At 46.6% G+C, this 70027-nt stretch overlaps 2 protein-coding genes, 1 long non-coding RNA gene and 4 pseudogenes across 5 annotated transcripts in view; 4 read left to right on the top strand and 3 right to left on the bottom strand.

Moving 5' to 3' along the window:
• Window positions 1-402, top strand: part of LOC115897693 (golgin subfamily A member 6-like protein 22) — a 10940-nt gene extending 10538 nt beyond the window's left edge. Inside the window, 1 exon segment of the mRNA XM_030931489.1 lies at window positions 203-402. Within this exon segment, the coding sequence (XP_030787349.1) occupies window positions 203-259 (57 nt within the window). The 3' untranslated portion in view covers window positions 260-402.
• LOC115897695 overlaps window positions 1-3551 on the bottom strand; it is a 9113-nt gene extending 5562 nt beyond the window's left edge. Inside the window, exons 1-2 of the long non-coding RNA XR_004057468.1 lie at window positions 3407-3551; window positions 1-321 (exon numbers count right to left, since the gene is read on the bottom strand). The exon at window positions 1-321 is cut by the window's left edge and continues 90 nt beyond it. This is a non-coding gene — a long non-coding RNA (uncharacterized LOC115897695). The remainder of the gene's footprint in view (window positions 322-3406) is intronic.
• Window positions 3552-4313: 762 nt separating this feature from the next.
• LOC115897596 lies at window positions 4314-5473 on the bottom strand (annotated as a pseudogene).
• Window positions 5474-16133: 10660 nt separating this feature from the next.
• On the top strand, window positions 16134-17550 carry LOC115897694 (annotated as a pseudogene).
• On the top strand, window positions 17039-32080 carry LOC115897595 (annotated as a pseudogene).
• A 2255-nt stretch (window positions 32081-34335) lies between these two features.
• Window positions 34336-35495, bottom strand: LOC115897594 (annotated as a pseudogene).
• A 20094-nt stretch (window positions 35496-55589) lies between these two features.
• Window positions 55590-67375, top strand: LOC104679815 (golgin subfamily A member 8S-like). 3 transcript variants are annotated; one of them, XM_030931490.1, is made up of 19 exons: window positions 55590-55719; window positions 57443-57562; window positions 58145-58204; window positions 58384-58464; window positions 59320-59358; window positions 59624-59671; window positions 59760-59844; window positions 59940-60049; window positions 61058-61144; window positions 61249-61356; window positions 61550-61637; window positions 62030-62244; window positions 62512-62580; window positions 64208-64283; window positions 65036-65127; window positions 66177-66277; window positions 66360-66460; window positions 66550-66702; window positions 66789-67375. In XM_030931490.1, exons 1-19 carry the CDS (start codon window positions 55636-55638, stop codon window positions 66971-66973), a joined length of 1902 nt encoding a protein of 633 aa, XP_030787350.1. In that variant the 5' UTR covers window positions 55590-55635; the 3' UTR covers window positions 66974-67375. The 3 variants fall into 3 exon arrangements, with proteins under 3 accessions (XP_030787350.1, XP_030787351.1, XP_030787352.1); XM_030931491.1 differs by having other exon boundaries at window positions 65039-65127; window positions 66789-66973; XM_030931492.1 differs by lacking the exons at window positions 58145-58204; window positions 64208-64283; window positions 65036-65127 and adding an exon at window positions 65949-66026 and having other exon boundaries at window positions 57443-57560; window positions 58337-58464; window positions 66789-66973.
• The last annotated feature ends 2652 nt before the right edge of the window (window positions 67376-70027 follow it).

Raw genomic sequence — 70027 nt, 5'->3', positions numbered from 1 at the left:
GTACGTGGCCACCTATCAGCAGCTGGCCTCTGAGAAGGAGGCTCTGCCCAGCTGCAGCAGCAGGAAGCTCAGGGCAAAGTGGTGGTCGAGATGGCCACCAGTAGTGCAGGAGACCCAGTTGAGGGAGTTGATGAGGGTGGGGCCCTCAGGGGGACGACCTGGCAGCCTCTATGGCTTCTCACTCTCTTTCCTGGCCCCTTAGGAGCATCTGAAAGCTGCCATCTACCGAGCAGATGACAAGAAGGCAAAAACAATCTAAAAGCCGGAAGCAAGGCCTGGAGAGGAGTCGGCCGCCATTTAGAATATAGTCTGAGCACAAACCTGAAAAAAAAAAAATTATTTATTTTAAATTGTGGCAAAATACTGGTCAGGCGCGGTGGCTCATGCCAGTAATCCCAGCAATTTGGGAGACTGAGGTGAATGGACCACCTGAGGTCAGGAGTTCCAGACCAGCCTGGCCAATACAAAAATTAGCCGGGCATGGTGGCGCATGCCTGTAATCCCAGCTACTTGGGAGGCTGAGGCAGGAGAATCGCTCGAACCCGGGAGGCAGAGGGTGCAGTGAGCTGGGATCGTGCCACTGCACTCAAGCCTGGATGACAGAGCGAGACTCCTTCTCCAAAAAACAAAACAAAACAAAAAAAAACAAAGTTTCTTCCTTATCTTCCTTACATGTGTGTTTCTATTGGTTTTTTTCTTGTTCTTTCTCATTGAGTCTTGTCTTTTCTTACGGCATTCCTAGTAAACTTTTATCTGCCTCCAGAGAGTACTGACTTTGACTTCATGGCACACAATTGGAGTAAGCGCAGATCACCTTCATCTAGTTTGGGACTAAGCTGGTTCAGAGCAGGTTTTAGTTTTTGTGAGGGCTGGTCTATTTTTTATTCATTTGGACTCCTAGGGGTGACCCTTCTAGGGACCCCACCAAGGTCCCATCTCCTTACTGGGACCCAAATTCTCATTAGGTCATTTCAGCCCTGTGAGTGCCAAACATTCAGCTAGGGTCTCCAGCCTCTTAACTACCACTTCATACTCAGTTTCTTAGCCTCTTAGCCCTCTACTGTTAACCAATCACCAAATGTCGGAAAAGCACTACAGACTGTCAAGGTCACCTTGGCCTGGTCACTCAAGTCCTGGCTGAGGTCTCCAATCACCTTCAAACAGTTGTTGGCCGGGTGCGGTGGCTCAAGCCTGTAATACCAGCACTTTGGGAGGCCGAGACGGGCAGATCACGAGGTCAGGAGATCGAGACCATCCTGGCTAACATGGTGAAACCCCGTCTCTACTAAAAAAAAATACAAAAAACTAGCCAGGCGAGGTGGTGGGCGCCTGTAGTCCCAGCTACTCGGGAGGCTGAGGCAGGAGAATGGCGTAAACCTGGGAGGCGGAGCTTGCCATAAGCTGAGATCCGGCCACTGCACTCCAGCCCGGGCGACAGAGCGAGACTCCGTCTCAAAAAAAAAAAAAAAAAAAAAAAAGGTTGTTTTTGGTGGGGGGCACATTTTTGTCCAGCTTCTGTAACTGCTTTTGTGGGGAGGCTAATCTATAACAAGCTACTCTGCCTTCAGTGAAAGTTGAAAACCTTCATCTGTCTTTTTTTTTTTCTTTTGAGATGGAGTCTCGCTCTGTTGCCCAGGCTCCAGTACAGTGGCGTGATCTCTGCTCACTGTAACCTCTGCCTCCTGGGTTCAAGCAATTCTCCTGCCTCAGCCTCCCGAGTAGCTGGGACTACAGGCCTGTGCCCCCATGCCTGGCTAATTTTTGTATTTTTAATAGAGACAGGATTTAACCATGTTTTCCAGGCTGGTCTGGAGCTCCTGACTCAGGTGATCCACCCGCCTCGGCCTCCCAAAGTGCTGGGATTACAGGCATGAGCCACTGCATCCAGCCCATCTGTCTTTTAAAAAATGTTTTTAATTTGAGGTATAATTTATCTTCAGTGAAATGCACAGATCTGGTATATATTTTGATCAATTTGAACAAATGCATTACCCATGTATCCCGCCTCCTTTGAAGATATAGAACATTCCTATCATCCAGAAAGTTCTCCTGTGCTTTAACCCTGTCCGGCACTCCCCCAGCAGCTGATGAACGTGCTGAGGACATTGGTACAGGATTCTGGCCTCCCCAAAAGAACTGCTTTGACAAACCTGCTTGCCTTACCCAGCACTAAGGATAAACAAACTCTGAAAATAAACACCCCTTCCTGGCCCAGCAGCCCACAGCCTAATATTTATACCCCAGCTTTCAGAAATGTCACTTGCCTGCTGGTTCACCCTCACTAGGGTGGCAGCTGCACAGGAGCAGCTGGGCTCACCTGTTAAACAAGAAGCCAATAGCTGGACAGTGACACTCAGACCCCAGCCTGGGAGAGCCTGGCTGAAAGCCCCCTTCTTTCAGGTCCCACTGTGGAGAGAGGGGGCGGAGCATACACAACTCTACTGCCCTCCTCATCCTTCAGCTGTGCTTCCTCCTGGGAGAGGGAGCTGTTCATTAATTTGGCCAAAGCCTTCTTAAGGGCTGTAGGTTTGACAGGCTGGGTGTGTGGGGGCCACTGTGCTAGAGAGAGAGGCTGGTGTGTCAGAAGGCAGCCACCTGGCCAGAGAAGGGTCAATGCCCTTGGTGACCTCCTTCCCCTGGCTGGACACAGCACCCTGCATTCTCCATATGTGACTGCTCCCCTCAGAGCTGCCTCCAGGGGAGGGGTTCTAACCCTATGGGTGGGGACATTGTGTTAGTTTACAGTGGGCCATGGCTCCCTCTGACATCTCCAACTCAGAGGCAGTAGAGAGATGAGAAATTCCCTGCACCTCCTCCCTCAGCACCCACCTCTGCACACATCCACATACGGAGACCCTGACGGTGGTCCCTGGGAGTGCCGCCATCTGCGCCTCCTTTCCATGCCTGCAGCAGCCATGCCCACTCTCCAGACCCTCACCCTCCTGGCTCAGTAGAGGCTGCACTGCCCTGGGTCCTGCCACTACACCTGGGCCGCCGTACCCGTCCATTCCCCCAGTTGGGTTCTTATTTCCTCCAACAAGTAGGAAGCCTGTAAGGTCACCTGCTGAGCAAGCTGGGGGAGAGAGTAGGGTGGGGCTAGGAGGATGAGGAGGAGAAACTTATGGTCGTGCTGGAGACTCAGCGGAGCAGAGTCTATGCAGGCCCATTGGCTGCCTAGACATTGGCGATCCCGCTCCCACCCTGGTTTCTTCTTTAACAAAATCATGACCTCATTAAATATTGGACACCTGTAAACCTCATGGATCCTCCTCCAGCCTCCCCGCTATGCATTGGTGAGTCTGAGTCAACTCTAGTCATTTCATTCCTCTGGACACTGATTGCCCGGGGCTTGGGCATGAGCTGCCTCTTCACCTGAGCCTGAGCCACAGGTGTCCTCTGTACCTACCAACTGATGCACTGGGCCAGGGGGAGCTCCGTCTCAATGGAGATGAGCTGTGAGGAGCTGGTGGCTGGGCAGATCAGGTTGTTGTAACGGGTTTTGTTCAGAAGGTGGTCCATCAGCTTATGCTGGGCATGGGCCACGTGGCAGTCCCCTGGGTAAACACAGAGACACACTGGACCCTTGAGCAGCTGTCCCCCACTGCAGCTGACAGCTACAAAGTGGGAGCTGAGAGGGCAAGGGAGCACAGGCACCCCGAGGGCCGGTTGAAGCAGTGAAGGCGCTGGCAGGCCTGGCTCTCCCTGGGGACTTCAAATGACATTCATGACAGAGCTCAGCTACCTCCTCCCATGCCACACCTCTTCCTCCTCCTCCTCCCTCCATCAATGAACAGCATTCCATGCTCCACACATCTGATACCAAACTGGGTATCTCTTCCAGACTCCTCCCTTGGTTCATTCAAGTGGCCACCAAGTCCTGTCTGTCCTCCCATCTCCACAGCTACAGCCATGTCCCTGCCTCCCCCGCCCTGTCCACCTTCTGGTCTCTCCACCTGCACTCTATCCCCGCCATCCATGTGCCATACAGTGGCAGACTGGTCTTTCTACAGCACACTGGACTAGCGCTCTTCCCTGCCCACAGCTCTCAGAGCTGGAGGTGGAGTTGAAACTCATGATTTGGCATTCAGAGCTCTTTCCCCCTCGGCACTGGCTCATCTAGAGTGCTCACAATGCGGGGCAGGAGCCCCTGACTCAAATGTGGGTTTGGTGTACAACTGGGTCTGACGTGGTGATTTGCCTATGAAACAGGCCTACAGAGTGCAAGGTTTCTCCGAGACACCAAATGGTGGGTCCTGCTGGCAGCTGGCTCCTGGTCTGGAGCTTCAAGTAGAGATCTCAGCTCAGAGCCACATTCAATAGCCAGCTGAAATGCAGCCTCCTCCAGGGAGCCCCTGGAGCTTCCACAGCCTCCGATCTGCCCCTCTGCATACCCCAGATCTCTTGCCAAGTGGCGTTTGGGTCTCCATGTCATCTCCCTCCCATGTCTGGGAGTAAAAGTGAGGTGCAGGGACTTGAGCTTGTGTACCGTGGTGTCTTAACAGCGAATGTGTCAAGTAGAGCGGAGGCGGCTTGGAAAGAGGGAGACTCAGAGGACAGTGAAGGACATGTGACCAGGCGAGCCTGGGAGCAGGAAAAGAGATGAGAGTGAGCAGAGGAAACTGCTGGGGCAGGGGAGTGGATGGGAGGATCAGGGAATGAGGGGGCTGGAGAGGTGGGGTTGGGGATGCTGGCGAGGGGCTGCCTGACTCGCCAGGCTCAGGAGTTGGTTATATCCTCCCACAAGGGCCAGCTCACCTGGTCGCCCCAAAGCCCTCCCCCTGTGGGTGGGCCCAGAGGGCCCAGAACATGGATGACCCAATTGAGCAGGACAGAGGTGGACTCAGGTGGTGCTGGGCTGGACTCCTGGCTGTGAGGAGCAGCCGCCACCCTGCCCAGGGCGTCCACTTTCCAACTCGCTGCCCATCTGAGCAGATGCAATATTGGGCACCTTGTGAAACATGTTGCTAGCGTACCTCCTGACTGCTGCCCCTCCTGCAGAGTGCCCGGACTCTCCATTCCTATGGAGGCTTGGCCTAGGTTCTGAGTCCTGCCTTTCATACCTGGGGCTGCTACCCCAGAGGCCAGCTGCTTGAGTACCCTGGAAGCCTGTCTGCAGTCCCAGGCTACAGCTGGGTCCATCCCACAGCCCTTCATTAGTGCATCTATTTGGACTGACTGCTCATTTCATAGAGAGGGGTGTGTCTTGCCCCAGCCCATCTGGTGTGTCTAAGGAAGCTGTAGGGACAGAATCTGCAGCTCCCAGCCCCCAGCCCTCCAATGGTAGGAGAGGCTGGACCCCACATCTCTGCAGCTCCACCGGGCTGGTTTGAGTAGGTTCCCAAGTCCAGGGCTGCTCTGCAGGCTGTGGGGCTCATGCGCCAGCTCTGAGCCCACCTGATGTGCTCAGGTTGTTCACCTTCAAGACTGTCCTGCCTCTCAGGCATTCAGCTGACCCCGAGGGCCTCTCCCTCATCTTGACCACCAGCTACGGGCTCTGACTGAGAGGTTCCCAGAACCTTAGACCATTTGGCCCAACCCCCCATTTCTCAGCTGAGGAAACTGAGACCAGAGAGGAAGCAACTTTCTCAGGGACCCCCAGCAAGTCAGAGGCAGAAATAGGTCTAGGAGCCTCTTCTCAACAGAGGTTCTCCCTGTCCCCTGAGCCTTTTTTAGTGCCTCATTAACTTCCCTGTAAGGAGACTGCCCTGCCGAGGCTGGAAATGGTGCTGTCCAGGGCGGTGTGTGCCCGTGACTGTGCCTGTGTTTGTACTTGTGAGTGTGTATGGGGGTGGGGATGAGGGGTGGGAATAAACCGCAGGGATGCTGGGGCTGGAATGCACTCTGTCTCACCCCAAAAAGGGGTGCAGGAGAGCCCGGCCAAGCACAGCACATGCTTCCACTTTCCAATCTGCGGAATGCCTGTGAGGCCGGCTGGGCTCAGAAGACAAGGAACAGGCCTTTCCCCACAGATGACAGGGGGGCCCAGGATGGGCGGAAGCTTCTGCTGCAGCTTTGGGGGGTCACATCCCAGCCCACGGGCTGACAGTTAAGCAGAGAAGCTACCTCTAGGGGTCAGTCATGATCTAGTGATTCTTATGAGAAGGGGGCCTCACCAGCCTCTGTCCAGGGTCTTGTCTGGAAAAACTGCTCCCTGGCAGAAATGGGCTGATAATTTGAGAGGAAGCCATAGCTGAAATTCTAAACTGTGTGAGTGTGTGTCCAGTTTGAAAAAGCATATCTGACTTCAACATTTATATTGAAAAAATGGAAAGCTATTCCCCTTGTTTTGGAATACAAACTACAGAAAGCAACAGTTAACAGAATCTTACTGGAAAGGTCAGATTCTGCATCTGGAAAGGCACAGTGACTTTCAACTGGGGTGTGTGTCCTTCACTGAGGAAGGGAAGGTGAGACTTATGTTTAGTAAAGGGCAGCTATGAATTTACCTTTTATAAAGAACTTGCCATATACTATTAGTGCATTTTCAATCATGTCAGAATCACCCATGCCCATGTAAATGCAAGTTCCCAGACTTCATTCCTGGAGATTCTGGTCCTGTGAGCCTAGGGTGGGGCCCGGAAATCTCTATGGGGTGGTGTAGGCTGCCCCAGGACCACACCTAAGAAACACTGCAACTGCCCCACACACTTCCAAGTCCCCAAATACGTAGGCAGGCATCTCATCTCCATAGAACAGATAGGGAAACTGAGGTCCAGAGTGGGGAAAGAAATGGCACAGGGTCACCCAGCAAGTAGTAGCAGAGCCACGATACTCCCACTGCCTGCGGACACCATCTCTGATGACAGCTCCACCTCCCTACAGGAACCTTGTCTACCCCCACCCCTACCTCCTGCTGCCCCTATGGTGGGTCTCTGTCCAAGGAAGATGTAGCCCTGGTCCTCTAGACTGACTGGGGCTCAGAGGAAAAGCTTGGCCCAGAGTGTAGGAGCTAGAAGGGTCCTTGGAATTCAAGTGGGGAAATTGAGGCCCAAAGAAGGCAGTCCTCACATTTCAACTCTGGAGAAGGTCTGGGTCTCCTTCCTGAGTGGTAGGTTTGACTTCACCAGCCTGGCCCTCAGTCAAGCTGTCTGTCCAGGCCCGCCACACCTCCGGGTTGCTGACCAGAGGCGGCGGTGCCATAAAACACGTTTCCTGGGAGATCCACCCCCAAAGCTCAAAACATTCCAGGCCTGGAGATTTGGGCAAGCCCCCTTCCCTCTCAGCCCGGTTTCCCCATCTCTACAATAGCTGTGTTGGAGACTTCTCTCTGTGACTGAGGTGCAGATGTTCTCCCAGGTGCCTACACCTCCCAGGTTGCTGGCTCCTCTTTGCCCACACTTCAAGACAGCTCTTAGGTAAGGAAGGAGACTTGGCCCTATCGGGAGTAGGAGCTGGTGCCCCCCAGCCTCCCAGACCAGTGGGGATGACCCAGGCTGCCGGCAAAGCTGCTGCCCAGCCCACAGACACCGCCTGGGAGGGTGGCCCCGGCCCTCACAGCAGCTCTGAGAAGAGGCAGCCCTCACTTCAAAACTCGCAGAGCCACCCATGCCTTCCCTCAGCCCAAAGAGGCTTTTAGGAAAATGAATCATCTCAAGTTCAAACCCATGGGGTTGCTGAAAGACGAGACGGTACGGGGTGAGCTGGTGCGAGGGAGCGCGGCTCTGTGCAGACTTTGCAGGGAGGGCACTTAGGAAAAGGGACTGGAGTCTGGGAGGCTGACCAGCTCAGGGTTAAAGGGAGGGGATGGAGCGGGAGTGAGCTGGCCTCATTCTCCCCCTTGGGCCTTTGAGCCTCAGGTGATTCAAGGGAGCAAACACCTCCTTTTCCCGACCAGGGAGTTCTCGCCACGTTTTGGAATCAGTACCATTCCCTTGGGGACTGGGGGGCAGCCCCCACCTCCAGACCTGGCTGGAACTGCTGCCTCAATTCTAGATCCAAAAGAACCTCTGGCAGCTTCTCCATCTCCCTCCCAGTCCAGCCTCACCTCCTGCCCCATGAGGGCCCCAACAGCAAATCTGACAACTGGAGAAACAAGGCAGGAAGAGCAGGGTCTGAGGGAGTGACTACCTTCAAAAGGCAGCTCTGCCACCTTCTCTCCAGGACTCTCAGGCTTGCTTTCATATTGCTCCCTCGACATCCTTTTACTATAATCTGGTGTGTTGACATATGGTCTTTAAAAGAAACAACACTGTTGACATGGAGCCAACTTCCCCTTTGGGATGGTTTGGAGAAGTTAGGGTTGAGCACATCCTCTCTTTGGCAGACTGCAGCAGTAGTAGGTGAGATATATAAAGTAAATAAAGGCCGGGCGTGGTGGTCACGCCTGTATTCCCAGTACTTTGGGAGGCTGAGGTAAGAGGATCACTTGAGGCCAGGAGTTCGAGACCAGCCTGGCCAATACTGCGACACTCCGTCTCTACTAAAAATATAAAAATTAGCTCGGCATAGTGGTGCACACCTGTAATCCCAGCTACTTGGGAGGCTGAGGCAGGGGAATGGCGTGAACTCAGGAGGCAGAGGTTGCAGGGAGCTGAGATCGGGCCACTGCACTCCAGCCTTGGCGAGCGAGACTCCATCTTCAAAAAAAAAAAAAGTAAAAGACATTTGCAACAGACAGATTTAAAATATGAAGCATGAAAATAATTAAAATACCTCAATGCAGACGTGATGCATTCCTCCAGCCTCATTTTTCTGCAGAAAACCTACAACTGGACTGTCCCTTTCCAATGAATGAAGCAGTTCCATCTTGGGATTTGCCAGGCTGACAGAAACAATGATTCATATTTACTGGTAACAGTTCAAGGAAGCAGCATATTCCGAATCACATGCTATTCTCTGCATTTCACAGGGGGTCAGTTTGAATGTGACAAGGAAACAACACATACTTCTTAAAGCAGGCACTTTTCTCTACCTGTACCCAATTTTTGTCTTATATTTTGTAATAAGTTCACTAAACGTATAACCACACAGTACTCTTTTAATGTGTATTTTACTTGAATGATTATCACCTGAGGAAAATATCTACATGTTGGGGAAAAACAAGTAAAGATCAAGAGGGTATTTAAATTATGAGGATTTCCTCTGAGACCAGATTTTTAAGACAGTTGTATAATTTTGAAGGATTAGAGGCAGAACTGCCTCTAAATGTGAAGAAACCTCCTTTCACTCAGTAACTGAAGAAGGCTGCAAGGCCTTTTTCTCATGTATAACACTGCTTTCCGATTTCCCAAAACACAGGAATTTAAGAGCCAGATTCCTCTCGGAAGGAAAGTTATACACATGTATGAGGTTTAAACATAATCCTGTAAAAATATATCATTTAATAAAAGATGTGAAATAGCAAAATGAATACATATTTAAACAAGTTGTTAGATCTTAATGAAAAACACTTTAAACAGTATCTAGTATCACAGAGCATCAGCTAACAAAAAAAATGCTCCTTATCTGAAATTTTTGATAGCAAGAAAATTAAGGTGACACTATTTCATCTTATTTAAGATCATAAATTTGACACATCATAAGTCAGTAGAGGGCAAAATTCAGCCTAAGATGGTCTTCTGCTACACTGCAGTCTATGTCACTGAAGTGTCCAAAGACTCTCATTCTCAATAGATGAATATATATACCCCAGTTCTGTGGACTCATTGTTACCATGTAATCCAAGTGGATTACAACCCGGTACACAAATACGTAAATGTACAATTGAAACTAAATTGTAAAAAAAGAATACCTAATGCTTTCTAGATGTAATGTGCTCTGATATTTTCTATTTTATTTCAGTTTTTAAAAAATACTGGTACTACTCGCTAAGCACCTAACTTGCAGATTTGTTGTGAAGATTAGACAGTTGGTGTAAAAAAATAAATACACTGCCAGACAGTAGGTGCACAATAAATTCAGGCCATTCTTTTTGTTAATGACATACAAAATGCTAACAACCAGCTGAGTATGGTGGCTCACGCCTGTAACCCAACACTCTGGGAGGCTGAGGTGGGCAGATCACTTGAGGTCAGGAGTTCCAGACCAGCCTGGCCAATATGGTGAAACCCCATCTCTACTAAAAATACAAAAATTACCTGGGCATGGTCACACATGCCTGTAGTCCCAGCTACGCAGGAGGCTGAGGCACCAGAATTATCTGAACCCAGAAGGCAGGTTGCAGTGAGCTGAGATCGCACCACTGCACTCCAGCCTGAGTGACAAAGCGAGACTCTGTCTCAAAAAACCAAACCAAAATGAAAGCCACTAACAACCAACAAAACCATTGACCAAGCTACTCTTCCCTTCTTTGTATTTCTACTGTGTGTGCCATTTGCAATGGAAGTTCAATATAGAATCTATTTGTATTTTTAACAATTGTATTTCTTGCAATCTAATAAATGAAAAAAAGAAAAGAACTGTAGATAGGGTCAGTGAACTTCAGCGTAATACGCACACTAAGTAGTTCTGGTAGCTGGGTGCTGCGGTGGCCCACACCTGTAATCCCAGCCCTTTGGAAGGCTGAGGTGGAAGAATTCCTTGAGACCAGGAGTTCAAGATCAGCCTGGGCAACAAAGCGACACTGTCTCTACAAAAAAAAAAAAAAAAAAAAAAAAAAAAAAAATTAGCCGGGCATGGTGGCAGATACCTGTGGTCCCAGCTACTTGGGAGGCTGAGGTGAGAAGATCAGTTAGGCCCGGGAGGTGGAGGTTGTACTGAGCTGTGATCATGGCACTGCACTCTAGTCTGGACGACAGGGAGACCTTGTTTCAAAACAAACAAACAAACAAAAAGAAGCAGTTTCATCTATGAAACTTAAAATTATGCAAATACTGAGTTCAGATGTTCCTGAATTCTTCTTGACGCTGTCACTTCTGTAAAAGACAGGTCAGCTGGAGGTTCCTTGATAGGCATCCTAGCATCAAATACGGAACATACAGAAACGTGAGAGGAACAAGTTACAAGATGTCCAAGTGAAGTGAACTTGTCTATCCCATGCTTTAGTGATATTCATAACCTCTGGCCCTGAAACAGAAGTTCAGGCAATTCACATTATAGGAAACCTCATTGTAGTCGATTTTTCTCCATAACTTCCTTATCATTTGGCTCTAAGTGTGAGGAGAAAACAGTTTACTAGAATGACTGCTTCTTTTTCCTTTCAAGAGAAAACAAAATCTCTTTTCATATGTTAGAAAGATAACAATGTCTTCACATATTGTAAAAATTAGACTTTGAGGCTATATAGATTTATCTTATCTCAAGAGATGTGAACTGTTTTGAGAAAGAAAATATCACTTTTCATTGTCTTTAGTTGGTTCCTAAAGCATAATTCTAGGAACAGGACAGAAAAAAATACAGTGATCTCAGTCAGAATTCAAAAATTCGGCTTCTTTAAAATGAAGGGTTGGGTGTGGTGGCTCATGTCTATAATCTCAACACTTTGGGAGGTTGAGACAGGAGGACTGCTTGAACCCAAGGGTTCAGGACCAGCCTGGGCAACACAGTGAGATCCCATCTCTACAAAAAATAAGGCAAATTATCCTGGCATGGTGGCACGTGCCTGTAGTCCCAGCCGCTCAGAAGGCTGGGGTGGCACGATAGCTTGAGCCTGGGAAGTCCAGGTGCACTGAGTCATGATTGCACCACTGCCTGGACAACAGAGTGAGACCTGTCTCAAAAATACAAAAACAGCTAGGCACGGTGGCTGGCACCTGTAATCCCAGCACTTTGGGAGGCCAAGGCAGGAGGATTGCTTGAGCCCAGGAGTTTGAGGCCAGCCTGCGTGACAGTGAGACAGTGTCTCAAAAAAATCCCACTAAAAAGTCAAAAATATAAAAAAGAGATAAGGGTACAAAAATGGCCAACAAGCATCCAAGATACTCAACAACATTAGTCATTAGGTATATTAGTCCGTTCTCTCATTGCTATAAAGAATTACCTGAGACAGGGTAACTTATAGAGAAAAGAGGTTTAATTGGCTGATGGTTTCACAGGCTGTACAGGAAGCATGGCTTGGGAGGCCTCAGGAAACTCACAACCATGGTGGAAGGCAAAGAAGAGTCAATGTCTTACATGGCTAGAGTAGTAGGAAGAGAGTGAAGTGAGAGGGATCACACTTTTAAACAACCAGACCTTGTGAGAACTCACTATCAGGAGAATAGCAAGGGGGAAATTGCCAAAAAGTTCCTCAAAAAGTTAAACAGTTCTCCCAAGACCCAGCAATTCCATTCCTACATACCCCTGAATAATTAAGAATAAGAACTCAAACAAGAACTCGTACGCTAATGTTCATAGCAGCAGGATTTCTGATAGCCAAACAGTGAAATATTACTCACTTCCATACAACGGAACGTTATCTGGATATGAAGTACTGTCACATGCTACAACATGAACATCAAAAACATTATGCCAAATGATAGAACCACACATAAAAGGTCATATATTATATGATTCCATTTATACAAAATATCTAGAATAGGTAATATAGAGACAGAAAGCAGAATAGTGGTTGCCAAGGGCTAGAGGGAGGAGAGAACGGGAAGCAATTGCTTAATACGTATGGGGTTTCCTTTTGGGGTGATGAAAATGTTTTTTTCTTTTTGAGACAAGGTCTGGCTCTGCGGCCCAGGCTGGAGTGCAGTGGCATGATCATGGCTCACTGCAACCTTCATCCCCCAGGTTCAGGTGATCCTGTCACCTCAGCCTCCTGAGTAGCTGGAACTACATGCATGCGCCACCACGCCTGGCTAATTTTTGTATTTTTTGGGGGACAGGGTTTTGCCATGTTGCCCAGGCTGGTCTTGTCTTGAACTCCTGGCCTCAAGTGATCCTCCCACCTTGGCCTCCCAACGAGCTGGGACTACAAGAGTGAGCCACCACACTCGGCCAGTGAAAATGTTTTGAAATAGATAAAGGTGATGGTCACATGAACTCAGTGAATGTGATCATTGCTGTTAAATTGTACCTTTTTTTTCTTTTTTTGAGACGGAGTCTCCTTCTGTCGCCTATGGTGGACTGCAATGGCGCGATCTGGGCTCACTGCAAGCTCCGCCTCCCGGGTTCACGCCATTCTCCTGCCTCAGCCTCCGGAGTAGCTGGGACTACAGGCGCCCGCCACCACGCCCGGCTAATTTTTTTTTTTTTTTTAATAATTTTTTAGTAGAGACGGGGTTTCACCGTATTAGCCAGGCCTGACCTCATGATTTGCCCGCCTCGGCCTCCCAAAGTGCTGGGATTACACGCCTTGAGCCACCGTGCCCGGCCGAATTTTTTTGTAAAAAAACAGGACTTGTTCTGCTGTCTTGTTTCTCCCCAACCTCTTTATGGGTGCGCGGTAAAATAACACTTACCTACCAGCTTCCATTTACTTCCGTCCCTGCCCTGTCAGACCCGGTGGGCAAGATCCCCCGCCTCTGCGGCCCACAAACTGGAAGGTGCAGCGCCCAGGGCGCACAGCTCCTGGCTGGCAGTGGGGCTCATGCACAAGAAGGCCATCCCCGCGCTAAGCTGAGGCGTTTCTGGAAGGTACCCTCTCCCTAGGTGCCAGCAGTGGCCGCGGAACCCGCCCGGGGGGACAGAGCGCATGCCAAGGTGGTTTGGCCACGTTGAGGCCTCCCCCTGGCCTCCTTCCCATGGGACCCGACCCACGGCGACCTTCGCTGGCGCCCGGTTTTCACCTAAGGCGTTAGCAGCAGCAGCTTTCAGCGCGTGCGCCCGCTCAGCTGTGTCCCCACCAGCGCGGACCAGCCAGGTGCGCCGTGGAGGGCGGGGCGACCCGGCAGGGGGCGTGGCGAAGGCCGCTGATTAACTACTGCCTATAACACCCCCTTTACCTAAATTAGAAATTAAAGCTAGGACGCGCCACCCCTTGTGAGTCCCTGAAAAGGAGAAAACTAAGTTTAGAGACAGTTCAAAGGCGCTTGCCTTGACCCCTGGCAGTTTTTGTCTCCCGCCCCCCTGCACAGACTAAAGCGCCCGCGCTGCCAAGCTGCGGGGCGGAACTTTCGGCTCTGAGCTCCAAGTTGCGGTAGGCGCGTCCTTGCGGTGCGGTTTCCTGGGGCTCTCTTGCTTCGGTTGCAGCCGTTGTGTAGGGAATTGCAGCCAGCCATGGCCCCGGCCTGGCGCTGACAGACCCTGGAGCGGCGTCTGAGCGGTCCGCAAAGCCACCGGCTGGCCCGAGTGCATCCTCACATAAGTGCGCAGATCCGGGGCTCGGGGTGCGACCCGGGTCTCAAGTGGATGCGGGTTACCGACCCCTGTCAAATTGTGAGCTGGAGGAGGGTAAGCGGAAATGTAAATCACTTTCCCCACATTTCAGAGTTTCTACTTTCCTAGACTATCAAAAATTTAAAAATTGTTAAAATTTTTACATATGACTCTCCCAGTTGAATGTTATTGAAATCAACCTAATCTCAGTTATTAACGCGTAGAAGCTCCCCTTGAGGCTTATTTCGGCCCCCATCCCCCCCCACACAAACTGTGTTGGTTTCTTCTTCCGCCTATGTGCTCTTAAAGCACTCAGTGTTTAGCTGTCATCATACTTCATTGAAAGTACAAACTTGTCACTTGTCTGTCCACCCCAACTAAGCTTCTTGAGAATTAGAACTTTCATGTCTCTTCCCAGCACAAGCGTTTTATGTGCATTTTGTTGAAGAACTTCAAACATGATCTAAAAAATCATGACTCATTTGTATTTCAAACCCCAACCTCTCCCTTGAGTTCCCAGGTGACAGCAACTACAGACTGAGCTTATTTGGAATTCAGTAGCACACATGGCTTTTAACGATTTTTAAAATTTTGGTACTGTCAGCATCGCAAATTCACTGTGTCCAAAATAGAGTAGAATGTTGTTTCTACCCACCTATACTCTGTCATCCCCTGAAGTCCTTTCGCCATGCTCCACCACTCAAGCCTTGCCTATCGCAGTAAATGGCAGTTCTGTCTTTCCAGTTGCTCACACATAAAACTAGGCTGCTACTTTGATGTATTCGTTTTTCTCTATTCTGTATCTAATTCCTTAGCAATCCTGTCAGTTCTACCTCCAAACAGTACTCAGCATATTCACTGCTCTAACTCCAGCTTAAATCACCATCATCCTTTTCCTGGAATGCTGCATCAACCTTCTAATCACTCTACTTTCCTCCTCTTCCTTCCTCACTTTCTTCTTCCTTCGTGTAAATCATTTCATCCTTCTGCTTAAAATCTTCTCTTGTTTTCTTATGACACTTAAAATGGCAAACTCTTACCCTTGAGCCCTGCAGAATTTGGCTGCCATCAGTCTCTCCCACTTCACCTTCTGCCTCCTTCACACTCTAGCCATGCGCACTTTTTTATTCCTCAGGCTTACCGAGCTCAGTTGCATCTTAGAGAATTTGTTCTTGCTGTTTCTTCTGCCTGGAATACATGTTTCCCAATCTTTTAAGACTATTGTTATCTGTAGGTTTCGTCTCAGATGTCACATCTGCGAGAGGTTTTCCTTGACCACTGTAGCCAAAGTAAATGTTGATCACTGAAGGAATAAGGGAATGAATGAATGGAGTGATGCAGAGTTGATAATTTAAGGCTAATTCACTATATATCTCCAAGCAAATCAGTTTGTAATGCTTTTCCTGCCTAAAATCTATACAGCTGATTCACAAATACTTGGTTGACAGGTTTTAGATACCTTGTGGCTCATCAGCTTATATATTGTTGGGGCCAGAATGTATTCTTACACTTCATTCCAATTTGATTTTACAGAAGAGTTGGGGTTTTTATTTTTCTTTTAATTAAGAGGGCTGTGAAATTATTACCTATAACTTTAAATCTCATTTAATTCCTCCCAATAGGATTCAAGATGGATTGGCATCAAAATTCACTTCTTTAACAAAAGTGCTTCATGACTTTAATAAAATATTGGAGAGTGGTAGGATCCATGGAAGCACTTTACAAAAACTTGTGATAGGAAGTTTTGATGATGAGCTGACTTTGCAACAATTGGAGTTGCAAAATGAACCAATTTTACAATGCTTCCAGAATGCAGTTAGTGAAACAAAGATGAAGATATCAGTCTTCTCCCAGGGAGTGAACAGGAGTGTGAAGAGGATGGTTCAGAGATAGAGGCTGATAGCCAGCAGGACCTAGAAGATTTAGAGGAGGAGGAGGAAGTGTCAAATATGGGTGGTGACAATCCTGAAGTGAGTGAGAGCAAACTCAAGCAAATTCGATCTGAGGAAAAGCCCAGTTTTCAGTGATGAGGATTCTGACCTTGACTTTGATATCAACAGATTTTGGAACAGCAGAGCAAGGTACAAAACAAAGGACATGGGAAACCAAGAGACAAGTCCATAGTAGATGAGAAACTCTTCCAACTCTTTGAAACGAAGTCTTATTTAGAAAACAGAGAAAAAGAAGAGGAATGAAAAAATGATGATGATGATGATGAGGTGGATGATACTGATTGTTTTTTAAGATAGTGATTCTGATGAAGGTGAAGGGGGACTGTTTGGAAGTAAAAAACTTAAAAGTTTTGAGAGAGGAGAGAGCACTTTCTTCCTCCTCAAATTAGCTTTTGTTCTGTTTTCCTAGGAGAGATGTAATTGTAGTTAGAAGATTTACAGCTAAGAAATACTGTGCTCTGTCTTACCAGTTATAAATGAATCTGTACTTCCATTCAGTTTATGTTTCATTTGTTCCTCTAATCATTTTATGGTAGTATTTTTAGTTGCCAATTTCACCTAATAACTATTTTTGGCTTATAGTATTATTAAGTTAGAAAGTAATGTAGACATACAGTATACATACAAATATATATGCATGTGTTAATGATGTATTTTTCTATTCCTAATTAATAGTTTTAAAAATCTTTTTATTTTAGTCAGGTAAAAAAAAAGTTCCAGAAATATGAAGTACAAAGATTTTTTGGATTCAGTTGAAAGTGATGAAGACATAGCAAGTGATCATGATGATGAGCTGGGTTCCAACAAGATGATGAAATTGCTGAAGAAGAAGCAGAATAAGCATTTCTGAAATGTGAGTATTTTGAACCATCCTTTGCAATGTGAGCTGGAATTGCCCAATTATGTATTTGTACTTGTGGTTTTCACATATGTTTGTTTTAAGAAGTTAGATTCTCTCCTATCAGATATTCTCAAGATAGCCAGAGGAAAGTCTCTGGATTTAAAGGGACATTAGAGGTCAGTTAATGAAGAAAAAATATTACTGGCAGTAGCAATCAAACTTTTCTTACCAGGAACTTTGATTTGGTTTTGTGCCCCCAAAATCCTGTTATTTTTGTGAGATAGGAAGTTTTTATTATAGATTGATGAATAATTTATTTCCTATATATTGGACACTTTTTCTGTTTCTTCCATAGCATTTCACTGAAATGATACCTTCTCTTCCTTAATACCTGAATGATTTTGGAAGTTCTGAGTATTTGGTTGCATTAGGCATATAAAAGAAGAACTTTATTGAGAACTTTATAATAACATTTTATTATAATATGTTTCCTTTTGTTTTTCTAATGGAAAGCAGAATACTTCTTTTGATAAGAGTTTTGGTATTGTAGGGATGAAGATGATGACCTGGAAGAAAGTGAAGACAGTAAACAATGTAAAGAAAGCTTGAAAAGAGTGACCTTTGCTTTGCCAGATGGTGAGGCAACTGAAGATGCAGGTGTTTTAAATGTAAAGAAAAATTCTGATGAAGTTAAATCCTCTTTTGAAAAAAGACAGGAAAAGATAATTAGGAATTTAAGGAAGTTTTAATATGCTTGACATGATTGTGGAACTGACAGACTACTAACAAATATTCCCTATTTTTCTTTTCTTCTTCTTTTTTTTTTTTTTTTTTTTTTTTATGGAGGCTTGCTCTGTCACCTAGGCTGGAGTGCAATGGTGCGATCTCGGCCCACGGAAGCCTCTGCCTCCTGGGTTCAAGTGATTCTGCCTCAGCCTCCTGAGTAGCTGAGACTAGAGGTGCTTTCCACAATGCCTGGCTAATTTTTGTATTTTTAGAAGACATGGGGTTTTACCATGTTGGCCAATCTGTTCTTGAACTCCTGACCTCAGGTGATCCTCCAGCCTTGGCCTCCAAAAGTGGTGAGGTTACAGGCGTGAGCCACTGTCCCTCAGCCTTCCCTATTTTTCTTTTAACTATTAACCATTCTTTGAAAACAAATATCTTGGCCAGGTGCAGTGGCTTACGCCTATAATCCTAGCACTTTGGTAGTCTGAAACGGGAGGATCACTTGAGCTCAGGAGTTCAAGACCAGCCTGGGAAACATAGTGAGACCTTGTCTCTACAAAAGATAGAAAAATTAGTGGGGCATGGTGCTGTGTGCCTGTAGTCCAGCTACTTGGGTGGCTGAGGCGGGAGGATCACTTGAGCCCAGGAGGTCGATGCTGCAGTGAGCTACGATCACATCACTGCTCTCCAGCCTGAGTGGTGGAGCAAGATCCTGCCTTAAAACAAACAGACAAACAGAAAACTGAAAATCTTGCTGCTACTCTCTAAAGCAAAACACACTATATAGAGATGCCATACGGAAAGATCTGATTTGCAAAAATCAGTGCCTGCATTACCCAGCCTATAGCGTTCAATTTGGGGCCTGTGTGTAAAATGGTTGTTTCTTTTCTCTCTCCTTATGTCTTTATATGTATAGCATGTCTCTCCTGACAAAGCTGTCCTGAGAGCCTCTTGTGACTGTTTTCACTGCTCTGGAGGATACCGCCCGTGTCTTTAAGGTGCTCCACAGATTTTGGTGAGTGCCAAAAAATCGTAATTTTAATTAATACCATGACAAACATATCTTCCAAACTATGTCGTGATTTCAGACAAGTGAAATTTCATTTAATTTTAGTAGATGTAGTCTGGCTCCAATAATTTGGCTATGTTATTTGTCCAATCTTAACATCTTATTATAATAAAAATAAGAATAGTGCCAGGCATAGTAGCTCACACTTGTAATCCCAGCACTTTGGGAGGCTGAGGAGGGAGGATTGCTTGAGCCCAGGAGTTTGAGACCAGCCTGGACAACATGGTGAAATCCCGTCTCCACTAAATTTTTAAAAATTAGCTGGATGTGGTAGCATGAGCCTATAGTCTCTGCTACTCGAGGGGCTGATAGGGGATGATCGCTTGAGTCCAGGAGTTCAAGGCTGCAGTGAGCTAGGATTGGACTGTGACACTTCAGCCTGGGCAACAGAGCTGCAGAATAGGCAAATAAACGATAATAAGAATGTCAAAAGGATTATTTTTAAAATCTGCAAATCTAAATTAAATTCATCATTGTCAGATTATCCTTAGAAGATAAATTCTAAGGAAAAAACCATAAAGTATCAATGAGTTGGTGTCCTCCCATCCCACTCCTCCCACCCTCCCCCCACAAAAAAGAAAGAAAGGTTTGGTTTTGCTTTGAAATTAAATCAGACCTTCAAGTGAAGTTTTCAGTAAATCACAAATAATTTATTGCAATTTCCCATATAAAGAATCAAGTAGAACTTTCAAACTTTTTTTTTGAAACTGTTAGAACATGAAAACCCAAACCTGACAAAGGTACCTGACAAAGGTACCTGACAAAGGTAGCATTAAAACACACTCTCTCTCATTCATGACTCGTGATGCAGACGCAGCCCAGTGGAAAAATTATGCCGCACAACCACATGAACCTTATTCTTTGGAATCACTATTAGAAGATCTGGTATGATTCCTGGTTGCAAGACGTTAAGGAGAAAATACACGGTTCCCTCCATATATGTTGGAAAGACATTTGATAAAATTCAATATTTATTTCTAATTTTTTTTTTTTTACTCCTAGTGGATTATAAATACATCTAGCCAAAAGCTGCCATCATGCATGATGGGTGAAATTCTACAAACATCCCTTTAAGATCCGGAATAAGATAAAAGGTCCAGTGTTACAGTTACCCCTGTTAATTAACACTAACAGTTATTAATCACATAAGCCAGTGAAACTACAAAAGATAAGAGATTAGGAAAACTACCAGGAACCATGGTTCACACCTGTAATCCCAGCACTTTGGGAGTTCAGGAGCTCCCAGCACTTGAGCTCAGGAGTTTGAGACCAGCCTGGGCAACGTGGTGAGACCTCATCTCTGCAAAAAAAATACAAAATGAGCTGGGCATGTTATATGCACCTGTGGTCCCAGCTACTTGGGAGTCTGAGGTGAGAGGACTGCTTGAGCCTGGGAGGCTGAGGCTGCAATGAGCTGAGATGGTGCAACTGTCCTCCAGCCTGGGCAACAGAGCAAGACTCTGTTTCAAACAAAAAACAAAATGATTAGGGATACTAAAATGAAAACATTAGTGTTTGGAGAGAAAACCGAATGGATAAACTGATTCTATATTGGGAAAATAAGAGAATTCTCTAGATAGCTGAAAAAGCTGGCATTTTATACACTGAAGTCATAATTGTTGTCTTTTAGAAGTTACAGATAATAAGAATTTGAGTTTAGAGTCAAAAGGTTCAGTCTCCATCAAATACTAATATTCTAATCAAAGAATTACTCGGCCCGGCGTGGTGGCTCATGCCTGTAATCCCAGCACTTTGGGAGGCCGAGGTGGGCGGATCACAAGGTCAGGAGATCAAGATCATCCTGGCTAACACGCTGAAACACCATCTCTACTGAAAGCACAAAAAATTAGCTGAGGGTGGTGGCGGGCGCCTGTGGTCCCAGCTACTCAGGAGGCTGAGGCAGGAGAATGGTGTGAACCCGGGAGGTGGAGCTTGCCATGAGTCTAGATCATACCACTGCATATCACTGCACTCCAGCCTGGGTGACAGAGTGAGAGATTTCATCTCAAAAATATATATATTACTTAAATATATATATATATATTACTTTAGGATGCTCTAATAATCAAAATTGATAGTGGCTTGTGAACAGACAGATCACTTGGGTAGAACAGAGCCCAGAAATAAACCCAAATGTTTCTGAGGGAAGTTAGTATATTATAAACATGACATTTTAAATCAATGAGGAGAAGAAATTATTTGCAGCTCACCCCACCGTAGGCAGCAGGAATAGGAAGTCACTGGCAGAATAAAAAGATGGTAAGAACAGAGCAGAATTGTAGAACAGTACATTTCTTGCTTCCCCACTTTTTGAAGTATTTTTCGCTTTTACACAAGTATAAATGTACTTTTGTTTTCTAAGTGTATACTAATTCTTTTTTCTCTTTCTTAGATGAATGAAAAAATTATATCTTTAGAAAAAGAGTTGTTAGAAAAAAAGCCTCGGCAGCGTCAGGGGGCAGTGACAGTATAGAAGAGACCAAAGAATAGCCTCCTGGAGGAGACCCTGCGCTGTGACCATGCTGTCCGGATGGGTGCGGGGCTCTCTTCTGCAAAGTGTTCACCTCTGTGCTTTTTCTGTGGTTCCATTTCATAGAAAGATTTGGGGTGATGTTTCTTTTCCCTCAACTTTTTAGTTTAAAAACTTGCAAACACAGAAATGTTGATAAAATAATACAGTGAACGTCTGTATGCTATTCAACTGGATTCACTAGTTAACGTTTTGTCATATTTGTTTTCTCTCTTCCGCGTATGAAAGATTCTATATGTGCCCTTTTAACCCCTGAATCATTTCAAAGTAAATTGCCAGTATCAGAGCATTTCACTCTAAGGTGCTTTTGCAGCTACCTTCTAAGAACAGGATATTCTCCTATATAATCACAATACCATTGATCTACCCAAAATTTTAACATCAATACACTAATGATACCTAACATATAGATTATAATCAGCTTTCTTGCCGTAATCTGTCTAGAAGACTTGCATCCTGTCACTGTCCACTGATTAAATTTTGAACTGTAACTTGGAACCCTGGTCATCTCACTGCCTTCTTTCTTATGCCCATTAAGTCAAAATGAGCTCTTATTTTATTTCAATGGAAAAGAGAATGGAAAAGAGGGGAAGAGTCCCTAGGTACCTGGGATACCTGGGATAAAGTATGAGCACTTACTACCACACGTGTTCTAGTTCTGTAGTTTTCAAACTCCAGGGAGCATCTCAAGGCTTATGAAAGCACAGGTAGCTGTCCCTCTTCCCCACTTTCTGATTCAGGAGGTGTGGGGCTGGCCCAGGAATCTGCGTGTCTAACAAGTTCCGACGTGTTGCTGATGCTGAGGGTCTAAGGACTACAATGCAAGAATTGGTGGTTTAGTGGATATCTACCTAATGAATAGATACTGTATTTCCTTTAGCACCTGTGATTACAGAGGAACCACCTTTCAACTGGAAGATATCATTAAACAGAGGGTAAGAGATCAGGTCAGTAAGAATTGAATTTAACTTAATTGAAATGTCACTGAAATTTTTAGAAATAATATGACAGGCCAGACACAGTGGTTCATGCCTGTAATCCCAGCACTTTGGGAGGCCAAAGCAGACATATCCCTTGAGGTCAGGAGTTTGAGGGCAGCCTGTCCAACATGGTAAAACTCTCTCTCTACTAAAAATATAAAAATTAGCTGGGCATGGTGGTACATGCCTGTAGTCCCAGCTACTCGGGAGGCTGAGCCAGGGGAATCACTTGAACTCGGGAGATTGAGGTTGCAGTGAGCTGAGATGCGCCAATGCACTCCAGTCTGGGCAACAGAGTAAGACTCCATCTCAAAATAAATAAATAAATTAATTAATTAATTAAAAAAGTAAAGGGAGGATGGGGCAGCTTTGCGTACTGCATGCCCTGAAAATGGGCTGATTTCCCTCGAGAGGCAGGGATTTAAGCTCTCTAGCCTACATGGGATACATAAAGGAGAAAAATGAAGAAAAAGAAAAGAAATGTAAATATAATCTCCCTGATTATAAAGGAAATCACATTCTTTTTGTAATAATTTGTATGACAAAATATAAAGAATAATCTTCAATTTTGCCACTCAAAACATTCTGGTTTGTTGCTTTTTACATTTTTTACACCTAGAAGCATTTTAAAAAGGAGAATTGTAATATATGGTCTTTTGTCACTGACTATATTTTAAGCATGTTTCTATGGGAGAAATATATCCTGGCATCATCATTTTTAATAGCTGCATGTATGTTAAGTGAATCGTTGCCACCCCAGAGCTGAATTTTCCTCTATATACATTTTAATGGACTCTAGTAAGGATTTTTGCACCAAATTCATAGAAGTAGAATTTCTAGAGGAAAATAATATAAAACAGTTTTAGGAATTTTAAAAGAAATCTTCCAACGATCCTGTAGGATTATTCGTTCAGTTTATATTCCCACCAACAGGGACAGAGCTCCAGATTCCCCCTTCCATTTGTCATCTTTGCTGGTCTTTAAGCAGAACATCTCATTGTTTTCATTACATTTCTGTGATTTCTAGTGCTTTTGAATCTTTTTCATATGGTCATTGGCCATTTTTATTCCTGTGGGAAGGGCCGGTTTCTCCATTGCCCATTTTCTGCTGGAAATCATTCATTTTTTTTTTTTTCTGAGTAATTTTAAAGATTTCTTTATAGGCTAAGGATACAAGCCTTTTATCTGTCATTGAGGTTACCAAGACTTTCTCCAAGTAAGTAGTTTGTCATTTCACTTTATTTTTTAATTTTTGCTAGGAAAGCACCAAAGTCAAATTTCACTTTTTATCCTGCTGAGTGAAAACGTTTTAACTTAGTGATTTTAGTGGAAACAGGAGCAGGACAGAATATAATATCTAGATCTCACTCTGTCACCCCGACTGGAGCGCAGTGGCATGATCATAGCTACTGCAGCCTCAAACTCCTGGGCTCAAGCGATTTTCCCACCTCAGCCTCCCAAGTAGCTCTAGGACTGCAGGTGTGTGCCACCATGCCCAGCTAATTTTTAAATGTTTTGTACAGATGTGAATTCGCTATGCTGTCCAGGCTGGTCTTGAACTCCTGACTTACCCCACCTTGGCTTGCCAATATGCTGGAGCATAGGTGTGAACTACTGCTCCCGGCCAAGAGCTTATCTTGTTTGCTAGAGATGTTCTTGGTATTTTTTTGTATTTGAGGCTTTCGTGCTAGTGCTGAAGTATTACACTCACCATCTCAGGTTTACAGGACTTTTGTTTTAATATCAAACAGAGGGAACTGTTTAGTTTTGCATCTTTGCAGGTATACAAAATGTGCCTACCAGGACTCTGCTTTGTATCCATTGGAAAGCAAGAAATAATACATTAAAACTTTGCCTGGCTAGAGGCTTTGGAAGAATGGAGTGTTCTGGTTGAATTCTATTAACTTGGAAGGATGAAGGTGAAAACAATTCAAAACTGTAATTTCCTTTGGAATGCAATGTGAAAATATAGCCAGTGATTCCACTTTTCTTCTCTAGTAAGTTTGGACATTCAGATCTACTTGGTCTTTTATCATAGAACTCCTAGTGTGCCTGAGTCTTACATTGTGAAGATCCGTTTCTAAAACTTTAGATGTAAGAGGATATAAATGATATTGGATGAGATCAGGCTGGATGAGAACTGATACCTGTAAATATACTTTGTAGACTAAATCTCTGATTGCCACCTGCTTTCTTATTAACTCATAAAAATAAAACACATTGGATGGAAGGTGGAAGTAGGAACGAGATTTATGTCTTTTAATTGCATGTCATTGTTTCATATCGAGACAGAACATATGGTGTCCCTGGCTTTGGACCTACAGAAGGAAACACTTTTCTACCTGCAGTATGCCAGAGGTTCCCGAACACCTGGAGGACTTATTGCAGCACAGATTGCTGGGCCCTACTCCAGAGTTTCTGATTCATCAGGTCTAGGGTGGGCCTGAGAATTTACATCTATAAGACATTCCCAGGTGCTCCTGGTCCAGAGTCTATATTTTTGAGAACCACTCTTATATACTAGCTATAAATTGTAGAACTCTAGAAAAAAGCTTAGTTTGGTCTGGGATAAGAAGCACACAGGTAGTGGAGCAAATCATGAAAAAGTCAACCCTTGATCCCAGGTAACAAGCAGTACACAGTGACAGAACACAACTCTTTGTTTTCATGATTGCAAGTCATAGCCAAGTATCAAGTGAGAAATGCAGTTTCATTTGCAGGGCTTAGAGAGGCCAGGTGATTCTAGAAAAATAGGATTTAGTGATTAACCTCATGAGAGTAGGACTTATTTATGTCCTTTTTCTCTCCCCCATCACTTAGCATTTAGCCTTATTTTAGAACAATCCTGTATTTGTTTTAAACTTGTAAAGAACGTTGAGTGCTTATTAAATGGAAAGCTTTCCGTGTGTGTGTGTGTGTGTATGTGTGTATGTAGGTATGTATTTAGAGACAGAGTCTTGTTCTGTAGCCCAGGCTAAAGTGCAGTGGCATGATTTTGGCTCACTGCAACCTCCGCCTCCTAGGTTCAAGGGATTCTCCTGTCTCAGCCTCCCAAGTAGCTGGGACTATAGGCACCTGCCACCGTGCCCAGCTAGTTTTGTATTTTTAATACAGACAGGGTTTCATCATGTTGGCCAAGCTGATCTTGAACTCCTGAACTTAGGTTATCCACCCACCCCAGCCTCCCAAAGTGCTGGGATTACAGGCGTGAGCCACCATGCCTGGCTCAAAAGCTTTGTGTTTTTAAGGATGTTAAGACAGGTTTCTTGTTTTTTTTTTTTAAACAAAAAAGCCTTAACAATAATGTAGGAGAATAAGAGAAAGTTTTTCCAAAAATGAGAAATGATTGTGATTATTTTATCTCATTGGAATGTTGGATAATATAGTCTGCTTTATCAATCATCAAGCACATTATAAAATTTCCATTTTAATAGGATTTGTACCTCAATTGATGTAATACAATTTTTAAAGTGAAAGCCAGCCCCGCGCCTGTCCTGGAGTGGGCGGGAACAGCAGTTGCATGGGCGGTTTTCCATGTGACAGTACAGGTCCTTCACGACACGCTGCTGTGCCATGTCTGCCCCACCCCCCCACCTCCCAGTAAGAGCTCTGTCTTCCTCTTTCTATAGGAAAAGAAGGCAAGCCACCAACATCAGGATGCCCTAAGGAGGGAGCTAGAGGTGAGTGGAGGGTGTGAAGTTCCCTCGTGTCCTCTGGAGAAGGTTTCTTTGCTTCTCTTTCAGCACTTGCTTGTCTTTTCTCCCAAAGGCCCAGGTTCATACCATACGAATCCTTACGTCAGAAAACGGAACTTCAGACGGCACTCTATTACAGCCAGCATGCTGTCCAGCAGTTGGAAGGTGGGAATCCGGCACCCTGTCATCCTTCAACCTGGCACTTTGACAGGCCTTTAGGGGGAGTCCTTTGGGCCGCATCTGAATGTCTCTCATTCCAGGAGAGTCCAGAGATCTGGTCAGCTGCCTGCATGATTCATGAAAGTTTGCAGGAGAGTTAGAGCAGGCCCTCTCTGCTGTCGCTACACAGAAAAAGAAAGCAGGCAGGGTGAGTCCAGCTGCCCCATCCCTTGGGAGCCTGGCTTCGCAGATGGAGGAGTGAACCTCAAAGTCCCTTCTGTCGGATGGAGTGTCCTGCCCGGAAGACAGCGTGGCCATTTCTTGCTGCTTTTGTGTGTGGTTGTTGGAGACCAACTGGGGCTGAGTCAGCTGCTGTGGGTGAGTTGGGGGGTGCTGTGGGGAGCGAGCACTGGACATAGAGCTCGCAGGCCAAGTGCCCGCCCTGCCCATACTTGTCTGTGGTCTTGGCCGAGTCCTGAGTGGCGGTTAGGGTACTTGTACCATAAAGGTACAGAAGAGTAGCTTGAGTATGTTATTATTTGTGTTGAGAGAGGGAGCACATATATGTGTGTGAGTGTATGTATTATGGTAATATACATAAAACATGTTTGTAAGGATCATGAAAAACTCAGGAGAGAGGAACAGTGTTGGGGGGAGATATTTCCCTTCTGTACTTTCTGAGTTTTGGACTATGCGAATGTATCATCCTTTCAAAAAGTCAATAAAAGATTAATGTCCTCCTTCTTACCTGTGCCCCTACCCCCAGTGAAAGAATGGGCTTAGAGAATCAGATATACCTGGGTGTTGAAATCTCAGCTCTAAGTGATCTTAGGCAAGCACTTAACCCTTAATACCCCATGTTTTTCATCTACACGATAGAGGTAATAATGGTAACCATCTCCTATGGAGGTTGTGAGGATTAAACGGGATTGTTAGCGCAGTGCCTGGTGAAGCACTCAGTAAAGGTTCCAACAGTGGTAGTAATAACAGTAACAACAACAGCAATATTATCTGATGTCTCTGGACCCCTGTTAGCCAGCCATGAATTCAGTCTCTTTCCCTGTCCCTTCCACCTTTACTGAATTCTTTGAAAAACAAATGAGGGCCGGGTGCTCTGGCTCATGCCTGTAATGCCAGCACTTTGGGAGGCCAAGGCGGGCGGATCACCTGAGGTCGGGAGTTCAAGACTAGACTGACTGACCTGGAGAAACCCCATCTCTACTAAAAATACAAAGTTAGCTGGCTGTGGTGGCACATGCCTGTCATCCCAGCTAATTGGGAGGCTGAAGCAGGAGAATCGCATGAACCCGGGAGGCAGAGGTTGTGGTGAGCTGAGATTGCGCCACTGCACTCCAGTCAGGGCAACAAGAGGGAAACTCTGCCTGAAGAAAAAAAGAAAGAAAGAAACAAAACAAAGAAAGAAAAACAAATGAGACTGTGGGCTTGGAAGTGCCTTGAGAGCATGTCAGGTGTGACTGGGAGTGGGGAGTGGTGTGTGGAGGAGTCACTGTGGCTGCTGTTCCTGGTCGGCCAGCCGCTCCTCTGCCTGCTCTATCCTGACTTCACCTGCTCTATTTGCAGTACATCGAGGAGTTAACAAAGGAGAGGGACGCGCTGAGTCTGGAACTGTACAAGAACACGTACATTGTGGGACGGTGGGATGGGAGGTCTGGGGGCTCTTAGCCTGGGGGGTGTGCTGGGAGGTGGGGGGTACAGGTGGGCATGGTGAGAGGCTCATACAGGTTTTCATGTGTGCACAGGGAAGCTCTAGTGCCGGCTGTGCCACTGACTCACGGGGTAGCCTCAGGCAACTCATATCTTCTCTCTGGCCTGCCACCTGGGACTTTTAATTCCTGGGGTCCCATCCAATGCCACGGTTCTGTGGTTGTGGGGTGAAAGCAGAGGGTTGATCACCAAAGCGTTCCTTTCTGTTCTTCGTTCATTCCTTTCTCTACTGTCTCTGGCCATAGCATAATCGATGAGGAGCTGAAGGAGAAAAATATCAAACTACAAGAAAAACTTCGACTTCTAGAGTCTGAAATGTCTGAGATCCAGCTCAACGTAAAGGAGCTAGAAAGGAAGCTGGAGAGGGCCAAGCTCCTGCTGCCACAGGTAAGTGGCTGCAGCCCCGGGGGTTGTAGGATCCCCGTCCGGCTGGGACCATGGTCTAGGGATCATGCAGGGTATGGGGAGGCTCCAGTCCAGAGCTAGGAAATTGGGGTCCTTGTTCTGGTCCCACCATAGAATCCTCCAGAGTGTGCTAAAAATCTAAAAATTGGAGCCCTGCCTGGGGAATCACAATCTCAGAGTAGGGATTAACAAAATATTTTTTAAAGGATCATAGACGAAAACCATTGTTTTATAGATTCCATTTATATGGGTAGCTCATGAGTCTGTTTCCTTCTGAGGTTCAAACCAACACTTTCACTATTCCAGCAGCACCTGGAGTCGGAGGCTGACCACCTGGGTAAGGAGCTGCAGAGTGTGTCAGCAAAGCTCCAAGCCCAGGTGGAAGAGAATGAGTTGTGGAATCGCCTGAGCCAGCAACTCGAGGAGAAGATGTGGAGGAAGGAGGAGAAGCTGCGGGAGCAGGAGGAGAAGATACGGGAGCAGGAGGAGAAGATGCGGAGGCAGGAGAAGAAGAGATAGGAGGAGGAGGAGAAGATGCGGGAGAAGGAGGAGAAGATACAGAGGCAGGAAGATATGATGCGGGAGAAGGAGGAGAAGATGTGGGAGCAGGAGGAGAAGATGTGGAGGCAGGAAGAGAAGACGCACGAGTAGGAGGAGAAGATGTGGAGTCAGGAGGAGATGCACGAGCAGGAAGAGAAGATGTGGGAGCAGGAGGAGAAGATGAGGAGGCAGGAGGAGATGATGTGGGAGGAGGAAAAGATATGGGAGCAGGAGGAGAAGATGTGGAGGCAGGAGGAGAAGATGCAGAGGCAGGAGGAGAAGATGCGGGAGCAGGAGGTGAGGCTGCAGGAGCTGGAGGAGAGGCTGGGGGAGCTGGGGTGGAAGGCTGAGCTCTGGGGGAGCAGGCGGAGGTGGTTGCAAAACCCTGGAGATCATACAGAGCGACCTCACCACAACTTAGCAGATGGCTCCCTCTGCTTTTCCACCAGTCTGTGGCCTACAGTTTAAATGGTGGGAAGAAGGCTGTGAGATTTGAGGCTGGGGAGGGAGGCATGGGCCTCTAGGCAAGGGAGGCAGTCTCTTTGGTCTGGAGGAAGGGGGAAGGGGCCAGGTGCCAGGGGCCTGGGCAGGTAACAGAGCCCCTCAGTGGCCTCGCTACCCCATTTATGGGCCCAGAATCTGGAAGCCAGCCACTGCCTGCCCTGACGCCTATCCTGCAGGTGGAGCTGATGCTCAGAGGAAGAGGAGAAAGCCCCAGGAAGAGCGGGGGACTGTTAGCAGCGTAGGATTGAGGAGTTGCAGGAGACTTTTAGAACAGCTGGTCATTATGCCGACCCGGTATCCGCAGTAAGTTCGGCATAGATATGGTGACCTCCTGGGAGTGGGGGAACACCAGGGTTGCCTATGAATGGGGGAGCTGGCCCAGGGCAGAAATGGAGCATGTCAGAACTCCCGTGTTGATTGGTAGTGGGACTGCACCTGGGCAACGTAGGGAGATGTTGGCTCTTCAAAAAAATGAAAGTAAAGAACAGCTGCTGATCTCCCTCTGGAGAGGGGCTGGCCCAGGGTTGCACAGCGAGGGTGGGGGCAGAGGGGGGCCCACTGTTTCCTCCCTTGTTGGGTTGTCTGAGGAGCCCTCTGGCCACTCCCCACAGGAGATGCACTGGACAGGGAGGAGGTGGAGGAGGAGGAGGCACCTCAGCCCATGCCAAGCATCCCAGAGGAACTGGAGAGCCGGGAGGCCATGCTGAGCCTGACTCTTCCTGCCCCAGCTTTGCTGTCTCCCTTGGTGGTCCCTCCCAGACCCCCTTAGGCTCTTGGTTTCCTGCCTTCTGATTTCTCCGGACCCTCTAAGTCATGCAGCATCTCTGCGGAGGTGGGTGTGGACACGGGCATGGCAACTGAGCACCTTTCCCTCCAGGTGGAGCTGGTGTTTCCGCTTGTGAGTGACCGTAACCAGGGACGTGGCAGATTGCAAGCAGCTGCCCAGAACCGTGCCGATGAGTCTGCACCAGGGACCCCAGTCCCTCAGGAGCACGGGGCTGCCAACAAGCAGGGTGGTGAGTAGAGCCCTTGGGTGAGGTGGGCAGAAAGGAGCAGGGGAGGGCTCGCACGGTGCTCAGTGCCCTGCCTTTCTCCCTCCAAAGATCTTGCCTGCCATTCTTCTACCGTGCACATGACAAGAAGACAAAAATAATAAACATCTAAAAGCCTGCGACCTGGAGAAGAGTCAGCCGCCATGTGACTGTTTAGAATATAGTCAGAACACAACCCTGAAAAAAAAATAAAATAAAAATAAAATTTATTTATTTTAAATTGTGGCAAAATACTGGCCAGGCGCGGTGGCTCACTCCTGTAATCCCAGCAATTTGGGAGGCCGAGATGAAAGGATCACCTGAGGTCAGGAGTTCCAGACCAGCCTGGCCAATACAAAAATTAGCCGGGCATGGTGGCGCATGCCTGTAATCCCAGCTACTTGGGAGGCTGAGGCAGGAGAATCGCTCGAACCCGGGAGGCAGAGGGTGCAGTGAGCTGGGATCGTGCCACTGCACTCAAGCCTGGGTGACAGAGCGAGACTCCTTCTCCAAAAAAAAAAAAAAAAAAGGTTTCTTCCTTATCTTCCTTACATGTGTGTTTCTATTGGTTTTTTTCTTGTTCTTTCTCATTGAGTCTTGTCTTTTCTTACGGCATTCCTAGTAAACTTTTATCTGCCTCCAGAGAGTACTGACTTTGACTTCATGGCACACAATTGGAGTAAGCGCAGATCACCTTCATCTAGTTTGGGACTAAGCTGGTTCAGAGCAGGTTTTAGTTTTTGTGACGGCTGGTCTATTTTTTATTCATTTGGACTCCTAGGGGTGACCCTTCCAGGGTCCCCACCAAGGTCCCATCTCCTTACTGGGACCCAAATTCTCATTAGGTCATTTCAGCCCTGTGAGTGCCAAACATTCAACTAGGCTTTCCAGCCTCTTAACTACCACTTCAGACTCAGTTTCTTAGCCTCTTAGCCCTCTATTGTTTACCAATCACCAAATGTGGGGAAAGCACTACAGACTGTCAGGGTCACCTCCTAGGCCTGGTCACTCAAGTCCTGGCTTGAAGGTAATTGAAGGTCTCCAATTACCTTCAAACAGTTTTTCTTGGTGGGGGACACATTTTTGTCCAGGTTTTTTAACTGCTGTTGTGGGGAGGCTAATCTATAACAAGCCTTCAGTGAAAACCTTCATGTCTTTTTTTTTTTTTTCTTTTGAGATGGAGTCCCGGTGTTGCCCAGGCTCTAATGCAGTGGCGTGATCTCTGCTCACTGTAACCTCTGCCTCCTGGGTTCAAGCAATTCTCCTGCCTCAGCCTCCTGAGTAGCTGGGACTACAGGCCTGTGCCCCCATGCCTGGCTAATGTTTGTATTTTTAATAGAGACAGGATTTAACCATGTTTTCCAGGCTGGTCTCGAGCTCCTGACTCAGGTGATCTACCCTCCTCAGCCTCCCAAAGTTGTGGGATTACAGGCGTGAGCCACTGCGTCCAGCCCATCTGTCTTTTAAAAAATGTTTTAAATTTGAGGTATAATTGACATTCAGTGAAATGCACAGATCTGCTTTATATTTTGATGAGTTTTAACAAATGCATTACCCATGTGACCCACCTCCTTTGAAGATATAGAACACTCCTATCATCCAGAAAGTTCTCCTGTGCTTTAACCCTGTCCGGCACTCCCCCAGCAGCTGATGAACGTGCTGAGGACATTGGTACAGGATTCTGGCCTCCCCAGAGGAGGTGCTTTGACAAACCTGCTTGCCTTACCCAGCACTAAGTCCCTGTCTGCTCTCTCAAAATTTCCATCTTTAAACTGGTAGTACCTATAACCCTCCCTCATCAAGTCAGTAGATAAACAAACCCTGAAAAAAAACACCCCTTCCTGGCCCAGCAGCCCACAGCCTAGTATTTACTGTATCCCCAAGCTTTCAGAAATGTCACTTGCCTGCTGGTTCACCCTGACTAGGGTGGCAGGTACACCGGAGCAGCTGGGCTCACCTGTTAAGCAAGAAGCCAATAGCTGGACAGTGACACTCAGACCCCAGCCTGGCAGAGCCTGGCTGAAAGCCCCCTTCTTTCAGGCCCCACTGTGGAGAGAGGGGGCGGAGCATACACAACTCTACTGCCCTCCTCATCCTTCAGCTGTGCTTCCTCCTGGGAGAGGGAGCCGTTCATTAACTTGGCCAAAGCCTTCTTGAGGGCTGTAGGTTTGACAGGCTGGGTGTGTGGGGGCCACTGTGCTAGAGAGAGAGGCTGGTGTGTCAGAAGGCAGCCACCTGGCCAGAGGAGGGTCAACCCCCTTGGTGACCTCCTTCCCCTGGCTGGACACAGCGCCCTGCATTCTCCATATGTGACTGCTCCCCTCAGAGCTGCCTCCAGGGGAGGGGTTCTAACCCTATGGGTGGGGACATTGTGTTAGTTTACAGTGGGCCATGGCTCCCTCTGACATCTCCAACTCAGAGGCAGTAGAGAGATGAGAAATTCCCTGCACCTCCTCCCTCAGCACCCACCTCTGCACACATCCACATATGGAGACCCTGACGTTGGTCCCTGGGAGTGCCGCCATCTGCGCCTCCTTTCCATGCCTGCAGCAGCCATGCCCACTCTCCAGACCCTCACCCTCCTGGCTCAGTAGGGACTGCACTGCCTGGGGTCCTGCCCCTACACCTGGGCCTCTGTACCCGTCCGTTCCCCCAGTCGGGTTCTTATTTCCCCCAACAAGTAGGGAGCCTGTAAGGTCACCTGTTGAGCAAGCTGGGGGAGAGAGTAGGGCGGGGCTGGGAGGATGAGGGGGAGAAGCTTATGGTCGTGCTGGAGACTCAGCGGAGCAGAGTCTATGCAGGCCCATTGACTGCCTAGACAGTGGTGATACCGCTTCCACCCTCACTTCTTTTTTGTTAACAAAACCATGACCTCATTAAATATTGGACACCTATAAACCTGATGGACCCTCCTCCAGCCTCCACGCTATGCATTGGTGAATCTAAGTCAACTCTAGTCATTTCATTCCTCTGGACACTGATTGCCTGGGGCTTGGGCATGAGCTGCCTCTTCACCTGAGCCTGAGCCACAGGTGTCCTCTGCACCTACCAACTGATGCACTGGACCAGGGGGAGCTCCGTCTCGATGGAGATGAGCTGTGAAGAGCTGGTGGCTGGGCGGATCAGGTTGTTGTAACGGGTTTTGTTCAGAGAGTCGTCCATCAGCTTCTGTTGGGCATAGACCACATGGCAGTCCCCTGGCTAAACACACAGACATGCTGGGCCCTTGAGCAGCTGTCCCCCACTGCAGCTGCTACAAAGCACGGGCCAAGAGGGCCAGGGAGCACAGGCACCCTGAGGGCCGGTTGAAGCAGTGAAGGCGCTGGCAGGCCTGGATATCCCTGGGGACTTCAAATGACATTCATGACAGAGCTCAGCTACCTCCTCCCATGCCACACCTCTTCCTCCTCCTCCTCCCTCGATCAATGAACAGCATCCCACCCTCTACACATCTGATGCCAAACTGGGTGTCTCTTCCAGACTCCTGCCTTGGTTCATCCAAGTGGCCACCAAGTCCTGTCTGTCCTCCCATCTCCACGGCTACACCCATGACCCTGCCTCCCCCACTATGCCCACCTTCTGTTCTCTCCACCCGCACTCTGCCCCTGCCATCCATGTGCCACACAGTGGCAGACTGGTCTTTCTACAGCACACTGGACTAGGGCCCTTCCCTGCCCACAGCTCTCAGAGCTGGAGGTGAAGTTGAAACTCATGGTTTGGCATTCAGAGCTCTTGCCCCCTCGGCACTGGCTCATCCCGAGTGCTCATAGTGCGGGGCAGGAGCCCCTGACTCAAATGTGGGTTTGGTGCACAACTGGGTCTGAGGTGGTGCTTTGCCTAAGAAGAGACAGGACTGAGATGGGGAGCTTTTCTGGGTTCAGAGTTAGACCCACAGAGTGTAAGGTTTCTCTGAGGCACCAAATGGAGGGTCCTGCTGGCAGCTGGCTCCTGGTCTGGAGCTTCAAGTAGAGATCTCAGCTCAGAGCCACATTCAATAGCCAGCTGAAATGCAGCCTCCTCCAGGGAGCCCCTGGAGCTTCCACAGCCTCCGATCTGCCCCTCTGCATACCCCAGATCTCTTGCCAAGTGGCGTTTGGGTCTCCATGTCATCTCCCTCCCATGTCTGGGAGTAAAAGTGAGGTGCAGGGACTTGAGCTTGTGTACTGTGGTGTCTTAACAGCGAATGTGTCAAGTAGAGCGGAGGCGGCTTGGAAAGAGGGAGACTCAGAGGACAGTGAAGGACATGTGACCAGGCGAGCCTGGGAGCAGGAAAAGAGATGAGAGTGAGCAGAGGAAACTGCTGGGGCAGGGGAGTGGATGGGAGGATCAGGGAATGAGGGGGCTGGAGAGGTGGGGTTGGGGATGCTGGCGAGGGGCTGCCTGACTCGCCAGGCTCAGGAGTTGGTTATATCCTCCCACAAGGGCCAGCTCACCTGGTCGCCCCAAAGCCCTCCCCCTGTGGGTGGGCCCAGAGGGCCCAGAACATGGATGACCCAATTGAGCAGGACAGAGGTGGACTCAGGTGGTGCTGGGCTGGACTCCTGGCTGTGAGGAGCAGCCGCCACCCTGCCCAGGGCGTCCACTTTCCAACTCGCTGCCCATCTGAGCAGATGCAATATTGGGCACCTTGTGAAACATGTTGCTAGCGTACCTCCTGACTGCTGCCCCTCCTGCAGAGTGCCCGGACTCTCCATTCCTATGGAGGCTTGGCCTAGGTTCTGAGTCCTGCCTTTCATACCTGGGGCTGCTACCCCAGAGGCCAGCTGCTTGAGTACCCTGGAAGCCTGTCTGCAGTCCCAGGCTACAGCTGGGTCCATCCCACAGCCCTTCATTAGTGCATCTATTTGGACTGACTGCTCATTTCATAGAGAGGGGTGTGTCTTGCCCCAGCCCATCTGGTGTGTCTAAGGAAGCTGTAGGGACAGAATCTGCAGCTCCCAGCCCCCAGCCCTCCAATGGTAGGAGAGGCTGGACCCCACATCTCTGCAGCTCCACCGGGCTGGTTTGAGTAGGTTCCCAAGTCCAGGGCTGCTCTGCAGGCTGTGGGGCTCATGCGCCAGCTCTGAGCCCACCTGATGTGCTCAGGTTGTTCACCTTCAAGACTGTCCTGCCTCTCAGGCATTCAGCTGACCCCGAGGGCCTCTCCCTCATCTTGACCACCAGCTACGGGCTCTGACTGAGAGGTTCCCAGAACCTTAGACCATTTGGCCCAACCCCCCATTTCTCAGCTGAGGAAACTGAGACCAGAGAGGAAGCAACTTTCTCAGGGACCCCCAGCAAGTCAGAGGCAGAAATAGGTCTAGGAGCCTCTTCTCAACAGAGGTTCTCCCTGTCCCCTGAGCCTTTTTTAGTGCCTCATTAACTTCCCTGTAAGGAGACTGCCCTGCCGAGGCTGGAAATGGTGCTGTCCAGGGCGGTGTGTGCCCGTGACTGTGCCTGTGTTTGTACTTGTGAGTGTGTATGGGGGTGGGGATGAGGGGTGGGAATAAACCGCAGGGATGCTGGGGCTGGAATGCACTCTGTCTCACCCCAAAAAGGGGTGCAGGAGAGCCCGGCCAAGCACAGCACATGCTTCCACTTTCCAATCTGCGGAATGCCTGTGAGGCCGGCTGGGCTCAGAAGACAAGGAACAGGCCTTTCCCCACAGATGACAGGGGGGCCCAGGATGGGCGGAAGCTTCTGCTGCAGCTTTGGGGGGTCACATCCCAGCCCACGGGCTGACAGTTAAGCAGAGAAGCTACCTCTAGGGGTCAGTCATGATCTAGTGATTCTTATGAGAAGGGGGCCTCACCAGCCTCTGTCCAGGGTCTTGTCTGGAAAAACTGCTCCCTGGCAGAAATGGGCTGATAATTTGAGAGGAAGCCATAGCTGAAATTCTAAACTGTGTGAGTGTGTGTCCAGTTTGAAAAAGCATATCTGACTTCAACATTTATATTGAAAAAATGGAAAGCTATTCCCCTTGTTTTGGAATACAAACTACAGAAAGCAACAGTTAACAGAATCTTACTGGAAAGGTCAGATTCTGCATCTGGAAAGGCACAGTGACTTTCAACTGGGGTGTGTGTCCTTCACTGAGGAAGGGAAGGTGAGACTTATGTTTAGTAAAGGGCAGCTATGAATTTACCTTTTATAAAGAACTTGCCATATACTATTAGTGCATTTTCAATCATGTCAGAATCACCCATGCCCATGTAAATGCAAGTTCCCAGACTTCATTCCTGGAGATTCTGGTCCTGTGAGCCTAGGGTGGGGCCCGGAAATCTCTATGGGGTGGTGTAGGCTGCCCCAGGACCACACCTAAGAAACACTGCAACTGCCCCACACACTTCCAAGTCCCCAAATATGTAGGCAGGCATCTCATCTCCATAGAACAGATAGGGAAACTGAGGTCCAGAGTGGGGAAAGAAATGGCACAGGGTCACCCAGCAAGTAGTAGCAGAGCCACGATACTCCCACTGCCTGCGGACACCATCTCTGATGACAGCTCCACCTCCCTACAGGAACCTTGCCTACCCCCACCCCTACCTCCTGCTGCCCCTATGGTGGGTCTCTGTCCAAGGAAGATGTAGCCCTGGTCCTCTAGACTGACTGGGGCTCAGAGGAAAAGCTTGGCCCAGAGTGTAGGAGCTAGAAGGGTTCTTGGAATTCAAGTGAGGAAATTGAGGCCCAAAGAAGGCAGTCCTCACACTTGAACTCTGTCTGGAGAAGGTCTGGGTCTCCTTCCTGAGTGGTAGGTTTGACTTCACCAGCCTGGCCCTCATTCAAGCTGGCTGTCCAGACCCGCCACACCTCGGGGTGGGTGACCAGAGGCGGCAGTGCCATAAAACATGTTTCCTGGGAGATCCACCCCCGAAGCTCAAAACATTCCAGGGCTGGTGATTTGGGCAAGCCCCCTTCCTACTCAGCCCGGTTTCCCCATCTCTACAATAGCTGTGTTGGAGGAGACTTCTCTCTCAGACTGAGTTGCAGATGTTCTCCCAGGTGCCTACACCTCCCAGGTTGCTGGCTCCTCTGTGCCCACTCTTCAAGACAGTCACCTCTTAGGTGAGGAAGGAGCCTCAGCCCTCTGAGAAGTGGCGGCCAGTACGCCCCCAGCCTCCCAGACTGCTGGGGATGACCTGGGCTGCCTGCAAAGCCAGTGCCATACAGCACTGCTGCCCAGGCCACAGACACCCAACAGGGAAGGTGGCCCTGTCCCTTGCAGCAGCTCTGAGAAGAGGCGGCCCCCAGTCCAAACCTTGCTGAGTCACCCACACCTTCCCTCAGCTCAAAGAGGCTTTTAGGACATGCATCATCTCAAGTTCATACCCATAGGGTTGCTGAAAGAAAGGACAGTGTGGGATGAGCTGGTGCGAGGGAGGGCTGCTCTCTGCAGACTTTGCAGGGAGGGCACTTAGGAAAAAGGACTGAAATCTGGGAGGGTGACTAGCTCAGGGGTAAAGGGAGCGGAGAGGGCTGGAGTGGGCTGGCCTCGTCGTCCTCCTTGGGCCTTCCAGCCTGGGCTCAGGTGATTCAAGGGAGCAAGCACCTCCCTCTCCAGGCCAGGGAGTTCTCACCACGTTTTGGAATCAGTACCGTTCCCTTGGGGGTTGAGGGGCAGCCCCCACCTCCAGACCTGGCTGGAACTGCTGCCTCAATTCTGGATCCAAAAGGGCCCCTGGCAGCTTCTCCATCTCCCTCCCAGGCCAGCCCCCTCCCCCCACCCCCCGCCCATTGAGGGCCCCAACAGCAAATCTGACAACTGGAGGAACAAGGCAGGAAGGGCAGGGTCTGAGGGAGTGACCACCTTCTCTCCAGGACTCTCAGGCTTGCTTTCATATTGCTCCCTTGACATCCTTTTGCTATAATCTGGCATGTAGACAGACATATGGTCTTTAAACACAACAACACTGTTGACATGGAGCAGACATCCCCTTTGGGATGGTTTGGAGAAGTTAGGGTTGAGGGCATCCTGTCTTCTGCAAACTGTGGCAGTAATAGGTGAGATATATAAAGTAAATAAAGGCTGGGCATGGTGGCTCACGCCTGTAATCCCAGCACTTTGGGAGGCCGAGGTAGGCAGATCACCTGAGGTCAGGCATTCAAGACCAGTGCGGCCAACATGGCGAAAACTCATCTTTACTAAAAATACAAAAATTAGCCAGGCATAGTGGTGCACGCTTGTACTCGCAGCTACTCAGGACACTGAGGCAGGGGAATCACCTGAACCCGGGAGGCTGAAGTTGCAGTGAATGGAGATCTTATCAGTGCATTCCAGCCGGGGTGACAGAGGGAGACTCCATCTCAATAAATAAAAATTTAAAATTACGTAAATAAAAAAGACATACCCAGTCTGAAAAATAAGTTAATCTTTATCTCCATGAATGAAAAGCAGAAAAGAATACAAAGTGGTTGGAGGCTGAAGAGCCTGGACCCTGCTGGGCTTTGGAAACCAAAACAGTGACAGGTCCTTTGGGATAAAGGAATCAAATGACTCCTAGTTGGAAGCTGGGAGGTTGGGTGGACCCCAGTACTTGAAAGGATGCTGGCCAGGTGCCGTGGCTCACGCCTGTAATCCCAGCACTTTGGGAGGCTGAGGTGGGTGGATTACCTGACCTCAAGAGTTGGAGACCAGCCTGGCCAACATGGTGAAACCCCGTCTCTACTAAAAATACAAAAATGTTAGCCGAGTGTGGTGATGGGCACCTGTAATCCCAGCTATTTGGGAGGCTGGGGCAGGAGAATCCCTTGAACCTGGGAGGCGGAGGTTGCAGTGAGCTGAGGTCACACCACTACACTCCAGCCTGGGCGACAAGACTCTGTCTCAAACAAACAAACAAACACAAGTGTGCTGGAGGGTGGGGGAGTCCGCTGCTGATCTGTGGTCTGTGTCCCTGGCTTTATGGGATGTATACCTCCCCAGTATCCCCAGGACAGGAACTTGCAAATGCTGTAAAACCTGGAGGCCACTGCAAAACTGTTGACATCAGACTAGCAGAGGTAATAGGATGAAATAGCCTTTTACAAAAGTTTGACAAGTTTTATTTTTAATAAAATGAAGACGAGCGATCTAATTATCTATCAAGAATAATATAATATTGGTACGAAACTGGAACAAGGATGTACAAGGACAGTTCACGGTAGAACAGTGTGAATGATGAGTCTTTGTCACAGGGAGAGGGCACAGGGCAGTGCTTAGTGCTCAGCCTCTGGAGCCAGGCAATCCGGATTTCTACTCCTGCTGCCACTGCTTTTCTTCCCTGTGACCTTAGGGAAAATGACTCGCCTTCACTGTGGCTTAACTCCCTAGTAGATAAAGGGGGAAATAACCTTTACAATAAGCCTTCTAGGATGAAATGAAATAATTCAAGGAAAGTAACTTAACAATACCCAGAACATAGAAAACCAAATAGATGTTAGCTGTTACTAACTTTTATGAACATGTATTCCAAAATTTTAAATACAATAATACCAAGTCAAATGCAGCAATGTACACACACACACAATGTATCATGGTGAATTTGGTTTTATTACAATAATGCAAGGACAGAATCAACATCAGATAATGCACTATTAGCAAGCTAGCTTCCTTTTTTTTTTTTTTTTTTTTTTAAGACAAGGTCTCACTGTCACCGAGGTTGGGTTGCAGTGTCAACATCTTGGCTTACTGCAACCTCTACCTCGCCAGCTCAAACAATCCTTCCCACAGCCTTCCAAAGTGCTGATGTTACAGGTGTGCGCCCCCACACCCAGCCCTATCTTCCTTAATGTAAAGCAATTATCATAATTAATAGTAAAATTTTAGAAGCACTTTTCATCAAAGTTAGGATGTAGACAAGGGTACTTTCTATCATTGTCTCTACTGAACATGGCACTGGAGGTCCTAGGTAATGCATTAGGATAATACATATGAAATTGCCATTTTTTTAGGTTATGGAGTGCAGTGGAGTGCAGTGGCACAACATCAGAAATGTATGTAATTCAACCTACAATAGAAATAAATCGGCCGGGCGAGATGGCTTATGCCTGTATTCCCAGCACTTTGGGAGGCCGAGGCAGGCAGATCACCTGAGGTCAGGAGTTGGAGACCAGCCTGGCCAAAATGATGAAACCCCATCTCTACTGAAAAAAAAAAAAAAATACAAAAATTAGACAGGTGTGGTGGCAGGTGCCTGTAATCCCAGCTATTCAGGAGGCTGAGGCAGGAGATCTCAAGCTCGGGAGGTGGAGATTGCAGTGACCCAAGATTGTTCCACTGCACTCCAGCCTGGGCAACAGAGCGAGGCTATGTCTCTCTCTCTGTCTCTCTCTCTCTCTCTCTCTCTCTCTCACACACACACACACACACACACACACAAGAAAGGAAAAGAAAGAGATGAAGGAAATAAAATTTTTAAATTGGAAAAAAAAAAATCTACCTGTATTTTCAGACCATATGATTGTCTATGCAGAAAATCCAGAAGAGTATACAGATAAGTTATTAAGACCAGTAGGAGAGTTAGCAAGGTTTTTGAATTCAAGATCAACTTAAAAAACTATTAGCATTCCCATACATCAGTAATAACAAATTAGAAAATGTAATAAGAAAAAGAGATTCCATTCGCAATAGCAACAAAACTCTGACAATATATCTAGCAAAATATACACAAGGCCTTTCATGAAGAGTATTGCCATAGCCTGAATGTATCTCCCAAAATTCAAGTGTTAAAACTTAATTCCCAAGATGACAGGACTAAGAAGTGGGGCCTTTGAGAAGTGATTAAGACATAAGGGCAAGCCCTCATGCATGAGATTAGTGCCTTATAAAAGGGCTTGGGGGTGGTGGTAAATCTGTCCCTTCTGCCTCATAGCATTTGTCTGCTCCAGAGAAAGCAGCATTCAAGGTACCATCTTGGAAGCAGAGACCAGGCCCTCACTAGACACTGTATCTGCTGGAGTCTTGATCTTGTTCTTCCCAACCTCCAAAACTGAGAAAATAAACTTCTGCTCTTTGTGAATCACCCAGTCTCAGGTGTTTTGTTAGAGCAGTTTTAAGGGAGTAAGACAAATATAAAAATTTCCCGGGGACTTAAAGAACTGACTGAATTGAAATATATGCCATAGATATTATGAATCATAGGACTCATTATTTTCACAGATCTTGGTCACATTGAAGGGGAGGGAACTCTTCTGGCTGTGTACACCAGGAGGCAGGAATTTTTCTTTCCTTTTTTCTTTCCTCCTTTCTTCCTTTTCCTTTGTCTTTCATCCCTAAAAGAGGCAGAAATTTTGAGAGGCAGGAATATTTTCCCTAACAGAGATAGGTTTGTTTAGAGTAATGTCCTACTTAAAAACAAACAAACAAACAAAACCCCCATAAAGTCTCTTTTCCCTAAAAGAGGCAGGAATTTTGAGAGCCATCAGAATTCCACCTGCCACAGCCCAGAAATCTGTATTTTTCTCAAGTCTGCAGCCATGGTGTTTCTGATGGCTCACACTGCTTTATTCCATTTTTAAAGGGTTACTTTTATTGAAAAGCATTAGGGTTACGGTTTAAAAACTCTTTTCCCTAACGGCGATGGGTTTGTTTAGAGTAATGTCCTACTTTTGACTGAAAAGCTGAGATTCACTTTCATGTAAAGTCATTTTATACCCTTATTAATTTAGGTGCCTTTAAAAATGGTATCAAGCAGTTTTTCTCAAAGTGTATTCTGTTAGCCATCTATATTGGAGAGTTGAAAGGAGAGAGTCTCTACTTTGAATTTATGGGAAAAAAAATCTAAAATACTTTTTATGATGAAGGACCTAATAAAATGTGCCTGTATATATTGAAATTTGCTGTCACTGACCTCTGTGCCTACAAAATCCAGTCCTGGGGACAAGGATTTTTACTGTTTGCTGAGGGACGATGATTTATAGATTCCAGAATATCTCAGTGTGAATTTTGGTGAGAATCACTGCACTGAAAAGAATGGCAGTATTGCAGTTATACATGGGGGTTTTGGTACTTTATGTTTGTATAGTGACTCTGAATTTGAAGACATGCAATGTCTTCTTTTTTGAAAGGATATTATTGACACTGGAAAACAATGCAAACTTTGCTCTCCGTGGTCGGACAGTACAACCCAAAGATGGTCAAGGCCACCGGGTGTGTATGACATTTTAACATATAATATTTTTCTCATTTGAAGGAGGATTAAGTGATTGCTTCTTTCTAAGGATAAATGTTTTCAACTGTCATTTTATCTTTAAAAAGTAATTTAAGGCCGGGCGCGGTGGCTCAAGCCTGTAATCCCAGCACTTTGGGAGGCCGAGACGGGCGGATCACGAGGTCAGGAGAACGAGACCATCCTGGCTAACACGGTGAAACCCCGTCTCTACTAAAAATACAAAAACTAGCCGGGCGAGGTGGCGGACGCCTGTAGTCCCAGCTACTCGGGAGGCTGAGGCAGGAGAATGGCGTAAACCCGGGAGGCGGAGCTTGCAGTGAGCTGAGATCTGGCCACTGCACTCCAGTCTGGGCAACAGAGCGAGACTCCGCCTCAAAAAAAAAAACGAAGTAATTTAAAATTATATAAGACTTAAGATATAATCCTTTTAAATAATTTTGTCATATGTTAATAAAACTTATAATTACGGGCACTTCCTTGCCTAATATTAACATTTGTTTTTCACCATGCTGGAAAAAAAAAAAAAAAAAAAAAAAAAAACTCAGTTTGTCCTGAGTAGCATGGCAGAGGATTTTGGCCCCCCCTTACAAAATTAAGAATCGGGATTCCAAATGGGGTGAGGAAGTGATAGGAAGGGGTGGGCCCTGAATATCTGGACCTCCTGGAATTGAGTGATGGATGCTGTGTCGTCTTTGTGTCTATGGTGAAATTTTATAATGCCTGCTTCCCTTTTTTTACTAAGTCAGCCTTACCTCCTCGCCTTACCTGTGCTGTTTGACTTTTGCTTTTATAGTTCTACCTGGGTTTATTTCTCATTTTAGTTCTATCTGTCAACAACTCTGCAGTGGCATTGTTATTCTCATTTTACACATAAGGATACTGAGGCATAGGGAATTGCCAAAGGCACAGAGCTAGTCAGCTATAAAGATGAGATTTGAACCCAGGGAACCTGACTCAGAGTTTATGCTTTTACTACTTTAAGTTTTAATATAATGACATCAAACAAACATTTAAGAATATGTTTCTTTCTTTTAAAATATCGTTAAAAAATTTAAGTCTGATCAATCTGCAGTTTTTATGTAGGGGTCAGGTAGTGATCTAACTTTTATTTTTTTCCTAAGTGATTGACAGGTTTTTATAAACCCCTTTAATCACAGTATGTGTCGAGCATCTTTGAATCAGAGTAAGCCTTTAGTGAGCCATGTGTCCGCAGTTTGACTGTGTGGGCTTTTCTAATATCCCGTTCAAGTGTTTCTCAGTGAGTTTCTCTTAAACAGATTTGGGACAGGCACTATGGGAGTATGAGTGATGTGTTATAGGACACTAAGTAGTATCCTAAGAAATGGCAAAAACCACAATCACTTTTGCACCAACCTAATAGAAACTTACCAGTGCACTTGCTTATTTTTCTACCTGCTCTTTAGGGTTTTCAATGTCAACCTACCAGTGGCATAGACTTTAATCCTCTGGGTACTCTTTTGTTTTTCTTTCCTGGTGTATGCTGTGGAATTGAGATTGACTGGTTTGTGACAGAGAGAGATTTTGTGTTGCCACAGGTAGGACATGCTCAAAAAATACTTGGGTCATTTGTTGATGCAAGCCATCTATTCGCCATAGTTTTGTAGCACTGATCTTGCATACATTTCATGTATCTTCCATGAACTCCACATCAGTGCTATTTATAGGATACTCAGAGAGAAATTCAACACTAAGGAATAAGAGTGTCAGGGAGAGTTGAGTTTTGGAGAGTCACAAATCTTGTAATGTCTAAGATTTGTAATGTCTCCCTGCTGAGAATTAGTTGTGGCTTCCTTGGAGGTGATATCGCCTCTGTTGAGAATAAATGGCCTACTGTGATCACACCACTGCACCCCTGCTGCATTCCAGGCTGGGCGACACAGCAAGACCCTGTCTCAACAACAAAAAAAAAAAAAAAAAAAAAAAAAAAAAGAGAGAGAGAGAGAAAAGAGAGAATGCATGGCCTAGATGATGTCTAAGGTTCTTCCCACCCAGTTCCTGTTTTCCTGTTCTAGGCAGAGCAGTAAAGTGAGAAAGACATGGACATGGGAGTTTAGTCTGCCATTTCACTGCAACTTAACCTGAGAAACTCTTCCATATTTCATCTCTATGAACGTATTTACTCATCTTTAAAGGGGGAATGATTGTTAACATCTTTTTCTCAGGGTAACTGTGTGAGTCAAGGAGATAATATATTTGAAAATCTTTTTAACTGCGAACACTAATTCACTGTTGGCTACAATGTGATCTCATTGTAGTGAGCAGCTGGCTAACTGCTTAATTGTGCCTTTAGAATGTAGGGAAGACAGTAAGATTTTTAGCATATTATATACGCAATTGGTTCTGGAACTATAAACATACTCTTTTTTAACGGAATTATGAGTCACATAAAATTCACTCTTTTGAAGTTGTACAATCCAGTGGTTTTTGGTATATTCAGAGTTGTGCATCTACTACCACTATTTCATTTCAGAACTTTTCATCAAACCCAAAAGAAACCCTGTACCCATTAGCAGTCAGTCTCCCTTCTCCCAGCCCCTGGCAACTACTAATCTACTTTCTACAGAACGTCTGTACAGATTTGTGTATTGAGGGCATTCTGCATAAATGGAGTCATGCCATGTCCTGCCTTCTTTCACTCAGCATAGTGTTTTCAAGGTTCATCCAGGTTGGAGCGTGTATCAGTACTTCATCCCTTGTTTTGACTGAATAATATTTCATCGTATGACTATATCCCGTTTTGTTTATCCATCTGTTGGTGAACATTTGGGTTTCTACCTGTTGGCTCTTAAAAATAATGTTGATGTGAATGTCTGTGTACAAGTTCGAATACCTGTTTTCAGGAGTATGTAATTGCTAGGTCATATGGTAACTCTATGTTTAACATTTTGAGGAGCTGCCAGACTGTTTAACAAGATATATGTACTATTTTACACCAGTAATGTCTGAGAGTTCCCATATCTCCACATCCTTGACAACACTTGCTACTGCCTTTTTTATTATACCCATCCTAGTGGCTGTGATGTGGTATCTCTCTGTGGTTTTGATTTGTGTTTCTCTGATGAATAATGATGGTGAACATGTTTCCGTCTGCTTATTGGCCATTTGCATATATCTTCTTAGGAGCAGCTACCCATTTACAGTATGGAAAATGCTTCAGAAGCAACTCTAGTCATGCCTTAGAGATGGAGCTTTATTAAACATTCAGATCCGTAGGCATATGAGGTGCCGAGTTCTCCTGAACTCCTCATACAGATTGCACTGAGTTTAGTGATACCTTTTCTGGAGCATTCCTGAGTTCAGGTAGAGGGAAGGGTTTTGGCTGTGATTGGCTCGTTATGTTCTTTCTAAAGGGAAATGGAATTGAAGTGTCTCCTCTATCCATTTACTGGAAGAGTCATGAGGGACATGGTTAGATGATCCCTGGGAGCCTATGGCTTAAGTCAGTCGTTCTCTACTTAGGCTGCACATTGGAATCACCTGAGAGGTAAAACCAAAAACCAGGACACCCTATGCCTTTGTCTCATCTCCAGCAATTCTGAGGTGATTTGTCGGGGCTGTGGCCTGGGCAGCCTGCGTCTCATCTCCAGCAATTCTGATGTGATTGGTCGGGGCTGTGGCCTGGGTAGCCTGCGTCTCATCTCCAGCAATTCTGATGTGATTGGTCGGGGCTGTGGCCTGGGTAGCCTGCCTCTCATCTCCAGCAATTCTGATGTCATTTGTCGGGGCTGTGGCCTGGGTAGCCTGCGTCTCATCTCCAGCAATTCTGATGTGATTGGTCGGGGCTGTGGCCTGGGTAGCCTGCGTCTCATCTCCAGCAATTCTGAGGTGATTGGTCAGGGCTGTGGCCTGGGTAGCCTGGGTTGTGGTTTTTTAATGGTATCAGGTGATTCTGATTTGCCATCCAGGTTGAGAATCACTTTAGGCCCTTTCCAACTCTTTAAACACATGTATTTATCTAGGAATGTATGAAAGCATAAGTTTTCTTGAGACTGCCTTTAACGTCTATAAAGACTTTTAAAGCAGCTTCCAAAACTTTTTTTAATGGCTGAATATTATTCAACAGGCAGCATTTGGGTTATAAAATTAGCTTTTGGTAGAGTTGACTTATGCCACCTGCAGCTTTTGCTCTCAAAAATAAATACTAGTTCTTTTGGCACAGTAGTTGTTTTAGCCTAAAGTTCCTCTTTGTAAGCCAGTTATTAAAAGTTGTGATGCAGCCAGGGCGAAGTGGCACACACTTGTAGTCCCAGCTACTCGAAAGGCTGAGGTGGGGGTATCGCTAGAGCCCAAGAAGTCAAGGCTGCAGTGAGCTGTGATTATAGCACTGCACGGCAGCCTGGGCCACAGAGCCAGACTCATCTTTTTAAAAACAGAGAATGTGACGAAAGGTGATGCTTGCCTCTCCCACACCCTTTTACAGAGGCTGCAGTGAGCCAAGATCCCGCCACTGTACTCCAACCTGGGTGACAGAGCAAGACTGTCTCAAAAACAAAAACAACAAAACAAAACAAAACCCAAAAAACTACATATTAAGACAAGAAACAAATTAAACTAATGGTACAGACTACTGCTTTGTTTTCAGAAGATACCCTCCCCAAAAGTTACTGGTCTAAAATACAGTAGTACTATCTCTGTTTAGTAAGGACCCTGGGCCGGGCGCGGTGGCTCAAGCCTGTAATCCCAGCACTTTGGGAGGCCGAGACGGGCGGATCACGAGGTCAGGAGATCAAGACCATCCTGGCTAACCCGGTGAAACCCCGTCTCTACTAAAAAATACAAAAAACTAGCCGGGCGAGGTGGCGGGCGCCTGTAGTCCCAGCTACTCGGGAGGCTGAGGCAGGAGAATGGCGTAAACCCGGGAGGCGGAGCTTGCAGTGAGCTGAGATCCGGCCACTGCACTCAGCAGGGGAGACAGAGCGAGACTCCGTCTTAAAAAAAAAAAAAAAAAAAAAAAAAAAAAAAAAAAAAAAAAAAAAAAAAAAGTAAGGACCCTGGCAACATAACAGTGTTCTTATATGTAAAATGCTGTTCTTACCTTTCATTTCAGAATATACTTTTTAAATGTGAATGTCTGGATTTTCATTTTATAGCATGTTTGTGTCATTAGTGAAACTGGAAAAGCAAAATACAAAACAAGCCTCAGTTGAGAGTTCAAGTTGAGTCTGGAAACATCTGGAGTCCTGTGGACATCACCAGTGAAATTATCAATTTTCTAGTTCTGTGGCCATCTGCTTAGTAGAGCGTTTTGCATGTATCTTCTAAGAATTGTATCTGTTTTGTACTTAAGAAATATCAATTGCTGCATTCCTAAAGTGTTTATTTGCACTATGAGCCTATAGACTATCAGTTCCCTTTGGGTGGATTGCGGTTTAACTTGTAAATCAAATAAATCACTTAAACCACACCACTATTAAGTGAAACATTGAAATCATATCCATAAGAAATAAGAAGATATATTAGTTTTATAATTGGTATTTTAATTATTATATATGCAGGAAAGCACAGGTGATTGAATATTGTTAATTTTACCACTGTGTGTTTAGAAAAGTAAGAAGCAGTCAATTTTCACATCAAAGACAGCATCTGAGAAGTTTTGTTGTGTCTAATAAGCCTATGTCCATGAAATATTTTAGTAGTGTGTGATGTTCCCCTGGCTTCTGGAAACAAGCATTCTATTTTCTGTTTCTATGAGTTTGACTAATGTTGAACCTAATGTGTCCGGAGCCATGAGGCCCGGAATTAGCCGACCTCTGTTGCTTGATCTCCGCAAAGCGGAGACAAGAGGGCGCATTCCCGGGTTCTTTATTTATAAACCCTTCCCGCGCGCGCCCAAAGTTTCTCCCGCGCGCGCCTAAGTTTCTCCCGCGCGCGCCTAAGTTTCTCCCGCGCGCGCCAAAACTGTTCCCGCGCGCCAACCTTTCCCGCGCGCGCCAACCTTTCCCGCGCGCGCGCAAACATTTTCCCGCCCAGGAAGATATGCAGCCCAGGGCGCAGGTGCGATCCCGCGCCCGGGAAAAGTACAAACCCACGGCGCATGCGCGATTGTAATTTGAGAAGATCCGGCCCCTATCACCGCCCTGGCCCAACCTCTTCCCCTGCCAGCCTATATAAGGCATGACCCTACACTCAATAAACGAGACTTGATCAGGCTGTTTGTCTTGTCTCCATTTCTTGTGTTTTCTTGTCTCCTCCATTCCCACTCCCCCTTCCAGGGCCCGTTCGACTGTCCTGCAGGTCGGGACACTAATGTAAGAGAAATCATACACTATTTGGCTTTGTGTGACTGGCTCATTTCAATTAGTATAATGTTCTCAAGGTTCATCTATGTTGTAGCATGTGACAGGACTTCTTTCTTTTTTAAGGCTGATAATATTATAATATTCCCTGGCATGGATAGACCACATTGATTTATGTATTTATTTATTTATTTAGACAATCTCACTCCGTTGCCCAGGCTGGAGTGCAGTGGCATGATCATGGCTCACCGCAGTCTGAACCTCCCATTCTCAAGCGATCCTGCCGCCTCAGCCTCCCGAGTAGCTGGGACTACAGGCACATGACACCATCCCTGGATATTCATCTTTCTGTGTAACTGGTTGAGAAACAGAGGAGTAACAGTAAAGAAACTGTCTTAGAATAAATCTGGGGACGGCAGAAGAGAATATGAGACACATTGTCCTCACAGAGCCTTGAAGAGTGTGACAGTAGTTGAGGGCCACGCAGTTGTCTTAGAGTGAAGTGAGAACACAAACTGGTTTGGTAGTCATGGGGATGGAAGGAAGAATGAAATGTGAACCTCATTGGTGGCAGAATCAAAATGTCTTGGGTCTTTGTAGTCAACAATTAAATGAGGAAGAGGAATTATTGACTGACTTAGGAAGAAGTAAAAAATGAGAAATACCCATAAAATACAAAGCTTGCAATTTTAGTCAGGGTAAAGCTTAAGCACTGTGTGATTCTAGATAGATTATTGAGCAATTTTGTCCCATGTATTTTATATCCTGTATCTTCTAGCTATGATGCTATTTATGTCTTGACATAGCCAAACATTTTTTAAACTAACAGCTTTATTGTCATATAGTTTTTATATGATAAGCCCCACCCTCAAGTGTACAGTTCAGTGGTTTTTAGTATATTCAGAGTTATGCAAACATTACCACTACCTAATTTCCAAATATTTTCATCTCCCCAAAAAGAAACCCCATACCCATTAGCAGTCACTCCCTGTACCTGACTCCCCCACCGTTGATCCCGGAAACCTCTGATCTAATTTCTATCTCTGTAGATTTGCCTGTCCTGGACATTTCATATAAATAGAATCATACAAAATGTGCCATTTTCTGACTGGCTTTTCTTTACAGAGATTATAAATCAAATGCCAGAAGAGCCTAAGCTTAGGATTGTGTTTGCTATACAACTTTGACAACTGGACATTTTTTAAAGTTGAAAATCTGTGTCTGTGTATGTAGCATATTATCCTTAGGTGACCCTTACTTTGATTATTAAGAAATTTTTCCTCTAGTATTCTTGAACTGTCTCAATATTCAGCAGGAACCCTTTGGAGACAAAGAGCAGTAGGAATTTGGAACACATATTGACAAAATGAATGTAACTTAATACAGTAGTAGAGTCGACCACTTTTAGGTGTCGATGCTGCTGAAAGTGTATATTGAGGAAAAGTTTACTTACCTTACTTTTTGTGGAGGTGCTAGAAGTACTTCTGTCTTGTGTTTAGATTTCAAGAAACCTTTGCAGAGGTATTATGTGGTTGTACAAATGTACTTTCTTTTGACCTGAAAATGCAAAAACTTCCTTTCTTTCCACTTTGAGACTCTGCAACCTTAAAGGAAAAGTGGGATACTTTAAAGGAAAGATGGTGGTGGTTGGGTAATTGGTAGCAGTGTCTACTGTACACTTCCTTTCCCAAAACAAGTCCTTGTCTACCGTCAGCATTTCCAAAATGTGAAGATCAAGTGTGGTGTTAACTCACTAACTGATGACTAGACTTTAAGTGGTTGTGGAAGCAAAATCTCAGTGAGTGTCTGGAGGTTCTAATTGTGTTAAATCAGTAAGTGCACATTCTATACAAAACTCTCTTAGCCCAGCGGCAGGTTTAAGGAGTGGGAGATAGATTTCTATGTTTCAGAAATCAAACACACAAACAGTAAAAATTTTTAATCCCATGATTCTTTGTCCAAGTTTAATTTTTTGGAGAGTTTTTCTTTAGATTTTCTTTCCTTTCCATTAAACTGTTACTTTGAAAGGTCCCAGGGTTTGTGCAAAGCAAGTGGGAAAGACACTGGCTTGGATTCTCCAGGATAAGGGAGTGAAGAGGACTTCTTGCCCTCATTGTATTATTGAATAATGTCACGATAACAATGATTAAGGTGAATGAATGGTCTACAGTAGAAGTTTTTACATGGCTTCTCTACAAAGTAATTTGGTTTAGTCAATGCAAGGATTCCTTTGGTTAGCTGGAATGGAAGATGTGCAGGCTGGAGTGGTCTTGGCAAGTCTTCTGGGGGGAAATACAGCATTTGGAAGGGTGGAAAGCAGAAGGAATCTCATGCAGGGGAAAGGCGTTGCAGAGCCTCAGAGGACAGAACAGGTTGTGGTGGACTTGGTGTCCACATAGACCTCATCAGTGGTCTTAGCGTTTGTGTTTTCAAAATTACCACAGTTTGCGTTCTGAAACTGTCATCCCCTTGATTTTATTTTAGGCACGCTATCTGTGTATTTTGAAATTTAAAGTAACAGTAAAGGAGAAATGAAATTATTTGGTTTGAGAAAAAGTTAAGGTTAAAACATCTTGATCTAAATAATTTTCTACAGGGAGATTTGATACATCCCCAGAAGCTGTCTTTGGTTCAGAAAACAGTCTTCAGACCTAGAAAGGACTTGAGGAGTCCCAGAGAGGAGCTACATGGTCTGAACCATTTGATTCTCACGACAGAATAAGTAAAAACAATTTTAACCATGAAACCATGCAGATGTTCATATTTTGGATAGGGTAAGGTTAATGCCATTGTCAGAGGAAAAACTTTTGGCCATCACAGGATGGGAGAAAAAGTTTGAGTTGTAAAGAATACTCCAATGCCATTTAAGGGAATGGGTTCTTCTGCCCCATTCTTTGAAATATTTAGGGCTAATTTCTTAGTTTTTGACATCATAAAAATTTCAAAGTATTTCGTTCTAAGAGCCATTTCAAACAATTGACTACAATTTCAGAGCAATTACATGAGAGTAATACCAATAGAATTTTTAAGTTACCCATAGTCCTATATCACTAACAATTACGTTCATGCTTGCATGTTCTCTTTTCATCTTTACTGTGTGCATACTTTCTTAGTAATGACGTGTAGACATTTTTTAAGCAGGAATAATTCTCAAGATAATTTTGTATGGTTCCTTTTTTCCTTTTAAGGTGTGTATTGGGTGGAGGAGCATTTTGCATGAAACTTCTCACAAAACAGGTGATTATTTTCTTGTAATTCCCAATTTTCACCCTCAATAGAGTGTTTTGATTATGTAAGTTAGATTGTAAGTAGAAGGCTCTCTGAAAGAAATTTTAGTGGTTTTTTTTTTTCATAATCCCTGCTTTCAAGGATGAAAAAGGTAAACCAGTAAAATGAGATTGTACTTGGTGCTGAATCTATGCCAGGATAGGCATTAAGAGTGACCTTTATTTAAGATTCTAATTTGCTCGTGTTGGGCACTTAGAACATTGGTTTGTTGCTTTTTGTAAGATTCTGGAAATGTTCCAAATTTACTTTTCCCCCTTTTCCAGACTTTTTAACACTGATCTGCTGCTGTTGAGGTATATGCCATTTTGTTAGGCCTTCTCAAGTGGGAATCAGGAATGCTGCTGTGTTCTCGAGATGTTTTGTTCTTCCTGTAGGGATGAAGCAGTGCCTACTCGATAATCGATCATTGTTCAAAGAAATGCCTCCTGACTCAAAGGCAAAGCCAGAGTGCAGCTTGGAGTAAATAAGGTACTTTTATTAAGAATTTTACCTAAACCATAAGATATATTTTGTATTACTTTGTGAGCCTTCTTCCTGTCTTGATTTAATTCTTTTTGAGAGAATTCATTTCATTTTCATTTAGTTTGTTTTCTTCTTGTTGCAAAGGTGATCTATAGAAAATACAGAAGTATAAGAAAATGGAAGATACTAACTGATAATCACTTAATGATTTAGTACCTGCTTGTTTAGTCTTTGTTATATTTACTGAAGACAAACATGGCTACAGTTGTAAATTTATTATTGGTATATATACCCTAGTAAGTTAAAAGTCATATGTACTTTGAAGTTTTGCAAAATTGAGTTCATATTATGGAATTAATTCCTGATGAACTTTTACGTGCTAGGCACTAGTCTTTTTATTTATGGATTGATTTTTACTTTTTTTCCCCTCTGTGCCTATGCTTTACCAAGTCTTTTTAATTTTTACTTTTTATTCTTTCAATCCTCTTAATAACTTAAAAAGAGGGTATTGCTAATCTCTGCATCTTGTAGATGAGGTAACTGAAGGAAGGTAACTTATCCAAGGTCACAGGCAGCAGAGCAAGGATTAAAACCAGACAGTCTGGCTGCCCAAGGCCCAACCGAGAGGAGCTGAGAGCACGCCATGGGGCAGAAGGATGTTGTTCAGACTGGTTTTCTGTTCAGTTAACATGAAATGCAGGCTGTAACCTTAATTCTAGGACATTACTGAGAAAGTCTTCCAAAGCCATAGCTTTTTTACCATGACCATGACTTTTAGCAAGAATTTTTGGTTTAAAGGCAACATGGTGCTCTAAGAAGCTTCTGTTCACTCTCATGGAGGGACTGGTTGTTGAGCTAAATAGTGAAATCCAGGAGCACACAGCCTTTAGGGCAGCTTTGGACCTATTTCTATGGTCGGGGAAAGATACCTGTCTTTCCCTGCTGCCCACAACCTCCAGTTATTCACCTTCAGATTTTCCTAGTCAGTGATCACATTCAGATGAGAGATCTGTTTTGTTTCTTCCAGGGTAGGAGGAAGTGAGTCACCACCTATACTAAGCAGTCTGGTATTCTGTGTATAAATGAGCAAGTTTGGGGAGGCAAATTTGAAAACCTTGTGTAATCCTAAGATTCTCCAAGAGAATCTAAGAGAATGTGAGCACTATGCATGGTGGTAAAGTGGTCATATGTTAGTTGTATCCACAGCTCTCATCAAAAGCAGACGCCAATACTTTTTGAGGGAATTTTTCTCTAACTGAAGCCTATAGGTTGCCAAAGATTAAAAGCAGGCAACTATGAATTCAGATAAATCATAACATTCAAGTAGTCAACCCAACATGTTTGAGAATTGTTAAAAATAATGAATAACATATTTCCCAAAGGCTAGTTTTTGGAATTATCAGATACAGAACACAAACTTCAAATATTAAAATTGTGGGAAAATAGTTACATGTGAAATCTAATATATATGTATATATATATAAATATATAAATTCATTCATAAAATTAAGCAAGCAGTAAGACCACCAGAAATGATGAGGAAGACCTGAAAGGAAAATGGATGAAACAGAACTTACAGAAATAAAATACATAGCTGGGTATGGTGACACACACACCTGTAATCCCAGCACTTTTTGGGAGGCTGAGGCGGGAGGATGGCATGAACCCAGCAGTTGGAGACAAGCCTGGGCAACATGCTAAGAACTCATTTCTACAAAAAATACCCCACCACCACCACCAAAAAAAAAATTAGCTGGGTATAGGGCACCTGCCTATAATCCCAGCTACTCAGGAGACTGAGGTGGGAGGATCACTTGAGCCCAGGAGGTCAAGGCTGCAGGTTCGTGCCACTGCACTCTAGCCTTGGGTGACAGTGAGACTCTCTCTCTGAATAAAATGAAATTAAAAATGTAATTGTTGAAATAAGAAACTCAGTGGATGGATTAGACACAAGAAGAAAGAATTAATTGGTTAGATGATTCTCTGCAAAAAGTAAGTCAGTATGTTACACAGAGAGACATGAGGATAGATGATAGGGCAGGAGTTGGTGGACTTGGCAGGGACAGGGAGATCAGAATGAGGTCTAAAATATGTCTTAGTGAAATCCCTGGAGGACGTATTAAAATAATATTAGAAAGTGAGAGAAATATAAGTTCCTTGTTTTGTTTTGTTTGTTTGTTTTTGTTTTGAGACAGAGTCTCGCTCTGTAGCCCAGGCTAGAGTGCAGTGGAATGATCTCGGCTCACTGCAAGCTCCGCCTCCTGGGTTCACGCCATTCTCCTGCCTCATCCTCCCAAGTAGCCGGGACTACAGGCACCCACCACCATGCCCGGCTAATTGTTTGTACTTTTGGTAGAGATGGGTTTTCACCATATTAGCCAGGATGGTCTCAATCTCCTGACCTCCTGATCCGCCTGCCTCAGGATCCCAAAGTGCTGGAATTACAGGCATGAGACACCACACCTGGCCCAAAAGCTTTGGTTTTTACAGATATTAAACATGTCTTTTGTTTAAGAAAAAATAATCTTAACAATAACATAGAAGAATAAGAAACATTTTTCCAAAAAAGAGAAACCATTGTGATTCTTTTATGTTATTGGAATGTTGAATGATATAGTCTGCTTCATTAACCATCAAGCATGCTATGGATTTTCCATTTTTCTATGATCTGTATCTCAGTTAACGTAATACTGGTAATTTTTGTACTGTATGAAAAAATATAGGTCAAAATCATAGACCTTGAATAGAAGCTGGGTCATGAAGATAGCTCTGGAGGAACACATAGATACACAAAAACTGAAAAACATACATATAAAGTATACACACATATATTTTTTAAAGTTTTAAAGCTTTTAAAGCAAAGGCCAGCCCCTCCCCTCTCCGAGTGGGTGGCCTCTCCCCTGTTTGAGACCAGGTGGGGACAGCGGTTGCATGGGCAGCTTTCCTTGTGAGCCACAGGCCCCTCTGGCCATGCTGCTGTCTGGCCACACCCCCTTTCCCTTTCATCTTTCTCATTGACCAATGGGCTTGGAGCATTAAGGCCACACCCCTATTCCGCATTCTACTGGGGCCCTGGTTACGCCTCCTCTGGCTCAGTCGCACAGCAACCTTGTTGGTGACTGGAGGTGTTGATCAGTGCTCGCTGGGATTTTGCTGATGTGGCCCCAACCTCGTCTCCCTCCCCACCCTGCGATGGCAGGAGAAACTCAACAGAGCAAATTGGCAGGAGCCAAGAGAAAGGTAAAAACACACTAGGTCATGGGCCCCCAACCCAGTCACAGATCCCCTCCAATGACAAGACTGCTGCCAGAGTCCATACCACCTCTGGGGCACACCAGACTGGGTCCCCCAGCCCAGTGCCTCTGGGCTACCCCCACCAAAGTTTTGTCAGTCAGCCCCACCCCTTCAACAAGCAGCCCTGTCCCTGCCCTCGGCAGTCACCCCAGGGTGACTTTGGGCGGGTGACTCCTGGGGCTCCCCACTCCATTCATGGGCCCTCATCTCCTGCCGCCCCAAGCTTGACCTCCCTGGGCTCTTTGGGCTTGCGTCTCCAAGAACCTGGGTCCCCCAGCCCCAGGCCCCACCCTTGCCAGTCATCCCTGGGTGACTTTGGGACTACGGGGCTTTGGGATGCTGGTGACTCCTGGAGCTCCCTGCTGCAGACTCTGCCCTCCACTCCTGCTACCTCAAGGTCACCCTCCCTGGGCTCTTTGCACTGGCATCTCCAAGGACCTGGGTCCTAACCCTGTGTTTCCCTCCCCCATTGTGGAGCAGTGACTCGGACATGCTACTGATGTGGTCCCTCCCCCCGACCTGGAGGAGTGGAATGTGGTGATGTCACAGTCCACCTAGGAACTGTCATTACTGGAAAACCAGCCTTTGATCTTATGACCCAGTCCCCTAAGTGTTCTCACCCCATTTCTGGTTCCTCTGGTCACAGCACACATTTCTAGCTGGAAGGGGAAGAGGGACTGTGGGACCTAGGAGCAAGAGGTTCCAGTCTGCCTCACTCCCTTAACATCGACATTGACAGGGTGAAAAGCCTACACTTTCCCCGTGAGCACAAAACGTTGACAGTATCTCTGGGTGGCAATGGGAGAATGGGTTTGGTTTGGTTTTCTCCCAGGTTTCTACTTTCCAGAGAGATTTTAACATTTTTTTCTGAGTTCTCCACCTCATATTCTAATTCTCCATGGTTCTGGGACCAGACTGCCCTTCAGTCAGTGTTGTGTGAAGTGAGATTTGCTCATCTTCTGAGGAATAGATCTTGGGAAACTGAACTAGACAGCTTGAATCCTCCTCATATTATCTCAACCCGGGGTGCGCTGAGTGCCACAGGATAAATATGGGACATCTTTCTGAAGTGTCAGGTTCCCTTGATTCTCTTGAGATCAAGAGAAAAAACATTAATATACTTAACGATGACAGTCACATAGGCTTCTGAGAGTATACCAGACTTCTCTCTGAAATGAGGTTTGGGTTGTCCTCTTTCTGATAAATTCCCGGATTTAACATAAAGGCTGCCTTCTGCCATGAGGACACATTGATGTAAAAGTTCGAGAGGTACTGGTGCACTTCTTGACACTAACAGACGTGTGAGGATGTATGACTCTAAACCACAAGGCATCCAGTTCCTGCCTACTTAATATTTAGTTTTCTACCTCTGCCTCTGGTTTATGGTCCCAGGCAGATGCTGATTCTTGGTAAAACCCCAGAGCTTGGAGTTAGAAGACTGAGTTTCAAAGTTCCAGTATCGCCTTTTTCTTTTCTTCTTCTTTTTTTTTTTTTTTTTCCTATCCATGTCAATCCCTGTCAGTGACTAAATGATTGTGACAACGCCTTGTACAGTGGTTGGTGTCATTAAATCAGATGGTGTATAAGAGTATTTTGCAAAAACTGTAAAGGAGGATGTGGCTGTAGGGGCTCATGGTTCCATGAGTATTACTGCTCTTCTTTCCCACAGTTTAAAGAATATTGGCAGAGAAACAGCCCTGGTGGTCCAGCAGGAGCGAAGAAGAACAGGAAAACAAATGGCGGTGTCCCTGAGACAGCCACTTCTGGTGGTTGCCACTCACCTGCGGATGTGAGTCTTGGCTGACCAGGCTCCTGGGGGCAGGGGGCACAAGGGGCAGTAGAGGGTAATTGTTAAGATTGTGGATGGACGGTTGGGTCCTGGTTCAGAACTCTGGGTTTGAATCCTGCCTCTCTGTCTGCTAGGGATAGGATTTAGGGTGAGTTGCTTGAGCTCTTTGGGTCTCTCTTAGCACATGTGTATAATAGAGGTGGTATTATTGTTTGACTTCCATTTGTGAGGTTTAAATGAGATTTGTTAGTGTTTTATGTTAATCCCTAGTACATGGCCTGCTGTAAACACCCAGGACACCAGGATATGGTCATTGCTGTTCGATTTTCCTCATCCCCAGTCTCATGGGGAAGCCAGGACAATGAGAACAGCCACTTGTCATCAGGAGTCACAGAACGGGCCCCAGGGTGGGATGGTGGGGAGATAAGAACCATGAGAGAAGTTGGCACAAAGGGGTTATGGGACAAAGGGTTCAAGATAGGCAGAAAAGAAAATGTTGCCAGTTGATGGGGAAGAAAGGAAGTCAGAGGGCTTAGACACAGAGGGACAGAACATCTCCATGTGCACTCTCATCACTTGTAGTCAGCAACAGGTATTGACGGAGAGGGCCCTACGTCATCTGCTCCCCTGAAGGATCTGGAGGTAGGAGGCTCTGGGCGGAGGTGCAGTGACCCCGCAGGCCAGCCCTCCAACCTCCTCCCACAGCAGGGGACTGGGTGCCCCTCTGCCAGCTGAGTCAGCCCCACACGCCCCAGCCCTGATTGTTCTCTCTACCTCTCCCCCACTCCTCCTCCACCTCCTCCTCTCTGCATGCGCCTCAGAGCCTGTGCCAAGAACTACCAGCAGCCCTGGACTCGAGGTCCGTCAAAATCAATCAACTGAATAACATCATCAAAGCTTTGGTAAGAGTCCAGTGGGGTCCCCTGATTCTAGGCTGCCAATCCTGGGCTTCAGTTTTCCCTTGGGGCCCTGAAGAAAGGGGCTGCGGGCCCCTGGTGCCAAGGACAAATAGGGAGCTGGGGCGCCCAGACCTCACCTGGAGGGACCCCAGAGCATGCAGCATGGCTCTTCTTTTGCTGCCCTCTTTGCTGACTGTCTCCTCTCCACACACCCCTGCTCTAGTCCTTGCTACACACGCCCTGGGGTTGTGGCCTCTCGGGGGAGTGCGAGCCTGACTGGTTGTCAGGGGCCCCGTATTTCTGCTGTGACTCAGTCCCTAATTTGCTCTTTGGTTCTGGACAAGCCACCTCTCCTTTCTGGACTCGTGTTTTCAGAGGAGGTAGTGAGTATCAAAGGTGTCTGTTAGCTCTGAGAGTCCGAGATTTAAAGGCCGCCTAGAATGGAAACCTCAGGGCCAAGGGCTCCTGACTGTCCTTTTCTTGCCTATACCTGCTGTGAAGAACCATACCTGGCCGATAAGTGCTCAGAGAATGTTTATTGAATGAACACACTTTTCTAAATGACAAGCCGGCGGAAGAGGGGGCCTTTCTCAAACTCCATCTCTAGAGGTTTATGTTCCTGTCCTCTCAAGAGATTCCAGATTCAGACTTTGAGTTCTGTGGCTGTGGGCGGAAACCAATAAAGACACAAATCCTCTGTCCTTGGGCGCTTGAGGAGAGTTGACCAGATCGTGTTCCCATTGGGTCTGAGAACTTTGCCTTTAAAATTCATTCCCCGCCCCTGCCTACCGCTTCCTGGCCTGGGGAATAGAGTTGAGGGAGCCACCCTCAGTCACCTTAATTTGACTCTCCCCACAGAAAAAACAGAAGAAACAAGTGGAACATCAGCTGAAAGAAGTAACGTGATTTCTTTGTTTGCTCACAACATGACTGCTGGGTTTGGGGGACACTCAGATGTAGAGGCCCCAGTCTCCTCTCCCCCACTCCCAGCCTGGGGAAGAAGGCTCATCCTCCAGATTCCACCCCATCCCCACAGGGTCCCTGATAACCTGGTCCCATGGGTGGGCCTGTCCTGGGGCAGTGGTGGCTTTCTGGGGGCATGTCTCTTGCTGTGCCATCTCTGCCTCCCTCTGGTAAGAGCTCTGTCTTCCTCTTTCTATAGGAAAAGAAAGCAAACATCAAGAAACAGAAAACTGAAAGGAAGCTAGAGGTGAGTGGAGGGTGTGAAGTTTTCTCCTGTCCTCCGGAGAATGTTTCTTTCCTTCTCTTTCAGCACTTGCTTGGCTTTTCTCCCAAAGGTTCAAATCCAGAGTCTGAACATGCAGAAAGGGAAACTAAGTACGGACCTGTATCACACGAAACGCTCTCTCAGATACTTTGAAGGTGGGAATCTGGGCACCCTGTCATCCTTCAACCTGGCACTTTGACAGGTCTTTAGGGGGAGTCCTTTGGGCCCCATCTCAACTCTCTCATTACAGAGGAGTCCAGGGATCTGGCCGGCCGCCTGCAATGTTCATTGCAGCATAGAAGAGAGTTAGAGCAGGCTCTGTCTGCTGTCGTCGCCACACAGAAGAAGAAGGCGAACCAGGTGAGTCCGACCACCTGTCCCCGTCCCCTGGGAGCCCGGCTTCGCAGATGGAGGAGTGAGCCTAAAGGTCCCTTCTGCAGGATAGAGTGTCCTGCCCAGGAGGCAGCATGGCCATGTCTCGCTGCTTTTGTGTGTAGTTGTTAGAGGCAGCCTGGGGCTGAGTCAGCTGCTGTGGGTGAGTTGGGGGGTGCGATGGGGAGTGAGCACTGGATGCAGAGCTTGGAGGCCAAGTGCCTGCCCTGCCCTTACCTGGCTGCGGTCTTGGCCAAGTCCTAGGTGGAGTATTGGGTACTTGTTCTGTGAAGGTCCAGAAGAGTACCTTTAGTATGTTACCATTTCTGGAGAGAGAGGAAACATGTGCGTGTGTGTGTGTGTACATATAAAAACATGTCTGCAATGGTTCATAAAAAAACTCGGCAGAGAACAACAAGGTGGCTGGGAGATACTTCCCTTCTGTACCTTCTGAGTTTTGCACTATGCAAAGGTATCATCATTTCAAAAACTGAGCAAAAGATTATTTTTCCCCTTGCTGTCTGTGCTCCCAACCCCAGCAAGAAAAATGGGCTTAGAGAATCAGATAGACCTGGGTGTTCAAATCCCAGCTCTGCCTAAGTGATGTTAGGCAAGCACTTAACCTCAAATACTCCATGTTTTTTCATCTACACAATAGAGGGAATCATAGTAACTGTCTCCTATGGTGGTTGTGAGGATTAAATGGGATTGCTAGCATGGCGCCTGGTGAAGCACTCCAGAAAGGTTCAAACAGTGGTAGTAATAACAGTAGTGACAATAGTAATATTATCTGATCTCTCTGGGTCTCTGTTAGCCAGCTGTAAATTCCATCTTGTTCCCTGTCCCAACTTTACTGAGTTCTTTTAAAAACCAGACCATGGGCTTGATCTTTACTGACCGAGTTGTATATTGAGCCTAGCTCTAGCCCTTTTAAGGGGCACTGTGTGGAATGGCCCAGGCTCCCCAGATTGAAACTTCTCACTCTTCACCATCCAGTCCTCGAGGCACAGGAAAGCATATACGGAGTGGAAGTTAGAGCGGTCCATACGGGAGCAGGCACTGCTGAAAGCACAGCTGACACAGGTGAGGTTTTGCAGAGGGAGGAAGGGAAGGAAGATGACCCCAGGTGGCCAGGAGCAGGTGAGGACCAGTGACAGCCCTTCCTAACTTCTGTGCCCATCTTGCAGTTGAAGGAGTCGCTAAAGCAAGCCCAGCTAGAGAGAGATGAATATGCTCAACATCTAGAAGGAGAGGAGGCCCGGTGGCAGCAGAGGATGAGGAAAATGTTGCAGGAGGTGAGATCTGATCCTTTAGCCCCTCGACCTTAGATGGGTCACTGGATCTTTCTGGGCATCTGTAACATGGGAATAGTACAGCCAGAGGTGGTCATGGGTCTGGGTCTTGTGGAGATGGGGACAGAGAGGGAGACGGCAGCCATCAGCCACCAGCCCCTCTCTCCAGGGCCCTTTATCCCTGTGCTTTGGGCAGGTTCGCACCCTGAAGGAGGAGAGGCAGCAAGATATGCGTCAGGTAGAGAAGCTGGAGAGGCGCTTGTCCACACTCAAAAACCAGATGGGTAAGATGGGGCTGGCGTGACCTGGGAGCAGGCCTGGCATCAGAGGGCTGTGGGGGTGGCTTAGAATGCCCCATGGAGGTGGGTGGATGGAAGGGCTTTGAGGCAGAGGGAAAGAGGTCTGTGCCAGGAGACAGCAAGTCTTGTCATCTCCATGAGACTCAGTGTCCCCATCAGCAAATGGTGCCCGTTGTCAGCCACCCACAGTGCTCTCCATCTGAAAGTGGTTGGAAGATTGGCTACCATCCGGGTGCGAGGAATCATTAGCAGTGAGGCCAAGTGTGGGGAGCCTGAGAGGAGCTGTGCACCAAGAGGAGGGTGTTTTTTGTTGTTGTTTTTTGTTTTGTTTTGTTTTTGAGAATCCAGAGGCCCTTAATGTCTGCTTCCTTTCTCAGCTGAACCCTTGCCCCCGGAGCCCCCAGCAGTGTCCCCTGAGGAGGAGCTGCAGCACCTGAGGAAGGAACTAGGGCGAGTGTCAGCGGAGCTCCAGGCCCAGGTGGAAAACCATCAGCACGTAAGTCTCCTGAACCAGGCACAAAAGGAGAGGCTTCGGGAGCAGGAGGAGAGGCTTCAGCAGCTGGCCGAGCCACAGAGCGGCATCGAGGAGCTGGTGCATTGCCCCACCTGGGAAGCCTGTCCTCCTCCCTGGCCCTCCAGGCCTTTGTTTCCCAACTTGTAAAATGGGGCAGTGTAGCCCTCACGTGAAATGTTACTTCTAAAGGCACCTGTGAGCCAGAGCCCTGTTCTGGTGGCTGTAGGAGAGAGGGGATGATTTTTCTAACCTGCCTCCACCCTTCCCGGTGCCGTGGGAGGCAGACACCAAGTTCTGGGGTCTCCAGCTGCAGTGGGTGGCTGCTGATTGCTTCTGTCTGTCCAGAACAATGAGAACAAGAGCGCACTGCAGTTGGAGCAGCAAGTGGAGGAGCTACAGGAGAAGTTGGGCGAGGTGAAGTAGATTGTAACCCCCACCCCATCCAAGAAGGGCTGGGAGGCGGGCACCAGCCTCTGGGGAGGGGAGGTGCCAGGCCAGAGGCAGCTGCAGCCTGGGGGCAGGTGACCCCAGCACCCGCCAGGGCAGTCTTGTGACTGCTTCTTCCTTCCTGCCTTCTGACTTTTAGTGGTGGGTAGCCCTGGGCTCCTCCCAGGTCTGGAAATCGTCATCCCAGCTAGAGGCATGGAGCCCCCCAGTCATAGGGAAACAGACAGTGGTATAAGAGGCTCCTTACGCCAGGCACTGTGGCTCAGGCCTATAATCCCACCACTTTGGGAGGCTGAGGCAGGAGAATCTCTTGAGGTCAGGAGTTTGAGATCAGCCTGGCCAACCTCAAGCTGGTAAAACCTCATCTCTACTAAAATTACAAAAAATAAAATAAAATTTGCTAGACATGGTGGAGCATGCCTCTAATCCCACCTACTCAGGAGGCTGAGGCATGGGAAGCACTTGAACCCAGGAGGTGGAGGTTGCAATGAGCTGAGATTGCACCACTGCACTCCAGCCTGGGCCACAGAGTGACACTCTGTGTCAAAACAAAACAAAAAGGCTCCTTAGATTAGATTCCAAACCTCAGTTCCACTGGTCACCATTCCAGTACTTTGCATCTCTAAGTCTCTGTTTCTTTTTGAGATGGAGTCTCATTCTGTTGCCCAGGCTGGAGGGCAGTGGCGCAATCTCAGCTCATTGCAAGCTCTGCCTCCTGGGTTCACACCATTCTCCTGCCTCAGCCTCCTGAGTAACTGGGACTACAGGCGCCTGCCACCATGCCTGGCTAAGTTTTTGTATTTTTTAGTAGAGACTGGGTTTCACTGTGTTAGCCAAGATGGTCTTGATCTCCTGACCTCATGATCTGCCCGCCTCGGCCTCCCAAAGTCCCGGGATTACAGACGTGAGCCACCGCGCCTGGCCGTCCCTGTTTCTTTAACTTCAAAAGGAAGTTAGCATTTTCCTTACAGAGGTGCTGAGGATTAAATGAGATGATACATGGAAAGCATTAGGCATGTAGCACACTTAGCACATAGTGGTTGGCTCCCACTGCTTTTCCACCAGTCTGTGGCCTACAGTTTAAATGGTGAGAAGAGGGTATGAGATTTGAGGCTAGGGAAGGAGGCATGGGGTTCTAGGAAAGGAAGCCAGTCACTTAGGCCTGGAGTAAGGGGCCAGGGGCCTGGGCAGGGGACAGAGCCCCACAGTGCCCTCACTACCCTATTCATGGGCCCAGAATCTGGAAGCCAGCCACCATGTGCCCTCATATCCAGGGTCTTCCTGCAGGTGGAGCTGAAGAGCCAAGAGGCTTAGAGTCTGCAGCAGCAGCCAGACCCTTACCTGGGTCACCTGCAGCAGTACGTGGCCACCTATCTGCAGCTGACCTCTGAGAAGGAGGCGCTGCACAGGCAGTTACTGCAGCAGACCCAGCTAATGAACCAGCTGCAGCAGCAAGAAACGTGAGGCAAAGCGGTGGCCAAGATGGCCCGCCAAAAGTTGCAGGAGACCCAGGGGAGGGAGCTGCTGAGGACAGGGCTGTGAGGGGGACGACCTGGCAAACTCCCTGCCTTCTCACCCTTTCCTGGCCCCTGAGGAACACCTGGAGGCTGCCAGCCAGCAAAATCAGCAGCTAACAGCCCAGCTGCACCTCATGGCTCTCCCTGGTGAAAGTACAGGAGACCGCTCAGAGGAAGAGGAGAGAGCCCCAGGAGGAAGGGGGGACTGTGAGCAGCACAGGATTGAAGAGTTGGAAGAAACCCTTACAACAACTGGTCATTGTGCCGACTGGGTGCCTGCACTAAGTTCGGCATCAATATGGTGACCTCCTGGGAGCGGGGGGCCACTAAGTTGCCTAAGGATGGCTGAACTGGCCCAGGTCAGAAAGGGAGCAGGTCAGAACTCCTGCACTGACCAGTAGTAGGACTGTGCCTGGGCAGTATAGCAAGATCTTGGTTCTTAAAAGGAAAAATAAACAACAGTAGCTTAGGCCGGGCGCGGTGGCTCAAGCCTGTAATCCCAGCACTTTGGGAGGCTGAGAAGGGCGGATCACGAAGTCAGGAGATCGAGACCATCCTGGCTAACACGGTGAAACCCCGTCTCTACTAAAAAAAAAATACAAAAAATCAGCTGGGCGAGGTGGCGGGCGCCCGTAGTCCCAGCTACTCGGGAGGCTGAGGCAGGAGAATGGCGTGAACCCGGGAGGCAGAGCTTGCAGTGAGCTGAGATCCGGCCACTGCACTCCAGCCTGGGCGACAGAGGGAGACTCCGTCTCAAAAAAAAAAAAAAAAAAAAAAAGAACAGTAGCTTACTCCTGTCTGGAGAGGGGCTGGCCAGGGTTACATAGTGAGGGTGGAGGCAGAGGTGGGCCCACAGTACCTCACTTGTTGATTTATATGAGGACCCCTCTGGCCACCCCCCACAGGAGATGGAGGAGGACATCTGGACAGTGAGGAGGAGGAGGCACCTGAGCCCATGCCGAGCGTCCCAGAGGACCTGGACAGCTGGGAGGCCATGGTGAGCCTGACTCCCCCCGCACCCATTTTGCCACCTTCCTCTCTGGTCCCTCCAAGACGCTTTATGCTCTTACTTTCCCTGCCTTCTGATTTCTGTGCACCCTCACCCCTTCTGGGAGCCAGTGGTCAGACCCCATTTCCCCTGTGAGCAACAGGTGCACTCTCTGAGGCCCCAAGGGAAGGGGCTGCGCTCCACCTCTCTGCCCCATTTCTTCTGCGTATGCCCCTATAAGAATGCTCACGTCTTGCCCTGTTATGCCCAAACCGTTTATTCCCCGAAGAAGAACACCCGAGTCCACAGTCAAAGCCTAGCAGCAAGGATCTTTAATGCAAGTTCGAACTTGGTCCCTCCGTTCTACAACATACAAGAGGGCCTGGAACAATGCGTGTGCTTGCTTTTTGTAGCTCGAGGTACACAGGACTCTTCAGGTTACAGAGGAACAAGGCATTTCTCTAGGCTACCGCATTACAATTGGTTTACCTTCTAAATTATGCTTTTAGCAGCTTTCTTATTGGTTCCTGCGCTTTTACAAACAGTTGTAACCTTATCGGAGATTTTCCAGGTGTTGTTTTTCTTTGAAATATATGGAGGAATGTGTTTGTGTCGGGCCCAGGAAGTGGAGGCATTGCTCAAGGCTGTAATGTGTTTGTGTCGGGCCCAGGAAGTGGGGGCATATGGGGGGATGTGATGTGCTCAAGGCTGTGATGTGTTTGTGTTCTTTCAGCCCTCAGGTGGCATTTTTCAAGTCCGCTGGAGCCAGTGCCCAGGAGGAGCAGGCACAGTTACGGGAGCAGGAGACAGAGCAGAGGGTGTGCTGCCAGCGCCTGGCTCACCCGGTGACCTCGGCCCAGAAGGAGCCAGAGGCAGCGATCCCAGCCCCAGGGACTGGGGGCGAGTCTGTGAGTGGGGAGACCCACCGGGCCCTGCAGGAAGTCATGGAGAAGCTGGCCCATGCCAGGACTCACCTCCAGCTTCTCCATGACTTACTTGAAAATGCCACCTGAGGGCAGGTTCGCTGCCAAGATGTGACCCCATTATTTTGGCTCCAGAGCGGCCTTATGGATATCCTGGAAGAGAAGGCGGACCTGAGTGAGCTGGTGAAGAAACAGGAACTTCCATCAATCCAGTACTGGGGAGAGAGATGCCATCAGTGAGTGGGAGGCCAGGGCATGGCAGGGGGAGCTGCAGGGCCTTCGGAGGGGCCCCAGCGTCTAAGCCCTGTCCTCCCGCAGGAATATTCATCACCTTATAATAGAGGCAGAGGGCAGTTCTGAAGATGCGGCAATGGGAGGAGGACATCATCAGGCTGGTCCAGCACAGGGAGGAGATGAAGGTAGGGTGTGCAACATCTCTGCGGGGGTGGGGGTGGGCGTGAGATTGGGCACTGGCAGCAGCGTGACAGCTGAGCACCCCTCCCTCCAGGTGAATCTGCTGGCGCTGCAGGAGATGCTGTTACGGCTTGCAGGGAGTACAACAAGCACAGCAAATTCCTGGCCGCTGCCCAGAACCCTGCTAATGAGCCCGGTCCAGGAGCCCCAGCCCCCCAGGAGCTTGTGGCTGCCCACAAGCATGGTGGTGAGTAGAGCCCTCAGGCGGGGCGGGCAGGCAGGAGCAGGGGGTGCTGGCGCTGCACTCAGATCCCTGCCTCCCTCTCTCCAAAGATCTTTGTGGGGTGAGCCTCACCGACAGCTCTGAGCCTGCACAAGGCGAGGCCAGGGAGGGGTCTCCCCATGACAACCTTACTGCACAGCCCATCGCGCAGGACCACCAGGAGCACCCAGGCTTGGGCAGCAACCGCTCTGTGCCATTCTTTTGCTGGGCTTGGCTGTGGAGAAGAAGGAGATAAACATCACCATCATCAAAGAGCTGGTCAAGAAATTTTTAAAAAAGAAACAAAGTTATGGGGTGAATCTCCTACACAATCCATTTACTTCATTTGAATGTTAGAGCCACTCTTGATTATTTGTGTTTCTAATTTGTAGTTTAAGTTTATTTGTAAGAAGTTAAAAGAGAGTGGGTCTCTGTGGCTTTCACTGAGGTTCACTCTGGCATCCTTTAGCATTTTCTTTTTTAATTTCATAATTGTAGGTCATTAGCATGGATATCGAGTTTGCCCTCACGTGGTGGGAGTTCAAACACACAAAGACCCACTGTTTGCACAAAACTATTCTCGTTGGTTTGGAATAGGCTGCCATGCTTTTTTAATGTTATTGCAGCATGTATGTTCATTACAGAATTCAGATAAAATTTGCTTATGTTCTGCTACTGTTTGATCCAATCTTAATCACAGTGAGCTCTTCATTAGCTCAATATGCGGTTTGCCCTCAAGTGTGCACTGTTGATTACTTTGTAATACATGCCACTATGAATACTCACATTCGAGTTGTTTAAAGGCCGAGAACTGGAAACAGCCTTTCCCCCATTTTCTGTGTACTGGTGATGGGAGTAATAACGTTCTGGGGGAGCTTTTTAAATCTCGCAGAAGAGGACAGTGGCCTGCTCCGGCAGGTGTGTGCGGGACAGAGTGTGTTTCCTTTGTTCCGGTGCCAGGAATGAGCGCTGTACTATGGTAGTTCCCTCAGGATTTGTGTGTGCTCTGGGCTCATGAGGATATTGCATCACGAGCTACAGCAGTTGTACTCTTTTTCCATGACCTAAAAAGGGATTATTTCTGAGGAATGAAAGGTTTGCATCATTGACTGTGGATGTGGAAAACCTTTCCTAGCTTAGAGCATCTGTATTTATAATACATTTTAAAGTTAGAGTTCATGTTACCTGTTTTAATCACATGACTATAGCGCCCAGTACACAAAAGGGTGCTGGCTGGCATTCTTCTTAATGTATTTAGTACAGATCGTAAGAAATCCTTTAAGAGTTTAATGTCCCTGGAACAGGCATACGGGCTCTAGTCAAGAATGAATTAGAGTGAAGGAAAGCTGTGTGACACCTGGCTTTCCTTTTTGTTCACGGAGCTTCTTTGAGGCTTGAAGACTGATTTTACCATCTAGACCTCTCTGGCTAATACCTATTCTTCAACCACCTTAGTTACTCTGACATAGGAATTTACTTCTTTTCCTTGAATGGAAAACACTTTGAAAAAGAATAACAAACGTTATCATAAACGAATATATGCGGGAGTGCTAAGTTGAAACAAAAGGAGTTTTAGTAGACAGTGTTATAGTATCTTTGACAATCAAGGAGAAGTTTATGCAACTTAAAATGTGTAGAAACTGCAGTGCAATCTACTTTGTGAATGTCAGTGTAGTATCAGGAAATGTGTCTGTACAATCACAGAGTTATATTTCCTCACAAACCTCTTTACGAAGAGTGAAATATATTTCTATACCTCTTGGTTTCAGTTAGGGACATATTTTGTGCAGTATTTATGTGATTGTGCCTATGCACGAGGAATGAATGAATTTCAGTCACACATTGCCTAAATCATAACTTGATGATGCTTGGGAAAGACTCAACAGTTAAAACCTCATAAGGTTCTAATAGCTGTGTCCAAAACACATCACAGTATTAGCATGTAGAGAGAATGTACGTGTGCTCCCTGGGGTGGGGATTTCTAGTTACTAGACCATCTCCATTTTCAGCATTTGGCATCGTCATGACACTTTTATACATACGACGTTAACAGGAGAGCAAAATACGATTTTACCGATGGAATAACAGATTTGCCTGCATTCACTGAAAGAGCGCAAATATTGGGTCCCTGTGACTTCAACTGACTCTTCCAAATTGTATGAATGTATCAATGTATTAGATAAGCCCAGTTTCAGAATGATAAAGAAAAAACGTTAGACCAAATAATGCGACTAATTAACAGTGGTACAATTTCTAGCCCATGGGTTTAAAATGCACTTAAAGTCCCGTTCTTGCCTTTTATTTTCTGAACTTCCCGCTTTTGCATTCTTTGAATTCAGTTTAAAGACAGTTACTTTAAGTCCATTTTAAACCCTCAGGCTAGAAATCGGACCACTGTGAATTAGCCACATTATTTTGTGTAATTTTTTTTCTTTATCATTCTGAAACTGGGTTTACCTAATACATGGATAAATTATTTCGAAGGTACTTTGGTCGTTGAAATCACTTCACTTTTACCTTGATAAACATCAGTGACTGGGAATGACCTTCAGATAGTGTTTAGCATCTGTGACCAATCTGACCATACTGTGTTCATCAGGTGCCGATGGGTTAAATCACACGCTGGCGTATTTCAGCTGAATGTCTGTCTGGAAAATAAATGTACTGTATTAACTGAAATTCCACTCTTTGTGTAGGTATTTGTCATATATTTAAGAAAAAGCTAAAAATAATGGAAATCATATGGTAATAACCTAAGTCTTTCTTCAAAGTGCACGCAGTCTTGTGCGATACCTCATTCAGCCAAGTATTTGTGCTCTTCCTCATTCAGTGTAAGGCAGCTTTCGATTTGCTTAGAAGGCAACACTGGAAGGTTAGAGTTCATCAGAAACGTAGAATGTTAAAATGTGAGTTCCACTGACTAAATCTGAATTTCTGTAGGAAGAATCAAAACACCTATTTAAAAATTGCAATATATAGTAATCATTTTAAAGTATTTCATTAAACCTGATACGTTTTCCAGAAATGAAAAAAAAAAATCAGCTCTAAAACCAAAGCTGATTTTTAGAAAATTCGAAAACATAAACCAGCCCTATCTATAATATAATTTCTCTAAAACTTTATCTTAGTCATTTAAAAATAACTATTAAGAAATACAACTGCTAACTTAATGTTCTGAAAGAAGTTAAAACATTTTAAAATATGAATACTGTAGCTTAAAAGAAACAGTGGGACGGAAAAGCAGAGAAAGAAATGCCAATTCCAGTCCAAAGCTTTATTTGCCAAGTTTTCTTAGAATGAATGTTACCAA

This window comes from Rhinopithecus roxellana, chromosome 5 (genome assembly GCF_007565055.1).
Source record: "Rhinopithecus roxellana isolate Shanxi Qingling chromosome 5, ASM756505v1, whole genome shotgun sequence".
Classification (NCBI taxonomy): domain Eukaryota; kingdom Metazoa; phylum Chordata; class Mammalia; order Primates; family Cercopithecidae; genus Rhinopithecus; species Rhinopithecus roxellana.
This window is presented reverse-complemented; position numbering and strand designations above follow the sequence as displayed.

What these genes read in the sequence shown, in the direction of transcription:
- LOC104679815 (XM_030931490.1), top strand. Translation starts at nt 55,636, where the DNA reads ATGTGGCCCCAACCTCGTCTCCCTCCCCACCCTGCGATGGCAGGAGAA. An exon ending in CTCCCCTGAAGGATCTGGAG is followed by an intron (nt 58,205 to 58,383) that starts GTAGGAGGCTCT and finishes CATGCGCCTCAG; the next exon opens with AGCCTGTGCCAAGAACTACC. An exon ending in TGAAAGCACAGCTGACACAG is followed by an intron (nt 61,145 to 61,248) that starts GTGAGGTTTTGC and finishes CCCATCTTGCAG; the next exon opens with TTGAAGGAGTCGCTAAAGCA.